The sequence below is a fragment of the Crocuta crocuta genome, unplaced genomic scaffold (genome assembly GCF_008692635.1).
Source record: "Crocuta crocuta isolate KB4526 unplaced genomic scaffold, BGI_CrCroc_1.0 scaffold156, whole genome shotgun sequence".
Taxonomy (NCBI): Eukaryota; Metazoa; Chordata; class Mammalia; order Carnivora; family Hyaenidae; genus Crocuta; species Crocuta crocuta.
In genome coordinates, this window is record NW_027531308.1 from 2,247,570 (window position 1) to 2,313,368 (window position 65,799).

At 41.7% G+C, this 65,799-nt stretch overlaps 1 protein-coding gene and 1 long non-coding RNA gene across 2 annotated transcripts; one reads left to right on the forward strand and one right to left on the reverse strand.

Annotated features, from left to right (window-relative positions):
* Window positions 1-12,833: 12,833 nt before the first annotated feature.
* On the forward strand, window positions 12,834-43,400 carry LOC144237933 (uncharacterized). Its single transcript, XR_013336966.1, has 4 exons — window positions 12,834-12,891; window positions 31,963-32,071; window positions 41,693-41,862; window positions 43,167-43,400. It is a non-coding gene; the product is annotated as an uncharacterized LOC144237933 (long non-coding RNA).
* On the reverse strand, window positions 29,355-33,939 carry ACTC1 (actin alpha cardiac muscle 1). Its single transcript, XM_077771644.1, has 6 exons — window positions 33,757-33,939; window positions 32,259-32,583; window positions 31,460-31,621; window positions 31,146-31,337; window positions 30,180-30,361; window positions 29,355-29,676 (listed from the first exon to the last, which is right to left on the reverse strand). Exons 1-6 carry the CDS (start codon window positions 33,883-33,885, stop codon window positions 29,533-29,535), a joined length of 1,134 nt encoding a protein of 377 aa, XP_077627770.1. The 5' UTR covers window positions 33,886-33,939; the 3' UTR covers window positions 29,355-29,532.
* Window positions 43,401-65,799: the final 22,399 nt, after the last annotated feature.

The following is a 65,799-nucleotide window of genomic DNA, read 5'->3' on the forward strand; positions in this document are numbered from 1 at the left end:
CTTGGTACCCCTTAAGGGGCATATGTTTCTAAAGAGAGAATGACATGAGAGCATGAGAGATTTGGGCCTAAATTCTGCTCTGTAGCTAGTTTCTAGCTGTACAACTTGGGTTCAATTATTTAGCCTTTCTGAGTATTGATTTCCTTCACTATAAAATTGTCAAAAGTATCACTGGGTTGCTGGGAGCATTACATGACATATAACCTGACACATAGTAAGTGCTTAATAAATGTCAGTCTGTACTCCCCCTTTGTGCTTCCTCAGCACTCTGTACAAATCCCATCAGTTTCCATGTCTGCCTCCCGCATTGGATTCCAAGTCAAGGAATGTATCTTTCAGCTCCCTACTATAGGACCCATGGGTATAGCTCAATAACTGCTTGTTCATTGAATAAAATCTCCCATTTTAGGAGCTTAGAGACATTAAAATGGCCTGCTCAACTCACACAGCTGAGATGGCTAAGCCAAGAACCACAACACAAATTGAATGTTTAAGCCAATACTTGTTTGGTACAACTGCACAAAACCATGAGATTGATGTATATATGTATCTATGAAATAGGATCTGTGCACATATACACAGGTATATCTTCACAAAGACTGATCAAGTATTAGGCACAATCTAACTTCCCTTAATGGGAGAAGAAAATTCAGTATTTACATCCATCACTACCAACTCAAACCAGCACGTATTTCACTCTTCTTATTCTACCATCTTCCTGAAATAACTATATCATAATTTTGTCGAGTACATAATCAGAGTTTATATTGTGTTATATAAGTACTATTCCCAACTTAGTTTTGTAAAATTCCGTAATGTTTCTTTTTTGTGTAAAATTTTACTCTCCCTGATCTGAGCATTTTTGTTTGGTTGGCTTGATTTTCTAAGGTCTTATCATTTCTTCAACCCCAAATTCTCTCTCCCAGTTACTCTTCAAAATATTTGAGTATACCATGTTCTGTCAACTACATTTTCTTAGATAAACCTTTCCCACAACATTCTGACTTCTCTAATCTGGACTGATTAGAGAAGTGAAAACTGGGACGTACCTTCACTATCACCCTGGGAGATCCCTTTCCCTCTCTCCTGCGTGCAATGGTTTGCCCCAGGTTTTCTTCTTTTGTGGAATCCTCCCTTGTTTTGATGAAGTACCTCCTCTAATAATTTTCTGAGAAACAGCCAATGGAAGGAAAATGTTAGAAGCCTCTCACATCTGAAATGGACTTCTACCTCCTGTTGTATAACCATTTCCTTCAGAATGTATAGTCCTCTGTTGTCTTATAGCTTCCAGTATTACACTTGAGAAGTACAAAGATGTTCACATTGTTGCAAAATGTGCTCAACTTTTTCTATAGAATATTTCAGCTATTCTCTTTGGCCCTTATATTCTCACATTTCACAATAGTTTGCTTTAATGTAGATCTTTTCTTCATCTACTGTGCTAGATACTCAGTAGATCCTTTCAGTCTGCAAACTCATGCGTCTCAGTTGTGGGAGAGGTTCTTGGATTACTTTGTTGATGATTTATTTCATGATTTCCTACTGACCCTCATCTCTATTTCCTGTTCTCTTCTATTAGAATTGATCACTTGGATACTGGTCCTTCTGGACCTGTTCTCTAATTTTTATCTTCCTCTCTAATTCTTTATTTCTTTGTTCTGCCCATTCCCTGCTCATGCTCTGCCTCTGAATCTTTCTCTCAAAAATAAATAAACATTAAACAAAAAAATTTTTTTAAAGTTTGTTTCTGTCTCCATATTTCACATTGCAGGACTTTTGGTTGTCAGCTCATGTATTTGCTTTTTTAAAATATTTATTTATTTTTGGGAGGGGTAGGGGCAGAGAGAGAGGGAGACAGAGAATCTGAAGTAGGCTCACACTATCAGCTCAGAGCCTGATGTGGGACTCGAACTCTCCAACTGTGAGATCATGACCTGAGCCAAAGCTGGATGCTTGACTGACTGAGCCACCCAGGCACCCCAGTTGTCAACTTATGCTTAAGAGTGAATGAAATACNAAAAATATTTATTTATTTTTGGGAGGGGTAGGGGCAGAGAGAGAGAGGGAGACAGAGAATCTGAAGTAGGCTCACACTATCAGCTCAGAGCCTGATGTGGGACTCGAACTCTCCAACTGTGAGATCATGACCTGAGCCAAAGCTGGATGCTTGACTGACTGAGCCACCCAGGCACCCCAGTTGTCAACTTATGCTTAAGAGTGAATGAAATACTATTAAACTGATTGGAAACTCTAAGTATGTGGGTAGGGCCTGTTGGCTACTGGCTTCAGGGTAGAGCAGTACTACTGGCATCTGGTGAATGGATCCAAGGAATGCTGCTACACATCCCACAAGCCTGAGACAACCCCCACAACAAAGAGTTATCCCGTCCAGTAGGTCAGTAGTTTTGGTTGAAAAATCCTGAGGTATGTCATTGGGCCATTTATTTAAAAGCCTCTGACTTGGGTATTTTCTTATCTTTCTCTTGGGCTGGTCAGATTCTGCCAACAAGAATCCACCAGTGTCCTGCCTGGGGAATTCAGATCTGGTTCCCAACATTCTGGGAGCCCGGGGGCAGCAGTGTACTGGTGGGTTTAACAGAGTGCAGAGGTCGCCTTAATCACTCCCTTGGCAATATTGTCTCCCCGTCATCAACTATGGCCCCATATGGACACTCAACTGACTGAGCCACCCAGGTGCTCCCAAAATGTCCATATTCTGTTGGCTTTTTCTAGTTTGCAGGTGAATGTTACTAAATGAGTTTGATGTCAGGAGTGGTTTTTCTGGGTTTTTGTTCTTTAAAGAAATCTGTGGCTACAAATATGAGAAGCTGATTTGGAGCCCACATAATCTGCAGGATACAGTGTGATAGGAGCTAGAAAAAAAATTTTTTTAAACCTCAACCCCAGAGAAAACAAGAATCTAAACATAATCTGCTAAAAATAAAACAGCAGTGTGGACTAATTGACTAACTGAAATTCTGTGTGAACAGAATTCAGATTTCTCCAGCTGACCAGCTACTCAAGCAGCTGGAAAAACGGTGTTAACTCAGTGTCATTGGCTGTGGTCTCTCCCTAGAAATCTAATTTTCACTGTTGTTCTCTGAAATTTGGTGACTCTGGAGGGGGCCTGGATTGTGCTCTGCATCTCCAACCCATGTACAGATGCTGCTCTCAAGGCCAACTGGGGAGGGTCGTTTATGTTTTTAAAAATCTGCTTTGAAAGCAGAGTGGGGATATAGCCACACTTCCCAGGTACAATGAGTGCCCATGATGGTTCTGTCACATGTCAGCCTCAAGTTTCCCATGAAGAAAGACATTCTATTCCATGGCTGAGGACAATTTCTAATATCAAGTAGAAAGCAGGATTAAAGGCACATTTGCATTGAAATTGTGCAAATAAATGCCGCGCAGAGTAACTGAAACCTGAGCCTAGAGTGACATGACTCTTGCATTTTAATATCTAAGGGAACTACTTGTAGGTGCCATGGCAACAGCATCACCTTCAACGGTTCTCCTGAAGAAAATCTTGCAAAAACATGATCACAATATGTGAAGGTTTTGCACTGATTTGATGAGCCAGTGGTCAAAGTATTTCATATCTTACTGTGTGTCATTGTGTACCTTTTGACTTTCAAGAAATTTCACAAAGAACATTTTAGCTTTGAAAAGTTAGAATATATAAGCAGCTAAAGAAAACCATCAGTAGTTTCTCCATTCAGATATAAGCACTGCCTTGCAGTGATTTTTCTATGCCTATATACCCAGCTATATTAGAGAGGAAGAGCAAAAATATTTTTTGAGACAAAGAATGAAAGGGTTTCCTTGTCATAAACTTTCATTGAAAGAATAATGAAGAACTATCAATCAAGACAGAAATTAAGCCCAGAGTGGAATGTGAGAGGGAAAAATTATGGAAAAATAGGTAGTCTTGTTTATAAAGGTAAGTATCTACTGTAAATGCCTAATGTGGACAAAGTGGGGATAAAAACAAATTAAAAAACAACAACCATAACAAGAGGGACAGAGAAAATAACTTTAGACTGTGTTAACTGTGTATTAATGGCTTAAGAGCAAACACGAGTGGAAATGGAATGTAAACCTTTCAGACTAGTAGAGAAAACATCAGTTCCCTAGAAGTCAGTGTCTTAGTCTGCTTGGGCTGCCATCACAGAACCCCGTAGACTGGATGGTTTAAACAACAGAAATGTATTTCTCCTAGTTCTTGGAAATCCAAGACCAAGCCGCCAGACTATTTCGTTCCTAGCAAGGTCTCTCTTGCTGGATTGCAAATGGTCACCTTCTTGCTAACTCCTCAGATGGAGAAGAAAGAGAGAAAGCAAGCTCCCTGGTGTTTCTTCTTATAAAGCACTAATCCCATCATGAGGGCCCCATCCACATGACCTCATCTAAATCTAATTCCTCCTAAAGGCCTCCACCCCCAAATACCATCACACTGGGGGTTAGGACTGCAACATACACATTTTGGGAGGACAAAAACATTTAGTCTATAATTGTCAGTAAAGGAAGACAAGGACACTAAACAAACAAACCAAAATCATAGTAGATTAAAAAGCGAAACACAAAATTCAATGATAGAAGTATCAAAATGTGATTTATTTATTTGATGGCATAGTATCTAGTAGTAAAAAATGAATGAACTTGGTCTACATCCGTATCTATAGATATCAATAAAAATAGATCTCATAAACTAAAAAAAGGAAGATGCTGGTTGGTAAGTAGAATATGGTTTCATTTGTATAAATGTATACAGGAAATCATAGCCTATGTTTCCTGCAGGGATATTTAGGAGATATATGGATATTTGAGAACTGTACAAAAAATACAGAATCATGAATTAGAAGAACAGATACCAATATCAGGAGAATGAAAACAAAACAAATCAGAAACCAAAACCAGAGAAGGGGCTAAGGAAGAGTACAAAATAACTTTTATTTTATCTGACAAAAATTTTAAACAACTGGACGGCAGGTCTAATGTTAAGTATTGAAGATAATACAATGAGCAGAAACAGGTTTCCTGTCCTCCTAGAACTAATGGTCTGAAGGGAAGGCAGATGTTGATCAAATAATTACAAAAACATAAATTATAACTATGGTAAGTTCAAGGAGGGCAGTGGGAGAGTGCAGGAGTGGGGAGGAAGGTAGCATTCTAACTGGAGAGGTCACTGGGTGCAAAACCCTGGCAGTGGGAGTAGATATATATGACAGTAGAGCTGAGGCTGGGGAAGGGGAAGGGTATGTGAGGTGGGGCAGAACACGGAGACAGGGCGAGACCATTTAGGTCTTGCAAGGGCTCGGGCTTTATCTTTAAAGCAGAAGAAAGCCATTGGCAAGTTTCATTTGGTAGGGGGATACTGCAGTATTAAAAGGTTGCGCTTGGGACGCCTGGGTGGCTCAGCCGATTAAGCATCAGACTCTTGATTTTGGCTCATGTCATGCTCTTGCGATTGTGAGATCAAGCCCTGAGTTGGGGTTCCGTGTTGGACATAAAGCCTGCTTAAGATTCTCTCCCCCCCTGTCTTTGCCCTTCCCCCACTTGTGTGTGCATTCTCTCTCTCAAAAAACAATATATTGTTTTTAAAAAAGATTACTCTTGATCCCAATTGGAGGGACAAGAGGAGATATGTGGGAGTTATTGTAGCATTGGGTGAGACCAGGAGTGTGAGGAAAAGGAGGAGGAGGAGGTGAAATTCATTTCACCAGAATACGGAGATTTTTAAAAAAATTTTTTTGTGTAATTTATATTTGTTCTGTGATTTTTCTTTTTTTTTTCCCACAGAGTAACTCATTTTATTTTTTTAATTTTTTGTTTACAAATAGTTTATTGTNAAAAAAAAATTTTTTGTGTAATTTATATTTGTTCTGTGATTTTTCTTTTTTTTCCCACAGAGTAACTCATTTTATTTTTTTAATGTTTATTTCTTTTTGAGAGAAAGAGAGAAGGAGAGAGATAGAGAGAGAGAAACCACAAATGGGGGAGGAGCAGAGAGGGAAACACAGAATCCAAGCAGGTTCCAGGCTCTGAGCTGTCAGCACAGAGCCCAATGTGGGACTCAAACTCAGAAACCTCAAGATCATGACCTGCGCCAAAGTCAGAAGCTTACCCAACTGAGCCACCCAGGTACCACTCAGGAGATTTGTAGAAGAACATTCAAAAGGACAGTTTGATAGATCGGCCATGAGAAATGAGACAGAAAGAGGTGCAAAGATGAGTTCCTGGAATCACTGTATGGACTCTTGCCACTTCAAAGGGATGAAAATAAGACCAGGTTTGGAGGTAAAGGTTTTGTTTGCTTTTGGACAAGTTGAATTTAAAGTGCCTTTGAGATCCAAGCAGATATTTAAGGAGGTAGTTGAATATAAATGTTTGAAATATAAAGGTGGGAATCAATCTTTGGGAACATGAGGAAAATCAATTATGGAGACACTGTGTCATGGGAAGGTGGCCTAAGTCATTGTCCTGACAAGTTCTGTTACAGCTGGCAGGTAGAAGATGAACCTGCAAAGAATATGGAAAAGCTACACGTTGGAGGCTAACCAAGAGTAGAGCCAGGAAAGAAGATATTTCACCAAGAGGTAGTTGTAAGCTGTGATGAGGATTGAAAAACAATGGCTCTTTGGACTAGGCACCATGGAGGTCATCAGAGATGTTCACAAGAGCTGTATTGGTGGAGTAAAGTGACAAATTGGAGTGGACTGAGAAGTGAGCAATAAGGAAAAAGAGGCAGTCCCTCTGAGGGGTCTGACTCTGAAAAAGAGAAAGAACAGTAACTGCAGGGGAATGCTGGGATGAGGCAGAGTGGCTTCTAATGGAAAGACTTGAATTTGCCTGTTTGCTGTAGAAAATTGAGGGAGTTTCAGTTTCTGGCTTATCTTTTCTTTTTGAAGTTGGCAGGGCAAGTGACGAAGACAAAGAAGAGGAGGGGAGAGCAGTAGAAGTAATTGTTTGAAAGCTTAGGGCAGAAGGTTTAAAGTGGCTACCAGTTACTAAATATGGGCTAGATAGGCACTATACTAGTCTTAACCTTTTATGTGTTATTTCCTTACATAGGGGCACAACTGATTTCTCCTACGTTGTAAGGTCTTCATTTAATTCAGCTTATTTTTTTTTTCCTGTAGGAGTTCAGTTCGTAGTTTAAATTTCACACTGCACACACACCTGGATGGCCAAGTCCTGTAGGTAACTTCCGAAACCACCAAGAACATTCTTGGGAATATGTTGGGCCTTATGGTCTAGGACAGCAAGAAAAGCCCTGAGTATGCAGAAGTGCATGGGACAGTCTTGACAATGCACCAGGGCCACTTCCGTCTGGTTGAAGTGGCCTTGGAGAAAGGGACAGGACCATGAGGGAAATTGGTGACACCCCCATCCTGGTCCATCCCTCCCTCCACACACACTCCATCCAAATCCTGACTCACTTGGTCCAGTCTAAAGAAGGAAAGCACTGAGGTGGAAGGAAGAGATTTCATGTTTTTTCCTGATTCACTAATGATGCTCTCAGTGAGATACTGGACTTCTCTGTATCCTGGCTTCATCTCTATGAAAAGATGACCCCAATGCCAGGTTCCTGTGGGGTCTGTGACAGACTGCATTACAAGAGAGGCTCTCTTGAGTACTTCAGTCCCCACCCCTAGAGTTCAATTTCTTCATGTGTAAAACAAAGGATTGGACTAGAAGTTCTCAGGGCCCACCCAGCTCTCTCTTTCTGTATTCTCTAAGGGGGAGGAAGTAAAAGGGGAATGGGGGAAGGGAACTTTGAACTAAACTGAAGACATGACTGCCTCTTCCAAAAGGCACAGTGCTCATGTGTAGCAACATGGATGGACCTTGAGGGTGTTATGCTTAGTGAAATAAGTCAGGCAGAGAAGGACAAATATCATATGTTTGCACATATAGGAGGATTAGGAGGAACTTAACTGAGGACCACGGGGGAGAAGAAGGGGGGAAATGGTGGGGGAAAGGGAGAGAGGCAAACCATGAGAGACTCTTGAATGCTGAGAAACAAACTGAGGTCTGATGGATGTGGGGGGNTTTTTTTTTCACTCAGCTTGATCTTTTTGGGATTCATCTCTGTTAAGTTGGAAACAGGCATACCTCAGAGATACTGCAGGTTTATTTCCAGGCCACCACAATAAAGGAAATATCACAATAAAGTGAGTCAAATGATTTTGTTTGGTTTCCCAGTGCATATAAAAGTTATGTTTACATGATACTGTAGTCTATTACGTGTACAAGAGTATTATGCCTAAAAATTAATGTATGTATCTTAATAAAAAATGCTTTGTTGTTAAAAAGAAAAGAAAAGAAAAGAAAAGGCACAGTGTTGGTACAAGCAGCATCTGTGTGGTATGCCTCAATTCTCCTTCCATACTTGTTTTTCCCAGGGGTTTCCTGAGGCCTCTCAAGAAGGTTCTCAACTGACCTGAAATATTCACAACTTGAACCATCAGGAAGGATTACCTCAATTCTGCCTGAAATCTTCCCGCATTTGGTAAGACAGAGCAAAGGAAGAAAAATAAATTACTGAAGAAAATGAATAGGATAGTACTATCTATGAAAGATAATTTGGAAACTAGATGCAGATACAAGGGGTCTGTTTTACTATTGTCACTACCTTTATGGATATTTGAAAAGTTTCCCAATAAAATCATTTCTTAAAAGAATATCTGAAAATTGGTAGTTGTAAACCAGTAATTTTCAAATGCTCTTTTTCACCATGATCCACAAAGAAACCCCACATTTATGTTGCGACCCAGTACATATGCATATAGACTAAAACCAAGTCCCACAAAACATTATTCACCCTCACTATACACAGTATACTCTGATGTTTTCTATTTTCTGCCCTGCTTGGTTGCTTTAAAAAAAAAAAATGTTCATTGTAACCTACTCAAATCATTTCAAGACTCATTTAATGGCTCATGACCTACAGTTTGAAAAACACAGTTCCAAACAGTATCAACTCATTCTGGTGGGCAATTGAATACTTGCCTATTGGCCTGGGCCAGAAGAGTAATGACTATTTGGAGAGGGAATGAAAGAGAATGAATAGTTATGGATATTTGCCCAGCCTTTGTGGAAAAGCCTGATCCTGGTCTGGCAATGGGGACATCATCAGGGCTTAGCAAAATGAGAGAGTTTCTGAGTACTGAGTTTTCTGAGTTCTGAGTTTCAAGTATAGCCAACTTGCCCAACTTTTCTTACACAGGTTTATTTGCTTCTAGAATCCATCCTGCCAACCAGCAGTCATGGGCTGGGCTGCTTCCCCACTCGTCTTCTATGTCTGCCTTCTCAGAGGCACAAGCCAGTCCTCAGGAATTCCTCTAATTTGCTAGGGTTATGAATTTATATCCTGTCCTCTCCTCCCTCTTTTCATCACCCCAAATGGTGACTGTCCCCCCCCAAGCGCAGTGTCATTGACAAAAGCAACTTCTTCAAAGAGAAGGAATGAGGGCATAGCTGAGATTCCCTCAGTACTTAAATCCCACTGCAGTACAGGTCAGACCTGGCAAGAGGGGACAGACAGACAGCCTGCGTCTGGTAAAAAGAAGGTCTAGGGCACGTTTGACTTCAACATTTAAAAACCAAGTGCCAGCTGTGCAGTTCTTCAACAAATAGCAATCAAATACCTCCTGTAGAGGAAGGAAAGAATTTCAGGACAGAGACATTAATTCAAAGCACATCAAAAAAGAAAATACAGAGTAGCCAGCACCTTGATCTACTATTTTAAAGAACAACCTTAGGGATACAATTTTACAATGCTTTATAAAGGGGTCCACCAATCCAGGGGTATTATATACCTGAAATGTTCACTAACTGGAAACAAATGTTTACATTGGATAAACTACAGCCTAGAAAGTCCATTTCCTCTGCTCATGCAAATGTTGCTATTTGTGCTGAGTGGAAGGGCATTTCCACTTCTACCACAAAAGCTGTATTTCTTTCAATATTAAGGTTAATGAGGGCTGGGGCCCTGTAATCTACATGAGTAGGTTAATTCTCATGTGTCCTAGATAGTTGAGAGAGAAAGAGATTTAGAACTTCGGCTGAAGGGAGATGCACACACTGCCTGCAGTGAATGCATGCAAAGAAGCAAGGAAGAACACTCTGTAGAAGGAGCTCTGTACCTCAGCAACTCCATCTACAAGGCAGAGATGGCCAAAGTGACCCCATCCTCCTCTGTGCGTGAATGAGAAGTTCCAGGTCAAAGGTATGTGACTCAGGGTTTGATTAAATCATAGTAAATATATTTTGTCAGAGTTGCCATGGCATTGCTGATAAGACACCAATCTTGAGTGTATTTTCAGAAATGGAGATGTGGTTTGAGTTGATCTCATATCCTGCTGTCAAGGTCATGGATGGATTTGGATGGAATTGCAAGATGCCCTTAGAAATGTCTTCACCGACAAAGTCAAAAGCTCAAAGTTGGAAGTTACAGAACATTACAAATGAACAAGACCACTCCTACCCTTTCATTCAAAATGATAATAAATTTTGCCCAAAGGCAAAAGAGTATGACTTCTACCTAGCTCTCCTCCCACTTGGCTATTTTTAACATTGTTGTGATGAAAAAGAGGAGGGTGGGAAAGCAAAAGAGATGAACAAGAGACTCCTATTTGTTAGACTTCACAATTAAGTCTTCACTGTTACCGTCAAATATTTAGATGTGTCAATTAAAAAAAAATTAAACTTGATAAATACAATGTTTTGGGATTCATTCATTTTGACACTGTCTAGCTCTGTGCTAGACACACTGTGCTAGAAAATTATGGTTTAAGAAAAGTCTAGAAGTAGAGACAGCAAAGAAATAAGTAAACTAAAACTTAAGTTATAATTAGTATGAAATTCAAGAAAAGACAAAACTAATCTGTAATGATAGAAAGGGTTGCCTGGGATTGAGGTGGAGAGGACAGAATTTGGAGGAACAGGAGGGTATCTGGGGGTGATGGAATGTGTGCCATATTTTGATTGGGGTGGTAGTCACTGGTTATACACATTGTCAAAATTCATTGAATTGCTTGCTTAAAGTGGGCATGTCTTATTGTATATAACTATGCTTCAATAAAGTTTAAACAAAAAATAGTATAATATATGATATGAAAGAAATGAACCAAGGGTGGAGGCAAAGGAGGAAGGAGTCTAACTTCAATGAGTGTGTCAAGAAGGCTTCTCTATGCAGTTGAGGTTCTTGGCCATGAGTAGCAAAGAGGCCCATGTGTAAGGAATCTCATGAGCAAAGGCCCGATTGTTTTCCTTATCATTTTAAAAATATTTAATGTTTTATCTATTTTTGAGAGAGAGAGAGAAAGAGAGAGAGACAGCATGAGCAGAGGAGGGTCAGAGAGAGAGGGAGACACAGAATCTGAAACAGGCTCCAGGCTCTGAGCTGTCAGCACAGAGCCCGATGTAGGGCTCGGACCCACAAACCGTGAAATCATGACCTGAGCCGAAGTCGGACGCTTAACCGACTGAGCCACCCAGGGGCCCCTGTTTTCCTTATTTTTCTTGCAATCAAGGACTCATGTTAAGACAAGGTCATAATTTTACTATTGACTGGAGAGAAAGAATGTGCAACTAGATCATCTCACCAATCCTAGATGTGGGTACACAGAAATAAGAGCTAAACAGTATGAGGTTTCTTTTTTTTTCTTAATGTTTATTTATTTTTGAGAGAGAGAGAGAGTATGTGTTAGTTAGCTCAAGCAGGGGAGGGGCAAAGGAGGGGGAGACACAGAATCCGAATCAGGCTCCAGGTTCTGAGGCGTCAGCAGAGAGCTCTATGTGGGACGTGAACCCATGATTGTGAGATCATCACCTGGGTGGAAGCTGGACTTAACTGACTGAGCCACCCAGGAACCCCTGAGGTTTCTTTTTAAGGTGATGAAAATGTTCTAAAATTGACTGTGGTGATGATTGCATTTGTCTGTGAATATACTAAAAACCAATTTAAGATGTGCACTCTAAATGACTGAATTGTATGGCATGTGAATTATAAGGAAGGGGGGTGATGGGCACGGAGGAGGGCACTTGGGATGAGCACTGGGCGTTATATGGAAACCAACTTGACAATAAACTATATTAAATAAATAAATAAATAAATAAATAAATAAATAAATAAATAAATAAGGGGCACCTGGGTGGCTCAGTCAGTTAAGCTGCTGACTCTTGATTTCAGCTCAGGTAATGATTTCACAGTTTGTGGGTTTGAGCCCCACATTGGGCTCTGTGCTGACAGTGTAGAGCCTACTTGGGATTCTCTCTCCCTTTCTCTCTGATTCTCCTCCACTTGTGTGCTCACTCTCAAAATAAATAAACTTTAGAAAATTAAAAAAAATAATTCTATGATGAGGCAGGTTTGGGTGCAAACTTGGGATTCAGACTAAAGTAGAGTAACCTGTATGAAACCCTTCATATATACTTCCTTAGCATTCTGCTCACATGTTGAACCAGCAAGATGCAACTTCAGATAGACCTTCTACTTCATTCATATTCCAAAGAAGATTAATCCTCCCCATCCCAAACACGAAAAAGTATCCAAAACTAGACATCCATCTCAGATTGTGTGGTACTTTGGACACCCTGAACAACTACTCACACCTGAAACAGCAAAAATCCTGGATTACATCTATTATTTCAAAAGTATTATTCAGCTGGCCTGAAGTTGCCTAAGAGCCCTAAAGCAAAGTGAAATTCTGGGGAGGTCAGTGTCCAGAGCTGGTGATAACAGCCAGAACAGGATGGGTATTGCAGAGGTAACAAACAAGCTCATGGTTAACATAGCAGTTTATTATTTATGCGCTATGTCTGCAGGAGGCACTGTTCATTCCAATCCTGGGGGGACTCAATCTGATGGAGGCTTCAATTCAACATGTGAGTACTGTAGGTAGATTTTCAATCCTTTGTATCATGCTTCTTTCTCTTAAGAGTTTGGATATATATTTTATATTTTATATCCTCCCTATTAAGATTTATATTTGGAGTAAACACTCATCAAGTTCTTCCTGCTGAAACCCTCATCCCTACCAACCTACGGTTTTCTTTTTAAAAACTGGAATCCTCATACTATATTTCAGTGACGGAGCTCCCTTTTATGTATTAACATCAAACCAGTTATTATAACACAATGGAATTGACACTCCAGAGTGGTGGGTATAAAGGAGACTATGGCTACCCTTTACTGTAAGATTCAAATGGATTTAAAATAAGTTGCTTCAACTTGAGAGGAGGCTCAATGTGGTATGAAAAGTGCTTCCTACACTGAGAATTCAGGAAGCGAATTTAGATTTTATGAAAAGGCCCTGTAATGTAGGGCCATGGTGATTATTAATTGAACTCTCTGAACCCCACATCCTGAAGTCATGAAGTTATTCACGTCCCTCTCTCCTTTGGCACATGAAGCTTTATGTTCTCAGTCTTTGGGGTATGTGCTCCCTAAATTCTCTAGTTGCTCTTGAACTATTGAGTTATTCAGTAAGGATCTCTGCTCACTAGACCATTCTGGGTCCAAATGACAGAATTCACCTTCTTTAAATATCAGTCAGTGGATCACTTCACTTCTCAGAAAAACCACGAGCAGAAAACACATATGCTGTCATATCAAATCCAAATTCTCACATGTCTTTCAATTCTTATGCACACACATACAAACACACATGTGTGCATATAATATGTAATCTAAGTTGGTCTGAGGCTTGTGGGTTATCTTAAGTTAAGCTAATACGTAATCTATATTGCATACACTATATATATAAATATATGTAAATGTAAAAATATTGATGATTATAGAGCATTAATTACGGTCCTACTATGTGTCAGTGTCTGAGCATGGTATCAACTTTATTCTATTTAATCTTCACAGCAACTTTGAAGGGCAGTTATAGCGTCATCTGTGTTTTATAGGCAAGAACATTGCTCTGCTGTGTCTTCACAACCCGTGCCCTAACCCTCATCCTACTGGGTCCCAATCAAATGGATTGTTGCCTCCCCACCGCACACTCTCTGTTCGAGTCAGGTCTCCCCACCCCTTTCATGTCCCTCAAGCCACCCTCTGCTCATCCAATCTCCCTCCTGTTCTCCCAAATCCTTACCACTTTTCAAGACTCAGGGCAAGTTCCATCTTTGGATAATGCCCTCTCTCCCATGTAGGGCTGGAGCTGCATTTGAATTACCTTGAAATTTTAATTTCCTTGAAAACACATAGCCCATCCAAGCCAGCAGGCTGGGTAGCCTCAATGGTCCCTCCCTCTTCCTGCCTGCCTCATCCAGCCCACTGCACACCCTGTCATTGCTGCTAATGAAACCCATCTCGACTCTATCAACACTTCTCCCCATCTTCACAGCCCCCTCCAGATCCAAGACCTAGGGTCTCCTGCCTGTACCAGTGTAAGAGCTCCTAGTGGTTTATGTGCCTTCTCTAGTCCAGTCTCCACATGGTACCTAGAATAAGGTTTTAAAATATGTTTTATATTTAGAAGCTTAAATCCTTTTAACATCATTCTGTTACCTTTAGAATAGGATTCAACCTTTTATCATGGTCCAGAGGCCCTGTATAATGGGTGTTATGACCACCTCTCCAGAGGCACTTAATCTACCAACTCCTTCATCACTCATCACTTTCCATCCACATGGCTCCACTCACTTCTTCCAACATGGTAAACTCTTCCACATATGGGTCTGTACAGGTGCTATTTCCATCGCCTACTTTCCCCATTCTTCAGGTCTCAGATTTAATGTTACCTTTACAAAGAGGCTTTCCCTGACAGTCTTACCTAACTGCAATCTTCCCCTCTACTAGAATCTCTATTCACTGCACTCTGCTATTCCCTCGTTGGGCTGAGATCAAGTTCCATCTATGTATATGTAGATTTGGATGTTTTTTCTTCCCCCAGCCCCACCCCCAACACATAAACACATTAAGCCACTGAAATGTAAGCCACATGAGTATTGTGGCCATGTCTGCTTTTTCCCCAGCAATCAGGAGAAAGATCCCAGTAAGCATATGTTGGCTTAATCAGTCAGTCAATCAAACAATCAATTCTTCCAACTAGATTTCAACTTTTTGACAGGATCATTTTCTTTTTCTCCTTAAAGCTCCTTTCTGAACACTGAGAATATGACAGGAACTCAGCTTCTTACTAGTGGGTTGAATCGTCGTTGAGAGCATGTCCTCTGCTTTCCAATTAGCCTCACTGATAATGAGATCGACCGGGCTGCTGACTAGGATGGGCAGCAGCCTCGAGAGTCCTGACTCTGGGCTCTGCCATTTATTAGCAGCACGATGTAAGGCAAACAGCCACTTGAGGTCTCAGTTTTCAAAAATAAAATGGGTATAGTAGCCAATGGGCTGGATGCCTAAAATGATGATTATGATACTAAGAATATTCTTTAACAATGATTGAGTGCATCCTATGTGCCCGCACTGCACTAAACCCTTCAAATATATTATCTAATCTAACAAAACCATGAAGTGCGGTCTACTATTGTCCCTTACTTTCAGGTTCTGAGAGTTCCTCTATGTTTATAGTAAACTCTCTTCCTAACTTGAAATAGTTTGAGGAAGGTTCTGTCCTTAAGGCTAGAAGAGCACTGACCAGAAACTGGGGCCCAGGAACATAGAACCCAAGGCCCCAAAGAAGATGAGAGAAGTCCAGTGAGACAGGCATGTGGCATGGAACTAGGAAGCTGAGTGGGAGTGGAGCAGGGACAATGTGTCCCCCGAAGTGACCCTCCCACATGGGTCCAGTCGGTAAGAAAGGAGTTAGCTGGGAGACTTGGCTTGTGGAACCAGCTTCTTTCATGTCAACGTTACTTTAAATAATTGCACATCTGTCCATTGATGCTAATCTCATAGATGTAAAGTGAAAAGAGGGGACACCCAGGCTCTTGAATGGGGGTGAGAAGAAGGGTAGGGAGGATGGTGGGAGTACAGAACAGAAAGGAAATCCTCTTCACGTGGCCAACAGCCCAGCTCTCTGTTGCTTGCTCTCACCTGTGTTGTGTATGGGAGCACACACACACATGCACACACGTGCACTAATGATGTAGCCTCCCCCTCACCACAACTTCCTTTAGTTTGTCTTCCAGGTCTCTAAGCAAGGGCCTTGGTTTTGTCTTTGCCTTTTTTTTCTTTCTCCCACTCTTTCTATTCCTTCATTTGTCCTATTCTGATTCTCAAGAAAAATTCAGGATCTATGGAGAACCCATTGCAATGTGATTTAAAGAGAACTTTACAACTCATTTCCTCCTCTATCCACCCCTCAGGACCCAGCCTTCATAATCCATGCTAGAAAGAAAGAAAGCAGATAGGGAAGGGAAGTCAGCTAGGTGGAAGTTTACTTGAAGCACAGGTGTCCTTGTACTGGGCACTGTGCTTGGTGTCTTAGTATATGATATCACTACAGCCCCATGACAACTCTGGGAGCACAATTTTAGTGAGCCCCTCTGTTCTGAGGTTCAGAGAGGCTAAGCTATTTACCTAAAGGCAGAACCAAGATTTGAACGTAAACTTTTTGACTGAAAGCCCATGCAACATCATTCCTTCAGATTAGCAGCAGCAGCAGCAGCATCATCATCGTCATCATCATCATCATCACAAACAGCATCATACAGAAAACTATTGTTAAATTATGAGTGTGTTCTCTAATGGAAAAATATGTTCTCGAACTTTCCTCCTGGCACATCGATTAGGTAACTGACACATTAGTTAATGTGGTCTGTTCTCTAGGGAAATGCAAGTGAAGAAAAGGGAAGTTCATCAACTTCTCTTGATGAGTGGTAGGGAGACTGTCCTGGGCAGCCAGCATTGGGTGGAAGACACTGGAAAAGAAGTTCAAAGCGTAGATCCTAAAGTTAAAGATGTCTTGGTAAATTTCACTATTTTTTAAAATTGCTTTTAAAATTCCTACATGCTGCCTGATTTCTCACGTCTTACCCTACATGATGCCTACCCTATCACTAGCCAGTGGTATTTCCAAAGTTCTTCAAGTGAATCTGTTGACCTAAGTCCTTGCTTACACTTGCCTGCAGAGTCCATTGCTCATCTACTACTAATCCCATATTTTAATTCAGCTTTACTGCAACCTTCCCTTGGGTCTTTTTTCTTTCTGCTTCCCCTCCCCAATCCTGATTCCCATGGAAGCTGGAGTAAAACATGCAGGGCAATACACAAACAACATTGCTGAGAGTTCTGCAGGCCACACCCGTTTAACTCTTACCTGACTCAGCTCTCCTTTGCCAAGCAGGGAAGAGGGCCCAGAGCCCCAATGATTAAAGAGAGTCATTCTTGAACTGAAGCTCTTTATCTGCCTGGGTCAGTCTTGCTTGCATCAATTGCACATCGACTGAACTACTTCTACCATCAGACTCTCTAGTGACCAAAAGTATACTTCTACAATCTCTCCAAGAGCTTTTATCCTCTAGCTTCCTAATGAGAGATTGGTTGCCATGGCAATAGCCAAGCACTGCCAGAAGGAGAAATTCCTTGTATAATGAGCCCAGAAGACCTTGTGAAAATAAAGGAAATCTCATCTAAAATGGAGCTGGGGGGAAAAAATTTTTTTTTTTAAATAAATAAATAAAATGGAGCTGGGAAGCCCTGAAGGGGGAGCTGTGGTGCATGCACCACTCTTTGAAGCCAGTGTAACCAGTGGGAAGAAGGAGGACCAGAATTATTCTGGCAAAGGAGGGCATTTTTCACATAGTTTTGTCTCCTGCATTTAAGAACAGGAAGATCCCATCCTGGCCCAGCAACATCGCACTAACCCCCACTTGTAGCCAATAAGAAACCACAACCTTGAATTCTTGTTCTTCTCCAATAAACTTCTGTTCTAAGCAACCCTCCTTTGAAATCCTCCTAAAACCCGATACAAGCTGACCTTCCCTTTGTCCCTTTGGACTTGCTGATGGATCGCCATGGCTTGCTTGTCCCAAATTGTGATTCCTCTGTTATTCCTGAATAAATTCAAGTCTTTTGCTTAAATAAAATTACTCTTTGCTCTGTTTAAACTTAACAACCTTTAGTATCAACAACCTTTGCTAGTGTTGGCCTAAAAGACTTAAAATTTCTTCACTACCGATCACTTACTAGGAAATATTTACAGCATTTATATCATGTTAATCACAAAGTGAATTTGATTTATTTCTTTTTAAAACACCTGGCAAATCTGGTTACAGAATGATCACTAGTTTCCTGGGTCCTGGGCCATACTGGTGTCTGGAAAAACTCTGGTCAGTCACACATACCACCATCCACAGCTTCTCAGTCTTACCCCCCAGTTTTGTTTGAGTAAAGTCATTGTTCTTCTGAAGCCCTTCTCAGGGCCTGTTACATCAAACAAAACTCCCAAACTGGAAGTTGGAGCCCTCGCTCACAAATTACCATATTTTCCCTCCTGCTTTAGCTCATTGGGTATGGTGCTTAGGCCATTTTGTTCCCTTCTGTTGGAGAATTATCCCTCCCTTACTTAATATTGGTCAGTCTCTATGATGAGGACGGTATGACTCAGTTTTTAAGCCTGGCCAGACTGAGACTTCGTGGGTGTTTTGTCAGTAGCAGATAGGAAGATACTCTTTTGCTTCAGAGGCTGATACGTTGGTAAACCATGAATATTGGACCATCATGTCTAACATGTGGGAAAATCTTGTATTAGTCTTCTCAGGCTACTCTAACATAATAACACAGACTGGGAAGCTTAAACAATAGAAATTAAGGTTCTCACAGTTTTGGAGGCTGGAAGTTCAAGATCTAGGTGCCAGCAGGTTGGTTTCTGGTAAGACCTCTCTACCTGGCTTACAGATGGACACCTGCTGCTGTGTCCTCACCTGCCCTTTCATCTGTACATGCACACTCCTTGTACCTCCTCTTCTTATTAGAACACACATCCTATTGGATTACAGTCCCACCTTTAAAATATCATTTATTCTTAATTACTTCCTTTAATACTCTATCTCCAAATATAGTCCCATTAGGGGTTAGGGTGTCAGCATATGAATGAAGGGGGGCAATCAGTCCATAACAGATATCATAGAAGAAATGGGGAGAAAAGTGACATTGTTTTAGTCAACTGATGCTACTTCTCTAAATATTCCATTTTCTTTAGTAATTTCCCTTTTCTCTATAACTCTATTCTTTTGATTATTTAAAAAAAAAATTGGGGGGGGGGGGGAGGAACCAAGATGGCAGAAAAGCATGGAAGCTTTTTTTTTGTATCTGGCATCCCTGAAAACAGCCAGATCAACACTAAACCATCCTACACATCTAGAAAACTGATTTGAGGATTAACACAACAGTTCGCACAACCTGAACCACGGAACTCAGCAGGTATGTGGCGCGGAGAGGTGAACTGGGGGAGAGAGAAGCTGCGGAGAGCCGGTAGCTGTTTTTGCTGGCCGAGAGGGGACAGAGAAGGGGTGGGAGGGGTGGGGGTGAAGTGGGAGCTGTGGTGGGGGAAGAATACTGGAAAAGCACCACCCCCAAAAATAGCTGGAGAGAAAGTGGAAAAGTGGAAACAGCCGCAGGTACTGGGCTAAAAAGGGAGAAAGGAGAGGATTTAAATTTCATTAAGACTCTATAAACGGGGAGCACAGAGTTTGGAACTCTGCAGCTCCTTACCTGGCAGTGCTCTGGTGGGAAGGGCGAATCCCAGGAACAGAGTAGATCCGGGAGGTCCTCGGGTCACGCGTGATTTTCCATAATTCCTGAAATAATGCTGCTACACAATCGCGTGAACTTTTTCTGCAGTGGGCTGACACCCAGCCACAGTCTCTGGGCATCGGCAGTCACGCAGTCTCCTGAACGTTCCTGGGGGCGGGGCGGCACCTGGCCATTGCTCAGCGAGACCCTCCCGCAGAGGGGCAGAACAGACCAAAGCCGCAGTTCCTCAGAAGTAAGGGCTCAGGAAAAACAGCCGCATCTGAGACAAAACTCAGGAGGGAGGTGCTGCCTGGCAAGCTGATGGCTTGGTCACCAACAGTGTAAGAGCGGGGAGTGGATGGAAGCCGGAGACAAAGGACGGGTGGGCGATTGCTGATTGGGGCGAACATAGTTCCATATACTAGAGTCCGGGTAGCTGGGTGGTGCCATTTTCACCCCTCCTGTGCATGCGGGTACACACTCACAAGCGCCAGGCGCCATAACAATCCACCCCAGTAAGCTAAGTGGAGAATGGAGTCATTGCACTAAGTCCTGCCCAACTGGGCCAACCTCGTTCTTCTTCTCCTTCTCCTTCTTCTTCAAATTTATTTTTGAGAAACAGAGACAGAGCAGGAGCATGGGAGGGGCGGGGGAGGGGTGTGTGTGGACACAGAATCTGAAGCAGGCTCCAGGCTCTGAGCTGTCCACACAGAGCTCGATGCAGGCTCGATCCCACAACTGGTGAGATCATGACCTGAGCCGAACTCGGACACTCAACCAACTGAGCCACCCAGGCGCCCCGTGGGCCAACCTCGTTCTTCAGGAACATCACAACTCTCTCTGCATGCTTAGTTTACAGACTGTAAAGTGTTTTATAGCTGACTTCTAGGGGAAAATAATGTAATTCCAATTGTATTTCAATCTGTTTGCTAGTCCATCTATTCAATTTTCTTTTTTTTTCTTTTTCCTTTTTCCTTTCTTTTCTTTTTCTGGAACACAGAAAGAGAAAAAACTTATTTTTATTAAAATTTTTTTCTTTAAATTTTTCTACTATATTTTTTATTTTTTGTAAATTTTTTAAATTCTATTTTAATTCCGTCATTTCATTTTATTCTATTGTATTCATTTTTTCAAAATTTCAAATGTTTTCCTCCCCCCCCCCAGTTTTTTTTTTATCTAATCTGTCAAGCTCCTTTCAACACCCAGAATAAAACACACCCAGGATCTAGCATCATTGATTTGATTTTGAGTGTGTATGTGTTGCTTTTAAGTTTTTAATTTTAATTTTTTTACCTCATTAATTCCTTTTCTTCCTTCAAAATGATGAAATGAAGGAATTCACCCCAAAAGAAAAAGCAGGAAGAAATAACAGCCAGGGACTTAACCAACACAGTTACAAGCAAGATGTCTGAACAGAATTTAGAATCACGATAATAAGAATATTAGCTGGGGTCAAAAATAGATTAGAATCCCTTTATGTGGATATAAAAGAAGTAAAAGCTAGTCAGGATGAAATAAAAAAATGCTATAGCTGAGCTGCAGTCTTGAATAGATGCCACAAGATAAGGATGCATGAGGCAGAGCAGCAAATCAGTGATTTAGAGGACAGAGTTATGGAGAATAATGAAGCAGAAAAAAAAAAGGGAGACTAAGTCAAAAGAGCACAATTTAAGAATTAGAGAAATCAGTGACTCATTAAAAAGGAACAACATCAGAATCATAGTGGTCCCAGAAAATGAAGAGAGAGGAAAAGGGGTAGAATGGTTATATGAACAAATCATAGGGGAAAACTTTCCTAACCTGGGGAAAGACGCAGACATCAGGAAGCACAGGAATCCAGGAAGCACGAAGAACTACCATTAGAGTCAACAAAACCAACTATCAACAAGGCATATCATAGTCAAATTCACAAAATACTTAGGCAAGGAAAGAATCATGAAAGCAGCAAGGGGAAAAAATGTCCTTAGTCTACAAGGGAAGCCAGATCAGGTTTGCAGCAGACCTATCCACAGAAACTTGGCAGGCCAGAAAGGAGTGGCAGGACATATTCAAAGTGCTGACTGGGAAAAATATGCTGCCAAGAATTCTTTATCTAGGAAGGCTGTCATTCAAAATAGAAGAAATTAAAAGTTTCCCAGACAAACAAAAATTAAAGGAGTTATGACCACTAAAACAGCCTTGCAATAAATTTAAAGGGGAACTCTTGGAGGAAAAAAGACAGAAAAAAAAAAAGGCCAAAAGCAACAAAGACTATATGGGACCAGAGAACACCACCAGAAACTCCAACTCTACAAGAAACATAATGGCAATAAACTCATACCCTTCATTACTCATTCTAAGCCTCAATGGATAACAGAATGGATAAGAAAACAAGTTCCATCTATATGCTGTTTACAAGAGACCCACTTTAGACCTAAAGACACCTTCAGATTGAAAGTAAGGGGATGAAAAACCATCTATCCTGCTAATAGTCAACAAAAGTAAGCTGGAGCAACCATACTTATATCAGGTGAACTAGACTTTAAAATAAGGACTGTAGCAAGAGATGAAGAAGGGCATTATATCATAATTAAGGGGTCTATCCACCAAGAAGACATGACAATTATAAACATTCATGCCCCAAGTGTGGAAGAGTCCAAATATATAAATCAATTAATCATGAACATTAAGAAACTCATTGATAATAATACCATAGTAGGGGACTTCAACGCCCCACTTACCAGCAATGGACAGGTCATCTAAACAGAAAACCAATGAGGAAACAATGGCTTTGAATGACACACTGGACCAGATAGACTTAACAGATATATTCAGAACATTTCATCCAAAAGCAGTAGAATACACATTCTTCTCCAGTGCACATGGAATGTTCTCCAGAATAGATTACATACTGGGACACAAATCAGCCCTCAACAAGTACAAAAAGATTGAGATCATACCGAGCATATTTTCAGACCACAACACTATGAAACTCGAAATCAACCACAAGGAAAAACTTGGAAAGATAACAAATACTTGGAAACTAAAGAACATCATGCTAAAGAATGAATGGGCTAAGCAAGAAGTTAAATAGGGAATTAAAAAGTACATGGAAGCCAATGAAAATGATAATACCACAGCCCCAAAACTCTGGGATGCAGCAACGGTGGTCATAAGAGGGAAGTATGTAGCAATCCAGGCCTTCCTAAAGAAGGAAGAAAGATCTCAGATACACAACCTAACCTTACACCTCAAAGAACTGGAAAAAGAACCAGAAATAAAACCCCAAAACAGCAGAAGACAGGAAATAATGAAGAGTAGAGCAGAGATCAATGCTATGGAAACCAAAAAAAAAGTAGAACAGATCAATGAAACCAGAAGCTGGTTCTTTGAAAGAAATAACACAATTTTAAACCACTAGTCAGTTTGATCAAAAAGAAAACGGAAAGGACCCAAATAAATAAAATTAAGAATGAAAGAGGAGAGATCACAACCAACACTGCAGAAATACAAACAATAATAAGCGAATATTATGAGCAATTATATGCCAATAAAATGGGCAATCTGGAAGAAATGGACAAATTCCTAGAAACATATAAACTACCCAGACTGAAACAGGAAGAAATAGAAAATTTGAACATACCCACAACCAGTAAAGACCTTGAATTAGTAATCAAAACTCTCCCAAAAAACAAGAGTCCAGGACAGATAGCTTTCCATGGGAATTCTACCAAACATTTAAGGAAGAGTTAACACCTTTTCTCTTGAAGGTGTTCCAAAAAATAGAAATGGAAGGAAAACTTCCAAATTCTTTCTATGAAACCAGCATTACCCTGATTCCAAAACCAAAGACCCCACTAAAAAGGAGAACTACAGACCAAGTTCCCTGATGAACATGGATGCAAAAATCCTCAACAAGATATTAGCCAACCAGATCCAACAAAACATTAAAAAAAATTATTCACCACCACCGAGTGGGATTTATACTTGAGATTCAGGGCTGGTTCAATATCTGCACAACAATCACTGTGATTCATCTCATCAATAAAAGAACGGATGAGAACCACGTGTTCCTCTCTATAGATGCAGAGAAAGCATTTACCAAAATGCATCCTTTCTTGATAAAAACCCTCAAGAAAGTAGGGATAGAAGGATCATACCTCAAGATCATAAAAGCCATATATGAAAGACCCAATACTAATATCATCCTCAATGGGGAAAAACTAAGAGCTTTCCCCCTAAAATCAGGAAAAAGACAGGGATGTCCACTCTCACCACTGTTATTCAACATAGTATTGGAAGTCTTAGCCTCAGCAATCAGACAACACAAAGAAATAAAAAGGCTTCCAAATCACCCAGGAGGTCAAACTTTCACTCTGCAGATGACATGATACTCTATATGGAAAACCCAAAAGATTCCACCAAAACCTGCTAGCACTGATCCATGAATTCAGCAAAGTTGTAGGATATAAAACCAATGCACAGAAATTGGTTGCATTCCTATACAACAACAATGAAGCAACAGAAAGAGAAATCAAGAAATCAATCCCATTTACGATTGTACCAAAAACCATAAAATACCTAGGAATAAATCTAACCAAAGAGGTGAAAAATCTATACAATGAAAACTATAGAAAGCTTATGAAAGAAATTGAAGAAGACACAAAAAAATGGAAAAATATTCCATGCTCTTGGATAGAAGAACCAATATCATTAAAACATCAATACTACCCAGAGCAACCTAGATATTCAATGCAATACACCAGCATTCTTCACAGAGCTTGAACAAAGAATCCTAAAATGTGTATGGAACCAGAAAAGTCCCCTAAGAGCCAAAGCAATCTTGAAAAAGAAAACCAGGAGGGGGCAAGATGGCGGAGAAGTAAGAAGCTCCGTACTTGCACTCACGCCCGTACATCACATGGAAAAGATCTGAAGCCATTGGAAATCTTACAAAACCTGAGANTTCTCTTCCTTTTTCTTCTTCTTTCTCTTTTCTCTCTTTTTGGTCCAGAACACTGACCTGACTAACTCTGGTCGCCGTCTTGCTTAAACAATCACAACGAGTCCATTCTGTAAATGTAACTTCTACACTTACCGACATTTTCAGCTCTTTNTGAGACAAACTGATCCAGGAACAGGAATGAAGAGTTTGAGAGCTCAGCGATACGGCCAAACGCAACAATATGTGTATTATAGGTATCCCAAAGAGGAAGAGAGAGGGAAAGGTGCTGAAGGAGTCCTGGAACAAATTATAGCAGAGTACTTCCCTAACCTGGGGAAGGAAGTAAATGTTGAAATACAAGAGGCTCAAAGGACTCCCCTCAGATGTAACTTGAATCGAACTTCTGCACGGCATATCATAGTAAAAATGGCAAAATACAAGGACAAAGAGAGAATTTTGAAAGCAGCTAGGGAGNATATTACAAAGGTGCAATAATCAAGACAGTATGGTACTGGCACAAAAACAGACACTCAGATCAATGGAACAGAATAGAGAACCCAGAAATGGACCCACAAACGTATGGCCAACTAATTTTTGACAAAGCAGGAAAGAAAGAACATCCAATGGAATAAAAACAGTGTCTTTGGCAAGTGGTGCTGGGAAAAAAGGATAGCAACGTGCAGAAAAATAAATGTGGACCACTTTCTTACACCATATCCAAAAATAACTCAAAATGGATGAAAGACCTGAATGTAAGACAGGTAGCCATCAAAATCTTCAAGGAGATAGCAGGCAAAAACCCCTCTGACTTTGGCCGCAACAACTTCTTATTCAACACATCTCTAGAGGCAAGGGAATCAAAAGCAAAAATGAACTACCAGGACTTCATCAAAATAAAAAAACGTCTGTGTAGTGAAGGAAACAATCAGCAAAATTAAAAGGCAACTGATGGAATGGAAGAAGATATTTGCAAATGACATATGAGATAAAGGGTTAGTATCCAAAATCTATAAAGAACTTATCAAACTAAACACCCATGGGGCACCTGGGTCGTTCAGTCAGTTAAGCGTCTGAATTCAGCTCAGGTCATGATCTCATAGTTTGTGAGTTCAAGCCCCGCATCAGGCTCTGTGCTGACAGCTCAGAGCCTGGAGCCTGCTTCGGATTCTGTGTGTCTCTCTCTGACCCCTCCCTGCTCACACTCTGTTTCTCTATCTCCAAAGTAAATAAACATTAAAAAATTCAAACTAAACACCCAAAAAACAAATAATCCAGTGAAGAAATGGGCAAAAGACATGAATAGACACTTCTCCAAAGAAGACATCCAGATGGCCGACTGACACATGAAAAAATGTTCAACATTACTCATCATCAGGAAAATACAATCAAAACCACAATGAGAGACCACCTCATGCCTGTCAGAATTCCTAACATTAACAACTTAGATAACAACAGATGTTGGCGAGGATGCGGAGAAAGAGGATCTCTTTTGCACTGAACAACAGATGTTGGCGAGGATGCGGAGAAAGAGGATCTCTTTTGCACTGAACAACAGATGTTGGCGAGGATGCGGAGAAAGAGGATCTCTTTTGCACTGCTGGTGGGCATGCAAACTGGTGCAGCCATTCTGGAAAACAGTATGGAGGGTGCTCAAAAAATTACAAATAGATCTACCCTATGACCCAGCAATTGTACTACTAGGTATTTATCCAAGGGATACAGGAATACTGTTTCAAAGAAGCACGTGTACCCTAATGTTTATAGCAGCACTATCAATAATAGCCAAAGTATGAAAAGAGCAAATGTCCATCAATAGATGAATGGATAAAGATGATGTGATACACACACACACACACACAATGGAGTATTACTCAGCAATCAACAAGAATGGAATCTTGCCATTTGGAACTATATGAATGGAACTAGAGGATATTATGCTAAGTGAAATTAGTCTGAGAAAGATCAATATCATATGACTTCACTCATATGAGGACCTTAAGACACAGAACAGATGAACATAAGGGAGGGAAGCAAAAATAATATAAACACAGGGAGGGGGACAAAACATAAGAGACTCNTATAAATTTAAAATAAATAAATAAATAAAAATTTTAATTTATTTATTTTTGAGAGAGAGAGAGCAGGGGAGGGGCAGAGAGAGAGGGAGAGAGAATTCCAAGCAGGCTCTGCACTGCCAGTTTGCAGGGCTCAAACTCAACAAACCGAGAGATCATGACCTGATCTGAAATGAAGAGTCAGATGCTTAACCAACTGAGCCACCCAGGTGTTCCATATTCTTTTGATTATTTAATCTCATTTACATATGACCATTGCTAAGAGATGACCATTGTTAAGAAAAATGCAAAAATGGTGTTTGGGATGTTAGAAATTAATAAAAATACTCTTTGCATTATAAACTGAGAAGTGATATCATAATCTCTATAGGTTATTTACATTGCATCTTAACCAAAGACACATTCACTATAGATCTCTCAAATATTTTACACATGTGAAGATGGCCTTAAAAAAAAAACTTTAATGCCTCAGTGTCTTCCTGAAGAACAATTATGAGAATATTTAGCTGTTTTAATATCTTACACGTATCACCAAGCAAAGATAAGAAAACCTCAGAATTCAACAAGATCTATGTGCTTATTACTTCTTATGCATATATCAGAAGTTGATTCCAAAAACTTATACTTTGAAGTAGAAAAAACAATATCTATTCCCTTTTCATTCATACGTGGAAAGAACCATAGATAGTAGCCAAGCCAGTTGTCTAAAGTTGAAGTATTCATTATATATCCTAGGATAAAATTCATAATACTTATGTACTCAATTTAGTAGATGATAAAAAAAAAAGGACTAGAGACTGGTTAAATCACATCTTCTCACATATGCCCCAAATCCATCTCCTTGGTCGATACCTAGCTTTTAAGCCAATCTATCCGTGCTACGGGATACCATTGGAGGTGGGGGGTATGAAATGACACCAGGTTTATTTATTTTTTAATGCTTAATGCAGTAATGCAGAAAAGGACTTCCATTCATCTATGCTCAACATGGAGCTCTAAACTCTGACTCCTTAGGCAAAGAAGATGAGATACTTTTGGTAATGACATTGGGAGCTTTGCTAAAGATGTCTGATAAGCTCCAAACACTCGAAATTTTGAATCCAGACTCCCAAAAGGGTATGCGATAGAATGCACAAAGACCAGGACTGAAGCTTTATGTCTGTGTGTTCATAACATTATGAGTATAGTTTAAAACTACAGGTTTATGACTAAAGATGGTTTTGAGGAACACTAGATGTCAAAAAATCTGGCTTCCTAGCTTGGGTATTCCACAAACTGTTAACACTGCACTAGCAGCTTAATCTTTCTGTCTTGATTCCCTCATCAATATTTAAGTTTAAATAACATCCATTCAAATGCTCCAACAGATCATGAACAAGTAACTTGAAAACGAAAAATTTTAGAGCTTTTGCAATTAAGTGGAAATTTACCTTTCCAAAGTCATTTCTTAAGTCATCAGCACCCACCAGCCTGCCCGGTGTCTTGTTTGCTAGCTTCTGCCCCATTTCCTTCTGCTGAGATTTCCTGCCCACTCTGCTCACCTCTGTAATTCTTTTTTTTTTTAAGTTTATTTATGTTTTTGAGACAGAGAGAGAGAGAGAGAGAGTGAGCGAGCATGCACTAGTGGGAGAGGGGGCACAGAGAGATGGAGAGAGAGGAAGAAGCCCAAACAGGCTCCATGCTGTTAGTGTGGAGTCCAATGTGGGGCTCAAACTCATGAACTGTGAGATCATGACCTGAGCCGAAGTTGGACACTTAACCAACTGAGGCACCCAGGCACTCCTCACCTCTGTACTTCTTCACCATTCTTCAAGACCCAGACCTGTGTCCATCTCCTTGAAGCCTCCCAGGCCACACACATTGGGACTGTACACATAGTGTATGTGAGCCCTCAAGGACAGAGCATGACCGACTCCTTTGGATGCTGCCCCCAGGATCCCCCCACAGCATAAGTTGCAGAGTCCAGAATGAAATAAAAGGAATACCGTGGCTTTCCCCTCCCCTTGATCCTTCAGACTTCATAGCATTCACGACATTCAACCCCAAATCCCAAGATTTCAAAGATAGGAAGACTGAAGACTTATGTCCCACAAGGTAATTACTGTTGAGGCAAAAGGATCTGGTGCCTGTTTTCTCACATTTATTTTGAACATGCAGAATGGGCTTGCTTTCTTTAGGGGGTATTTAGAATTGGACGTGACCGGGCTTAACCGTGAGCCAGCCTCAGTGTTTCACCATTAACATGCATAGCCCCTAGAAGGACAACTGAGGAGTCCAGCGTTGAGAATTTAAGCTGACTCACTTAAAACTTCCCCATTACCAATGTCTATGTGGTTTCTACAAAGTTATAAAAACAACGGGAGACTATAGGAAGACGACTTCCACTGTCATCCACAGTAACTAATCTTAAAGAACTGTGAAATCCGATTTTATTTCTCGCTTATGTGGAGCCGAAGTTAATCTACTTTTCACATGTGAAATCCATTCAAGATTCTGTCACAAAGTGTAGAACTGATATTAAGTAGTGTTAATTCCCAGCTAAATGTCACACTAATTCATCGGATTAACTTTGTGCTACTGGAATATTACAGTGCTCATGGGGTAAAAGCCACCAATATATGAATTCACAGACTGAAGTAAGCAGACCCTGGCCCCACCCCAGGCCTACCAGAAAAGGAAAGATGAGAGACTTTTGTATGTTGCAAGTCCGGGTCTGGTTTATTTATAAAGCAATAAATATTAGAAGCACAAATAAATTGCACATGTGTAAACAAACTGTACAATGATTGATGAGAGATAAGGGAGGGTAGTTCAGAAGACTCCAAGAAGCATAATACTGTCATCCTGAATGTAAGGTAGGGTAGACTAAGAGAGAAGGCACCTCAGAAGCATTTGCGGTGGACGATGGACGGGCCTGCCTCATCATACTCTTGCTTGCTAATCCACATCTGCTGGAAGGTGGACAGGGAGGCCAGGATGGAGCCCCCGATCCAGACAGAGTACTTACGCTCAGGGGGAGCAATAATCTGTAGAAAGAGAACAAAAACTTTCAGTGAACTCTGACATTCCAGGCAACAGAGCCAGCAACATGCTGGAGAGAGAGATTCACCGAAAAAAAAATGAGTTAGAATTCATCATAATGTGAGATATTTCATGCCAGAAATTAATATGGCTGAATCAAGTTTTATGCACTGTCCTTTATTTCATGGTTTCCCTTATCAAAGGCTCTTCAAAATAGAATTGCCCCACTTCCCTGAACTAGAGTATAGTGTGGCAACAAGCTGTATATATGATAGAGGACAGTCCAAAAGCTGGGGACTTGTAAAATATGTTCAAAGATTTAGGTTTTTTTTTTCCTTCCAAGATTTATTATTATCTACTGCTTCAAAATGTTTTTAGAGTCTCCTATGTCGAAACGAGTGCTAGAAAAGCTAAGAGGAAAAGTTTACAGGAGACAGGAAGCAAAATGTGAGTTCTACTTATAATACTAAGACCTGCCTTGGCTCTCCCACCTGCAGGAATTCTTTACCTTAATCTTCATGGTGCTGGGGGCCAGGGCAGTTATTTCCTTTTGCATGCGATCAGCAATACCAGGGTACATGGTGGTACCTCCAGATAAGACATTGTTGGCATACAGGTCCTTGCGGATATCAATGTCACACTTCATGATGCTATTGTAAGTTGTTTCATGGATGCCTGCAGATTCCATACCTAGAAATAGGTAGCGAGTGCACTCAGGCTGGGGGCCCAGGGTGGAGGGAAGAAAACAGGACTCCTTTGTGTTGATAAACACATTTGTCTCCCATTTGTCTCTGAAACATATGCTCCTCTATAAGATACACTGCAAGGCATTTGTGGAACAGGTGTGTCTAAAAGTGCTGACAGCCAGTCCCCAACAGACTGCCAAGACACAAACAACTGTGTTTAGCACCTGTTTGGAGTGAACACTTGCAGTAACCATCAGATGTACGGAGATTTATTTGGAAAGGGTGAGACATACATTAACATTAATGCAATTTTTATTTGTGAACCTAAATAAGATCCTGACAAGCTTCCTCTTAGAAGACATTCCTGAGGAAAGATGTTTGGTGAAATGCAAGGGTCTAGTTATTACTATGAGTAGGACTATTGTTGCATTTAATGAGTAACTTCAGAGGGAAGTCCAGCTACTTGGACAACTTACTGGAATAAGTCAGCACTTCTGAGTAATCATTCCTTTCCTGCAGATACAGATTATTCAATTACTATTCTGTCAGAGCCTTTATTTGGACATGAAGTCAGTGTGACATCCTTTATCATATCACTGCAACAGAACAGTATGGCCATCCTTGTAATGGGCCATCAGGCTCTGATGCTGAGCTGCGTGGGTCTCTAAGCTATGACTTCTTTTAACTCAAGGGCTTCTTAATCCTTCTTAATTAGAAAAGATTTTACTCTGGGGCACCCCATATTTCTAGAGAAAAGCTGTGCATGTGTACCAGACCCTACAACTCACCGATGAAGGAGGGCTGGAAGAGTGTCTCAGGGCAGCGGAAGCGCTCGTTGCCAATAGTGATGACTTGGCCATCGGGAAGCTCATAACTCTTCTCCAGGGAGGAGGAAGAGGCAGCTGTGGCCATTTCATTCTCAAAATCCAGGGCCACATAGCACAGCTTCTCTTTAATGTCACGGACAATTTCACGTTCAGCTGCAGATATAAAGGTTATCACGGTCAAGTTCTGAAGGATGGCGTAGGCAGATTCTGTGGTGGAGGAAAACAGCAGACACGATGCTGGAGCAGAGGAGACACATACACACACACACACTTACCAGTGGTGACAAAGGAGTAGCCACGCTCAGTGAGGATCTTCATGAGGTAGTCAGTGAGATCCCGACCAGCCAGATCCAGACGCATGATGGCATGGGGCAAAGCGTAGCCCTCATAGATGGGAACGTTGTGAGTTACACCGTCCCCAGAGTCCAGAACAATGCCTGTTGGGAGATATAGACAAGAACAAAGTAAATTCCCAAGGACATCACTGCTTCATTTGTGTCAAAGCCTACTTCCAATCTTGGCTAAAAGATACTAGCACTGGGCATGGATCCAGATAAAATTAGATTCCTTACACACAAAGAATAAAAATGAGCATAATGAGTGCTAAATCTGAAGCCAGCAACAGCTCACCCTTTTAAATATTGTAGTAGAAAAATTTCCCCAGGACACTTTCAAATGACCAGCCCTTTTATCAGCCATTAGCACATTATGTAAGTCTCGAGCCATGGTTTTCTTTCCTCCCATCCAACAAGCACGTGTTCTCTCTTTTTTGACTCAGACCCCATAGGAAACATTGGTTCTCCTTGAAGATGTCTGCCCAGGGATGGTGATGGTATGGAACACATTGCGAGGAGCCTTAATATGTGACATCACCTACTTTAGGAAAGGTAAGGCTCTGACTCCATGTGGTCTCATCTCTCAGAAATGCATGTGATCTGAAACTGTTGTTACCTCTCTCTCAGGGAGTGTGAGGGAAGGGATCATTCTTTTCTCAACTGGGAAGGCTGATTCATAGCAAGGTCAGTGCCTTAGGAATGCGCTTAATCAGTGACTATCTCCACAGCCCTAACATACCTGTGGTGCGGCCAGAAGCATACAGGGACAGTACCGCCTGGATGGCCACATACATGGCAGGGACATTGAAGGTCTCAAACATGATCTGGGTCATCTTCTCACGGTTGGCCTTAGGGTTCAGGGGGGCCTCAGTGAGCAGAGTGGGGTGCTCCTCAGGGGCTACACGGAGCTCGTTGTAGAAGGTATGATGCCAGATCTTCTCCATGTCATCCCAGTTGGTGATGATGCCGTGTTCAATGGGGTATTTGAGAGTCAGGATACCTCGCTTGCTCTGGGCCTCATCACCCACGTAGGAGTCCTTCTGACCCATACCCACCATGACTCCCTAGAAGACGAAAAAGATGGGAAAGTCAAGCTTCCACTATTTTGGGAATATAACTGATGTCTTATAAATTCACATTTAACTGGCCAAGTCAAGGAACATCTTATAAATACCAATAATAATAATAAATAGAATTTTACCCCAATGTAGAAATATCATTTAAAATCAGTCTACTTCCTTCTCTCAACCCCAACCCCCACTCCCCAGGTATAATTCTATTCTTTAAAATATAACTGGGGAAAGGGGAATGAAGCTACCTCACCCAAGAAGTACAGCCTCACCTCATTTTAAAAATACCATAATGCCTTCATTAAATTATTAAGTCCATCACCCATGTCAACTGGAATATAAATGACTGAACTGATGACACCTCGTATTTCTCCTAAGAAAAGATTTTGACATTCATCAAGTGGACATAAAAAGATGGACTGATATGCCATTATCACTCCACAAGCAAAATCCAGCCTGCCCAGAGCTGGCCTGCAGTACCCATCAGTCACCAGCATGGAGGCATACAGCTCTCCAGCCCTGGCAGCCTGTCTGGACAGGCATGTGGCAAAGCCAGGGAGCGTGGCATTTCTTTTAATAAACAAGGTGGTATGTCACTATCACCATGGCACTTGCTGCCTCTGTCACGCCTGGCTTCTAAAAATGCAGCAGCCAGGAAGCAGATAGATTACATCCTTGGGGAGCCCAGAAAGCTGGCTGTGAACAGAGGGAGGAATGTGGGTTGGGTCCTGGTTGGTTGAGAGAAGTTATATCGTGTAAGTTTTGAACAGGACTGAAAAGGGAGGCTAAGGGAAAAACTGAAGCGTAGAAGGGGCAGAGAAGACCCGGAGTACTAAAAATACAGGTGCGGAGTGGAGGAAAGAAGCCGCTGACTTTTCATACAAGGAGTGGGCCCCTTGGAGAGCTGTGTCCCCTGCAAGGTGGAAAGGGGCCCCGTTGTACTTAGGTGCTGTGTTGCTGGTGGTGTGAGTATTGTCTGTCTTGGCTTGGATTTGAGGCTAATCCATCTTTACCTTATTTGACCTAAGCAGTTCATGAAACAGGGGTGTCAGGTGAGGAAATGAACATTTCCTGGATTGCTGGACTGAGGAGGAGACAGGCAGGGGTGCAGAGTGCGGCTGCGGACTGCCCCGCGTAAAAGCAGGCCAGTCGGGGCGGGAGGTTTACCTGGTGGCGCGGGCGGCCCACGATGGAAGGGAAGACTGCACGGGGCGCGTCATCCCCAGCGAAACCCGCCTTCACCAGCCCAGAGCCGTTGTCGCACACAAGAGCAGTGGTCTCCTCGTCGTCACACATCCTGGCACAGCTTCAGCGGGGTCTGCAGATGGGAGAACCCGGCGGCCCGTGCTCACTGCCTGCGGCCGGTGGAAGGGGCAGAGCAGAGGAGGGGTCGGGGGCGACGGAGAGAACGCCCGCCGCCTCCCTTCCCGTCAGGGCAGAAGAGGAAGGGTGGGGAGAGGCTGAGGAGGTCGAGGGGGATGTGCATAGAGTAGGGGAGAGGAACTCATCCAGGCTCCTGGCCGGGAGTCACTCTCTGTCCTGGGGGCAAGGGAGGTACCGTCACCCCGCAGCAAGTCCTCCCCAGCCCTTCACAAGTTTGCCTTTCCACGAACTGAGAGCCCCCCTGGGCCCCAGCCACACCCCCATGCCCGGTCCCCAGCTGGAGGGAAGCGCGTACAAGAGCGGGGAACCCCTAACGCCCCGTGGGAGCAGGGGCCGCAGGGTTCGCGTTCTGCGCGCCACTCTCTTGTGATGACCCAGGGCAATAGAAGTTAGAACCAAATCGCGAAGTTTGGTTTTTTTTTTAAAGAAGGAAAGAAAGAAAATAAAAAAAAAAGGTGGCGGCNCGGCCACCTTGCCTTATTTGGTCGCCTTCGCACCACTGAGGAGCGCCCAGGCCATTCATGGAGCCAAGGGCAGGGGAGAGGATCAGCCAGGGGGCTCCCAGACCATGTAAGGAAGGGGAGGGGGCAACCAGGGGGATGGCCAAATAGGGAGCTAGGGAGGGGCGGGCGGCGAAGGGAGGGGAGCAGGGGAAGACTGAGTGACGCCAGCCCACCTCCTCCCCCTTCTTGGATGGAGGTGCACCCTGGGTGTGCTGTGGGTTTGTTCCTCCACAGCCCCGCCAGCCCGAGACAATAAGCCACACACAAGCCGGAAGGCTTGGCTCTCTGCCCTCTGCTGAGGGGTCCTGACAGCTGGACCAGGACAGCAAAGGAGTGACAGCAGCTTTTCTTCTTCCACGACTGGAGCCCTGACAGTCCTCGTGGGCCCTAAAGGCACCACACCAGCACATTTGGGTGGCCAGAAAAGGGGCATCTGGGACAGGTCACCCTTCTGGTCTGGTCCCCACCGGCCTGGGTGACTTGATTCAGGTTGCCGGGGCCACGCTCCTCTAGGTCAGAAAGCTGAGATTAATCAAGACCACCCTGACCCCCAGCTCATGCATGGCTTAGGGTCTGGCTAGGGAAGAGGCTCAGAAGAACCACAGTGAGATCCTGGCCAAGTCTTGCTGGAAAAGAGGCCAGGTTTCCCCCAGCACAGATAGCAGGTGGCTCTCCTCCTGCTGCCAAGGTTTTGCTCAAATTCAGACTCCTGTCTTCAGGCTAGAAAAGGATCCCCTGCTGCCAAAGCGAAAGAAGGAAGGAATGCCAAAAGTAGCGTGTGCACTTGTTGGTGGATAGATGAACATCTGTAAACTGGGGGCAAAGGCCTTTATTCCAAGTGGAGACAAGACTGAAAGAGCAAATATTCTTGTCAAGGAGATAACAGCAGCTTCAACCAAACGCACACACCACAGGAGAGCAGAGTTAGAAAAGCAGAGCCTCGCCTCCACCCCACCCCCACCCCTTGAACTACTGAATCAGAATTGGCAAGATGCCCAGTTGACTCCTAGGTACACTAGAGTGTGAGAAGCAGTGGTATAAATGATATCAGCTCTTTCATGGAAACAGATGTGGAAGGGCTACATCTTGGGACTTTAGAGAAGGGAACAGAGAGATGACATGAACTGGGAAGAGGAGAAAGGAACAGAGAGACCTAAAAAGGACACACGCAGATCACAGATTTGCTCTGGGGTGCCCTGTGTTCTGGGTTCTTGACTGGCACTTTGATTTTTAGTGCTTGTGTTTCCCCTCCCGCTCACACCAGTTAAAAATAGAAAACTGGGCACAGGCATTCATCTCTAGAGTGGTCTTGGATTGATATGCTGAGGAGGTCTACTGATTAGATACTTGTCCAGACTAGGGAATGTTGGGCTCTCCCCGCTGAGCTCCCCAACCATGTTTGGGTTGGTCTGGAGAAGAAACTGTGGGGGCAGCTGGGTGATGGAGCCAGGTGAGGGGTCTGGCTGCGATCATGCTTGCTCCCACACAAAATGCCTTTGACAATGAAAATGCCATTGACAGGATGCAAAGAGCGGAGCTGTCTCAGCTCAAGCAGTTGCAGAAAAACTAAGAAAAAGGAGAAATGGGACTGGTGTTATAGACAGACAGCCCTGGGTTCAAATCCTGACCTCTGTTACTTCTGGTGCATTTGGTCTTGGGCAAATCACTTCACTTTCCTGAGCCTCAATTTTCCCCTCTGAAAAAGGACACAATAACAATAACTCTTTTCTGGCAGGGTCTATTAATTAGGGACACGTGATAGAATCCACATAGAAGATACAAAGCAAATTTTCTCTGTTACAGTTCAGGAATAGGGATACTCTTGGAGGCAGCAGTAGCTTTTTCTTTTGAAGAATTGGGTCAATTTCATTCACTTATTGATTCAGCAAATATTTATGGGACAAGAACTGTGCTACTAACAGGGATGCAGTGATAAGTAAAACAGAGCAGTGTATACTCCAGGGCAGTTATAGAAAAGTCAGAGCCACTTATGGTGCATGCTGGGGTGACAAAGGAGGGAATCACGGGACAGTCATGAAAAGAGGGATCCGAAAGAGAGGTCAGAGAGAGTCCTTTTTTGTTTGTTTTTTAACCCCTATTTATTTTTGAGAGACAGAGAGAGAAAGAGCATGAGCAGGGGAGGGGGAGAAGAGAGGGAGATACAGAATCTGAAGCAGCCTCCAGGCTCTGAGCTATTTGTTAGCACAGAGCCCAACACGGGGCTTGAACTCACAAACTGCAAGGCCCTGACCTGAGCTGAAGTCTGATGCTCAGGCAGTCATGAGCCACGCAGGCACCCCAAAGCCTTCTTGAAGAAGTATAACTTCATTGTCTTTAAAGTAGACTAGGACTGAAATTTGTGAACATTTGTGTGAAAGCAAGTTTCGACCTGGGGTGGCAGATGGCAGATTTCCAGGCTTACTGCCATATATGCAAAGGGAACTCCTGGAAAAGTCCAGCTGATCACTGAGCACACCACAGTTACTGACCTGAAGCCTTTTCAAATACTTCCAGGGCACAGGAGGCCAATTCCAGCTGGCCCACCTTGGGATCAGTCTGCTCTGGTGGGGGTGGGTAGGTGGGTGGAGCACTGAGACCAGTTTCATAAGAGAATCTAACCCCTTAAAATGTTCTTAAAACAGTTTCATTTCTCTCTCATTCAAAACAAAATGTAGGAGCCCCTACGTGGCTCAGTGGGTTGACTATTCAACTTTCCCTCAGGTCATTATCTCACAGTTCATGAGTTGAAGCCCCACATCGGGCTGGCTGCTGCCAGCGCAGAGCCTGCTTTGGGTCCTCTGTTCCCCTCTCTCTGCCCCTGCCCTGCTTGTGCTCTCTCTCAAGAATAAATAAACATTAAATAAATAAAACAAAATGTATTTTCATATGCATTGTGTTATGGCAACAAAGAACACTTTTTTTTCCCCTTAAAGATGTATGATAGTTCAATATTTATTAATTGTAATACTGCTCAATTTCCACATTTTAAAACTCTGAACCCTATTTCATATACTTTAAAATATAAGTCAATGGGAAAGTAAGATTCAATGACTGATTTTCTTTTTCTTTTCTTTTTTTTAGCGCACACTTGAGATAGAGAGTGTGCACAAGTGAGTAAGGGGCAGAGAAAAAGAGGGAGGAGAGAGAGAGAGAGAGAGAGAAAGAGAAAGAGAGAGACAGAGAGAGAGAGACAGAGAGAGAGAAGAGGGGCTCACCCAGGGCTCATGTTTTTACCCAAAGCAGGGCTCATGCTGACCTGATGTGGGACTCAAACTTACAAACTGTGAGGTCATGTCCTGAGCCAAAGTCAGTTGCTTAATGAGTAAGCCACCCAGGTACCCCCTGCTTTTCATTTGATACAATTTTTGAGGGATCCATTTAATTTGAAAATTAAGATTGGCTTCTGTCACATTTACTTAAGTATGTACAAATAACCTGTCCTCTGTGGTGCAGCCTAGATATTCCTTTTTTTTTTTTTGTGGCAAAATATGCATAACCTATAATTTACCATCTTAACCACTTAAACTTGTACAGCTCAGCAGTGTTAAGTATATTCACATTGTTGTGCAACCAATCTCCCAATTTCATTTTTTGATACAAATTTGGATTAAAGTGACTTCAAAAGCCAGGAGTGGCTGTGTCCTGCAGCGTGAGAAAGACTGGTCTATATTCTCTGAGGCAGGGAACCATTGTACCTGTTTTGCCAGAGGTCACTGAGATGAGCAAAGGGAAAAGTGAAGATTCACATCCAGACACCTGACTGTGCCCTGTTCTGACCACTACCCGAAATGCCTTCCCAGACTCTACCTGGGCTGCTGTTTCTCAGAGTGGAACATTAGAACCACTTGCAGCCAAATTACAGGGACTGCCTAGTAGAAATTCAACTTCCCAGGTTACACCCTGGGAGACTGAGTCTGCATTTAAATAAGTCACCGCCTCTCTTTCCCAGGTGATTCTCGGAGGGAGAACCTTGGCCACACGGCCTGGCTGTTTCCCCCATGGAGCTCTCTGCTCAGTGCTGCCCAAGCTGCCAGCCCTGGCAGGAGTCCAGCTTGGCCGACCTTGAGCATCCCGGCGGGAGGGAAAGCCAGGGTATGTCCCCAGGGCTCTCAAGGGCCCTTGAGGCCCTTCTGGGCAGGGACAGGCCATGAGGCAGACATACAGGGCAAGCTGAAGGAACAGAAGGTGGGATAGTTCCCGCTGCCCTTGCCTCGAGGGAAGCCTGTTTGGTCCACCATCTGCCGGGATCTGGAAGGGAGCGGCCAGCCTCCTCCGGGCACTGGGGGATTAGCAGTCACTTATCTCAGCTGTTCCTCCATTGGAGGTGTCGCAGTATTTACAGAGAAGCCAGAAACAGACTGAGCCACACTTAATTCCTCCCCACGAGCCCTCCCCACTGCCCCTGCGGCCCCTCCTGCATTCCTGGGCAAGGAGGGAGGGAGAGGCTCTTTCTAGACCACACCAAAGGTCGGGGAGCCAGCTTTCTGAAAGATTTCTATTTTCTTTCCCTACACATTTGTTCACTCCCACTGCCCTCTGGCTGGAGCTGGGTTTCAGTTTTCATTAAAAGAAGAAAGTGATGTGACTGTGAGGATTGCGTGGGGCCCCCACACATCCTGGTGCTCGGAACTCAATACCGAGGTATGCCTAATCTCCGCCACATGCTTTCCCATATTTCACGCGCAACCACCAAAGAGATGACTCCAGGGGAAGGGCATTTCAACTCTCCACGGATTCTGCTCTTGGCCGATTCTGGCAGTGGCTGCCTTCTGACATGATAGGACCAACAGTGATGAACCATTTAATGAGATTTTGAAAAGGAGGACAAAGCAAGGAGGAAGGGAGACGAGGAAGCAGGGGGTGGGGGTGGAGGATTCTTCTGGATCTTGGAGTCACATGGATCTAACAATCTAAAAGCTGCATTTTCACTCCCTTCTATCCTGTTGTAAGTCCAGGAAATCACAAAGGATTTCTAATAGGCTTTTTTAATTCCTTAAAAGGACTGTGCCCTCCAAGAATGAAATGCTGATGCTCACAGGTTTCTGCCTGGAAGGTGTTTCTCTTAGCTCAGATTTGGCTTGCTCCCCACACCAGCAATAACTCTATTTATGGAGTTTCAGTTTTTCAAGTGTTACCTGGAACAAGCCTGCCTTTCCTGGAGAGCCCAGGTGTGCATTGCGCAACCTAAGCTTGACCGGGTTTCATGTCTGTACACGTGTCAGAGAGACCGTGTAGGTGAGATCTGTGAGCTCAGAGATGACAGCTGCTTTTTATTCACCTGCACTCCACGGAGCCCATCTCCTCCCCATGAAAGGCTGGGCATTCATTCGACACACAATAACAGCAGTAGGAATACTAATCACTAATGTTTCCTGAGCACAGGCTGGGGGCCGTGCACTAACTTGAGACCTTATGCAGGTACGTGGTCCACTAGAAGCTTTCTAGATGAAGCGAGATGGGCCACCAGCTGCAGAGTCCACAGAACTGCCCTTTGAGGTGATGTCGCCAGCTTCTACTGAGGGGATGTGTAAGAAGCAGACTGCCTCTGTCACAAACTGAGGTACCACTGCCTCGAATGCAAAAATATTATCACCAGTGTTCACCAAAGGACACTGTCTTTTCTCTGAGGCTCTTAGAAAAATTTTCTTGCTGGCTCTGGTACCAACAACAGCACTTCAGCGGTGGCTCAGATAACCATCTGACTCGGTTTTGGCTCAGGTCATAATCACGATTTGTGAGTTCAAACACAGCACTGGGCTCTGAGCTGACAGAGCAGAGCCTGCTTGGGATTCTCTCTCTCTCCCTCTCTCTCATCCCCTCCCCCATGCTCACTCTCTCTCCCCAAAATAAATAAATAAACTTACACACACACACACACACACACACACACACACACACACACACAAAACAGTAGCACTGCTGTCAAGTAACTAGTTTGTTTTGATCCTGTAGATCCTGAATCTAGTGACTCACCAGGTGTTTCTTTGGGTGGGGCTAAGAGAAATCTTAGAAAACCACCCATATGGTCCATTTGTTAATGTGATTACAAATCATTATAGTCCGTTTTACATACCCACTTGAACTTCTCATTTTTCTTTGTCTTTCATTATTAACTGTCAACTATCTTTGTAAGCTGCCATAAAAGTTTTGTGGGACAAAACAAAGGATGGATGAATAAACATATAAGATTGAACTCTGGAGACAGTGGAGAGAATATTTGAAATCAGAGTGATCACTAAACAGGCAGCCAGGAATCCCGGAAGACTGGCATACGTCTGACGGTTTCTTTCATCCCACTGCAAATATTATATTGCTTTGATATTCCTCTTTATATCATGATAAGTGTAACTAGAAATATAGAATAACATTTCCCCCATCACAAAACAATATGTACTTATTGTGGCAAACCGGAAAACACTGACCAGAAAAGTACAAAGAAAAAGACATGTCTGGCTGAGTTTTTTAAGCCCTATATTTTAGCATCCCTAAAATAAAACTAAATGTGATATAAAATTCATGAGGCCTTGGCTTCCATATCTACTTAACAGGCGCGGGACTGAGGAAAGACAGCCTCCTATTCTGGTAGTTTGCAAGAATGTCCACTTGTTCTTCAAAGAGACACATGCAATGCAAGGAATTTACATTTAAAGTATGTCTTGGCTTCACTATTATAATCTAAATTATCTCTAGTCAACAGCTGGAGCCAAAGAATGCCAAATTGGGAGGAGGGTCTGCTCTTAAAACTATACCATCTATATCTCACTTATATATTTTAGAGGGCAGGTGTTATTTTCCAACTCAGCTGTCGAGCTCTTTCAAAATTGCAATCTAAAAACAGAGTTCTATTACGAACATAAAACTTGACCATATAAATATGTTGCTGAAAGCTGTCTTTATGTGGGGAGCTGGAAAACTGTTGTTTGGGGGAACATGTTTACGGTAACTGTATGATCAGTATTTCCCAGTTCCTCTTGGTTAGGGCTACAGATAACCGATTCATCTGCCCCCAACTCCCACAGCCTCTAATTTAATGTCATAAATTAGAAAAATAATAAAGATAAAGGCTTTGCCTAAAACCAGTGATCTGTATTAACTAGGGGAGGGAAACAGAGATGGTTACTCCAAAATAAGAACAACCGAGGAGCCTTCTCAAGCTGTTGAGTGTGGATGCTGGTCCTCACATAAATAACTAGGGCTAGGTGCTTCTGGAATTTCAGAGAGAAGAGCCAGCCTTCAATAACTGAGAATGGAAATGAATCAGCCATGAAACCATGATGTGGCTTTGAAAAATTATCAGAAAAATCTCAAGCTTTACCAAAAGGAGGTAACAATGTAAAGTATTATTTCACCAAAGAAATACCCTCAAGAACTACTGCACAGACTTCAGGTGAGAACATTCCTTGGAAGAACAAGAAGGGTGTCCTCTTCTTTAGTTACAATCTATTTAGATATGCAATATTTATAACTGCCACAAAAGGTTCATGCTGGGCCCATCTCTCCACCACCCAAGAAGATGGATAAAGCCATCTTCTTCCTGGGTCCTCTGCCCAATGAGAAGAGCTCTTTTCCTGAGGGTGCAGAAGTCTATTTCTAGACAATCTATTACCCAGAGGAGAGGATGTTGAAGTGCAAAAGAGGAAGGGACCTATCACATTTTCTATTTTATATTTATGTATTACTTAATATTTTTCCAGAAGCATGTATTAATTTTTATAAATTTCAGAAAGGAGGAAAAAAATCTAATTTAACATCCTCTTGCTTAAAGTCTAGCATCTTTTTGTCTCGCTTACCCAGTGGAGGTTTATAAATAATAACCTCTACATTTTTGAAGAAAGACATCGCCTCTCTGAGAGATGTTTCAGATATTGTTCACCAGTGGTGCTGTTTTTAAAACTGTCCTCATATTTGGTCAGTTATCTAATTCTGCTCCAAGATGTCTATGTGCAATACAATCTCTTTTAGCCAGATTGGCTAGGTATTGGGTTTCTGACACAGTGGAAAACAACCATTGTTTAGAGAATTAAACTCATCTAAATACAGTCACACAAAACTGCAGAGAAGATAATTTCATTTTCTTTGATGCTTTAGAAGTTATTTACAGAATATTCTCATTTTGAACACAAATTCTTGTCATGTGCCAAGGTATGTGACACATGCATATCTATGAGACATAGAATATTGACAGACATAGAATAATGAGCTAAACTAAGATTACAACCTTCTGAAAAGTTACTTCCATGAGTTAACTGTTAGTATCAACATATTTGCTATCTATTTATCTATTTTCTCTTAAAAATCAAATATAGATCAGACCTCTGGTTCTGGCCAGGATGGAGCACCCTACACCTTCCAGGTGTTCCTTGTTACAACTGTGACATAATATATCAGACAGACATAGGAAAACTCAAAGGAGGAAAGATGAAGGTAGACTACCTAGGGACTCTGGGACTTGAGAAATGACATGGTGAGGAATCTAGTTTCTTTACTGCCTCCCATATAGCCCAGGCTGGGTACTATAGTAGCTTCCATCCTGGAGCCACCTAGGCAGGGATAAAGTAAGCTATGAGAAACATCTGTTCCTGCTACTCAAAGAACCAACAAAGGAGTGGCGTCAGCCATAGAAAGTCTTTTTGGCAATCTTGCCCTACTTTGGACAAACATTCATACAGAATTGTCTCCCCCTCTCTCTAGGTTCAGTGGGGCAGAATAGGGAGCTGATCTTCCTCCTCGCCCTCTCTCCCTGCAAAAGCCAATGGAGGGGCTCCAGTTCTCCTGCCCAGTCATATTGGTGGGACTGATCCTCCATTTCCTGCCCGTTGGAAGCAGGCAGAGTTCCTCACCTCCCACTAGGGTGGTGTCACCAGGGTGGCATGAAGGTTCTTATAGAACAGATTAAACTGTTCTGTATTTTGGTGGCCATGTGAATCCGTGTATGTGATAAAATTGCCTAGCACTAAATAGACAGACATATACATGAGTGCATGTAAAACTAAAACTGGTGATAGCTGAACATACTGATGGATTATATCAATGTCAATTAGCTAGTTGTGATATTGTGCTATAGTTATACAAGTTGTTGCCATTGGGGGGACACTGGATAAAAGTGTAGGAGATCTCTGGATTATTTTGTACAATCTATAATTATCTCAAAATATAAAAGTATTAAAAGTCAAGTATAAGTGGTACCAAAATTCAGTGTTTTGAGTTTTCCAATCAGTTTGATTCTGAATGAATTAGTTCTTATATTCAGGTGATCATAGCTTATGAAATTTAAATAGTTCCACTAAACATATCACGTTTCCTATATTTATAGCAGAAGTACTGGCTGACCCAATAGAGGTCTGGCATGTGAAGTTAGGCGCCATTGGGGCTGCAGTGGTTCCAGTGTTCACGGGCATGTCTGATGAATCAGGTGCTGATGACAGTAGGGAAGCCTCATGGTGATGAAAAGAGCCTCAAAGGAGAACTGATACCTACTTAAGGTGGAATCTGGCACAGGGAGTGGACTCAGCAACAGGATCTGAAGATTGGAGAGCACTGATGTTTCCAATTAACAGCATGGTAGCTATTTACAACATTCCAACTGAACTACTCCAGGAGCAAGTGAACACTTGGAAGCAGAGGGCATATTCTGCAAACAAACAGAGTTGTCCCCTAACACTCAGGAGCTGAGGGCCTCAGCTGGGAGCACACAGTAACAGAACAGAACTTAAAGGGTGGGAAGTTACTCTCCTGCTCTGGTCCAGATCCACAGCTGAACAGTGACTGAAGCTTAGCCTGAGATGCAGCACCAGATGGCATCTGTGAAGCCTGAATGTTGGCGGTCAGGAGCCAGTGATAAAGGCTGTGCAAATGATGGCCAGAGTGGACGGGGCTGGCATTGGCCAGAGTAGCACAGTCCGTACTTTACCCAGAGTGCCTGGGAGAAACACCCCCAGTGACTCTTGGAAATGCGAAAGAGGTGAGAACCTAAAAATGGCAAGAATATGTGAAAGAGGGGAAGGGAACAGTGATAGTTTTACAGATAAGAGTTATCAAGCAAACAAAGATCTAGGCCAGTTGTCCTCAACTTTGGCTACACATGGGCTGGGGTGGGGGAGAGACAGAGTTGGAGCATAGGGTCTGGCAAGAAGAGTGGCCCTGGTAAATAGTCCAGGCCTTCAGCTGAGACCCACAATAGGCTACACCTTAGAGGTCAAGACAGATGGACAGTAAACAGACTTTGAGTCAGCTCAATCCCAGGATAGTTTAAAGCGATTGGCCTTGTCTGTCAAAATCAAAAATACATACCCTCTGGAGGAGTCTAACATCTTGTAAGCTTTAAATTGTCTCTACAGGTTTTCATACATAATGCTTGGTACATAAAATATATAAAGCAGTACTTGGCAAGACCACATAATTGAAAACCCATAAGAAAAAAATGGACAATGGAAAGAGACCATCAGGAGATCCAGATACTGAAGTTAACTGACTTACATGATAGATATGTTTTAAAACACTTATTAATATAGTCAGGAAAATATATGGCAAAATAGAAAATTTCATCAAAGAACTGTAATCTATTAAAAAGGATCACATGAAATGCTAAAACTAAACATATAACAAATTAATAATGCAACAGATGACGTTAAGAACAAACTGACACAAAGAAAGGGTTAGTGAGTTTTAGGGTAGGCTGGTAAAATATATTCAGATCAAAGCAAAGAGAATAAAAGAATGCCTGGCTGGTTTAACACCTAAAATTCAGTTCATATAATTCAGCACATTAATGGAATATAGCAGAATAATCGTATGATCTGTTCGATATATAAGGAAAACACATTTGATGAAAGTTAACACCTATTCATAGTAAAAACTGTTAGCAAAGTAGAAATAGAAAGAAAATCCTTAATCTAATAAAGGGTATTTACAATAAATCTACAACAACATATTTTATTGCTTGTTCCCTGAGATTATGAATAAGACACAGATGTTTCTTATTATCACTTCTATTTTATATTTTACCAGTGGTACAAGAAATATACATAAAAGGCATAAGAATTAGAAAGGAAGAAACAAAGCTGTCATTAATAATAACTATAAAAAATACAAAAGGATTTATAGTAGAACTATTTAATTTAGTAAGTGAATAATAGCAAAGTGAATGAAAGGACAAAATACAAAAGTCAACTTTATCTCTACATGTCAACACTAAACAAGTGAAAAGATAATATGTGAAATCTACCATTTAAAACAGCATCAGAAAACATCTATACCCAGGATTAGATCCAACTAAATATATATAAAACTGCTACAGATAACATTACAAAATATTAGTGCAGTAAGTTAAAGAAGACCTAAATAAATGGAGAGATATGTCACACTTATGAGTCAGAAGATTCAACATTATAACACTGTCAATTCAACCCAAGTTGATTTTTAGATTTAATGCAATCCATCCAATTACTAGCAGTGTGTGTCTGTCTGTGTGTATGGGAACACTAATTCTAAAATTACATAGAAGTGTAAAGGGCCAAGAATGGCTAAGATAACTTCAAGGACTTGCCCTACTGGATAGCAAGAGTTATGACAAAGCCATGGATATAGAATGTTGTATTTGTGCAAGTTCAGACAAATAGTTCAAAAATTGACCCATACATAAATATATACTTGATTTTGACAAATGCCAACTTGAACAATATTGAGAAAGTGAGGATCTTTTTAATAAATGGTGTTGGGTCAATCGAACAACCATATGAAGAAAGCAATGAATCTTGACCCCATCTCACACCATATACAAAATTCAACTCTAAGCAAATTGCAGATCTAAACAGGTGAGTTTAAAGGTTTAAGTTCTTAGAATATAACAGGATAATATGTTGATTACTTTTGCATAGGCAAAGATTCTTTCCATATATATACATATATGTATATAATTTTATTTATTTCTTTTGAGAGAGAGAGAGAGAGAGAGAACACAAGCAACTAAGGGGCAGAGAGAAGGACACACAGAATCCCAAGCAGACTCTGTGCTGTCAGCTCAGAGCAGGATGTGGGGCTCAAACTCACAACTGTGAGATCAAGACTTGAGCTGAGACCCAGTCTGGCACTTAACTAACTGAGGCACCCAGGCACCCCTAGGCAAAGATTTCTTATACAGAAAACACTAACCATAAAGAAATAACAACAACTTTGCTTCAATAAAGACTCTGTTAGGGGAAAAAATACTGGGGAGAAATATTTGCAATACATACATCCTACAATGGGCTCAGATTCAGGCTATATAAAGCATTCCTATAAATTGATAAAAAAAAATAGACAAGCCAATATAAAAATGGGCAAAAGACTTAGATAGGCACTACACGAAAGAGGTAACCCAGTGGCCAATCAACATTTGAAAGTGCAGTCAATCTCAATCTCAATAGGGAAGTGCAAGTTAAACTGACAATGAACTGCCAACACAGAACAGTGGAATGACTAAAATTTAAAAATGGATAATACCAAATAAAGTCAAGGAAGTGTTTTATTAACGTAGCATTTGCCTTGTTGTTCTCTGCCCCTTGACTTCAGGATTTTACCTCTTTAGCCAGATAGCCGTACCAACTTCATCTCCAAGACTCTCTGTCTCTCCCCCTGCCCCAGTCATACACTTAGCCCTCTGTCCAAAATATCATCTCCAATCTTTCCTGCCAAATCATGTTTCTCCTTTTCTTCTAATCTCTGTTGGCACTCCCTGTTAAAAAATCTTTCCAACAACACCACGCCAACTTGACTTCCAAACAAGAATAAAGTCCTTCCTGTGCCTTCATCCCTAGCCAGTTCCAGCTCTCCCCAACTCCCATCTTCTAGGCAGATACAGGTTGCTTCTCCTATGTACACTAGAGATCAGACATACTTGGACTTCAGTCAGGTGCCTTTAATATCTTCTTTGTGCTCATCCTTTCTCTCCTTTTGAAATGTAGGTTTCCAAAGGGCAGGAACCATAGTGCATATCTCCCCCAGAGCCTACTAATGAGTGACAATTTTGATTGAGTAAAGCTAAAAAAAATGAAATGTCCTTAAGAACTTCATTTTTGTCCATCTTAAAAAGGAATGTTTATTCTGTATTTTGATTACTAAGAATGCTTGCATGCAAAGAAAAAAAAAACACCCTAAGAATTTGGCCTCGAAAAACAAAGGATTATATATTTTCTTTCTTTTTTTTTTAAATGTTTTATTTATTTCTAGGAGAGAGAGAGAGAGACAGCGTGAGCAGGGGAGGGTCAGAGAGAGAGGGAGTCACAGACTGAAATAGGCGCCAGGCTCTGAGCTGGCAGTCAGCACAGAGCCCGACACGGGGCCCGAACCCATGAACCTAAGCGAAATCATGACCTAAGCGAAAGTCAGACACTTAACTGACTAAGCCACCCAGGCGCCCCAGGATTATATATTTTCTGAGCCATGAACTGAGAAAGAATTCTTATCCTGTGACGAATTCTGTTGTTACACTGGAAAAAAAAAATTTAAGGTCCCTGAAAACTGAGGAAAGGACAGAAAGGGATACATAGTTTCTGCCATGGGCTTAGGGTGCTTACATAAACACTGTGTCAATACAATGGAAAACAATTTAACCTTGACCAAACAAAGGAGGGAAAAATCCTATCAGAGGCCTATGCTGGACTTGTCACTCTGCCCTGCCTTCACAGTAAGGGCCAGATTCCTATCCTGTACTGATTTACGGACTTTTTCTAGTGGAAAGTAGGATGCCAGTCTCACCTCCAAAGTCAATTTGAGAAAATACATGGAAATAGAGATAAAAGGCAACCAACTCACAACCAAAGTTCTTTTCATTAAAGTGTCAGCAAGTCTTCAAAACTGATGTCTCCTATTTCATATAAATGAAAAGAAAGTCAAATGACACAGGGCCAGGAAAATAAACACCATGTTTATAATTAGACGCTCTTCCAGAGATCTGGTCACATCCGTGTGTGAAAGGATAGAGTAAGCATTTCATGAGGCACCAGGAGGTTAAAAACAAACAAACAAACAAAAAACCCCGAAAAAAGCCCTCTCTTCAAGGAAAAAGTGCCATACGTAAGACAAGTGTCTGCATGATTTGGACACCCTGCCTCCCAACTGTGCTGCCCGAGGTCCTGGAGTGCCCTGGAGTGGTGGTAGTGGTGGTGGGGTCTCCCTGAATATTTGTTTTGCTCCCTTCGCCCCAGTTCTGTTGAGCTAGTTAGAGACTCATTTGGGATTATCAAGATATTTATTTTTCCCTTCAGCCCTGTAAGGGTAAGCTTATTGTGTTATAAATGCACAGTATTCTTGGTTACTTAAATTAGGTTTTATGCAATTTGATCATCTCAAGCAAAGATTTAGATTGGAACCCAAATCAGTTGATCCCTTCTGGGGGCCTGAGCTGGTGCCATGATGAAAGGGTGGGGCACTGGTGTCATTGCTACTTCTCCAGCTCCAGTTTTATTTTATTTTTTTTAAATATTTTTATTTATTTCTAGGAGAGAGAGAGAGAGACAGCGTGAGCAGGGCAGGGTCAGAGAGAGAGGGAGACACAGACTCTGAAACAGGCTCCAGGCTCTGAGCTGGCAGTCAGCACAGAGCCCGACGCGGGGCTCGAACCCACGAACCGCGAGATCATGACCTAAGCGAAAGTCTGACGCTTAACCAACCAAGCCACCCAGGCGCCCCTTCAGCTCCAGTTTTAGAACAGAGAGACAGAGGGACGCCTGGGTGGCTCAGTTGGTTAAGCGTCTGACTTTGGCTCAGGTCATGATCTCACGGTTTGTGGGTTTGAGCCCTGCATCGGGCTCTGTACTGACAACTCAGAGCCTGGGACCTGTTTTGAATTCTGTATCTCTCTCTCTCTCTGACCCTCCCCTGCTCATGCTGTCTCTCTCTCTCCCTTTTTCAGAAATAAATAAAACATTAAAAAAATTTTAAAAAAAGAACAGAGTCAGAGAAGAATGCTAACTGACACATTGGAAGCATACTTAGCGGGCTTACTAAGGAATTTGACATTGGAGAAAAAAATTGTAAATGGAAAAATATGTTACTATTTTTATCAAGTGCTTTTATGTAGGTGACTGTCCTATGTCTCCATAGCCGGAACTCTGCAATAGATAGGCCACATCTCCTAATTAATACTCATTTGAAGAAGGTATAAGACACAATCCCCAAGGATTTTGCCCAGACTATCTGTGTTGAATGGGGAAAGAGTTTCCTATAGGTGGAGTGATCAGAGAAGACTTCCTGGAAGAGGTAGTATTTGGTCTGAAGGTCTGGGTAGAGTGCAACAGGAGGACAGGAACAAGAATGGCATTGCAAATAAGACGCACAAAAAAAGAAAGCCAGAAAGTTGGGGAAGTTCAAGATGCTTTCAACTGAAACTAATGAGGGTGGCCTGGCTGAAGCAGAGAAATTTGGAGATGAGGCTTATTAAATACATTTAACAGTTTAAATAAAAAGAGAGAGATGCCTTCCAATGGTATACTTCTTCATCACAAACTTGTTTTTCAGGGTACCTGGGTGGCTCAGTTGGGTAAGCATCTGACTCAGGTCATGATCTCCCGGTTTGTGAATTCGAGCCCCATATTGGGCTCTCTGGGGTCAGTGTAGAGCCTGTTTCAGATCCTCTGTTCCGCTCTCTCTCTGCTCCTCCCCTGCTCATGGGCACGTGCTCTCTCTAAAATAGATAAACATTAAAAACAAAAAAAAGAAACTTGGTTTTCAACCAAAATTATAATGATAATATCAGAAACATAAAGGTAAATGTAAGCCACCAGAAGTATCATTATTAATATTAAATGCAATATCCATGTGATTGAGGAAAAGTCCCCACCCCAGATGAACCCACCATCTACTTTCTCTAGGCTTATATCCCAGCATATAAAAACTTACAGGGACATTTTACTCCATGAAGAAGCTGCTGCCCAGTCATCTTTATATGTTTTTCTGGTCAGTTCAGAATTTTATTCTCCACACTACTTCACATCTTCTCCATCCTCTTTGAACCTTCAAAGAACTTCCACTCTTGAGACAGGCCTGTGAAAAGTTCTAAAAATGAAGGCGTCGGATGAATTCCAGTCACTGCCATGAGTTTGGAACGAGGTATCTCTAGCAACATTTTCTAGCATACTTTTAAAGGACGTCCCTTGTCTTCTCCTTTCCTGAATTTCTCCTTTCATACGTCATACACACCAACTCCAGGACTTTGTCCTTGGTCTTGTCTACTCTCCCACAGCGGTGTGCTGATAAACAGGCTCTCTGAAAAATACAAAGTCTGGACTCATAGTGTGTGTTGACTCCTGTGGTAGAAATACTCTCACCACAGCCAACTTGAAGCCACCACCAATTTGAAATATTGAACAACCAACTCGAAAGGCTTGGAGCTGGTTCTCTCTCTCTTGGCTACCTGCATTGCACCGTGTTCCCTTCTCATTCTTCAGACAGCTCTTCCCATGGGCCTCTTTCTGGCCTTTGTAGAACTTTTGTGCTTGATAATAAGGTGACAGCAGCCAGAATCAGCCAAGTATCCTTAAGTCACTCACGTTAACCCATGTATTCTACTGTTTCACATGTTAGGACTCACCTTTCCTCTTTCATGAAGTTCCATATTCTAGCAGGACTGAGTAATGTTAGGGAAGCACAACAAACATCAAAAAGCCTCTTCTCTCTTTGACAAAACTCTGGTTCCTTAGCATTCTGGGCATAGTTCTTTCCCATGCTTGACAAAAGGCAACTCATCTCTTATGCACCCCCCTTTCAGCACTCGATAAACGTCAATGTGTATGCAAATACCTGGGTATCTTGTTAAAATGCAGATCCTAATTCAGGGGTGAGGTGGGTTCTGAGAGATTGAATTTTTAGCAAGTTCAGTGACGATGTGTGTGCTTCTGGTCCAATGACTACACTTTGAGTAACATCAGACTCCATACCCTGTAACGTCATCCCTAACTCTGGTTGGAGAATATGGTTGCTCAGCCCATCTGGAGTCTTGATCCTCTGCCTGTTGGGCAGGGCATTTTATATGCACTCAATAGTTCTCAGGACTCTGGTGGTGTCTCTCAGTTTTTCACCTCTGTGACCTACAGCCCTCATCTTTTGCCATATCTTGAGTCAGTTCTCAACTGCATCTCATCCTAGCAAAGTCAACATCCTCTGCTCCTCACATAGCCATCTTCAAAGCATCTCTCCTGCCCATCCCTTCTTTCCCACCAGCTCACCTTACTTTCCAGTTCATCCTCAATCCCCAGGCTAACACTCCCTGCCTCCAGGCCCCCAGTTTAGTTTCAGCAGTGTTCTTAGCACGTGTGCATTTTAATTGCCTCTCTTTATAAGGTGTCATTTTTCCATTTGTGTTCTCATGCACATAGTGCCTATTTATATTCTTGAGTCTTTAAGAATAGAAGTCATGACTTTTTCCCCCCTTTTTCCACTTCTCTGAGTCAGGTATGGAGCTCCACATAGGTCGCTCCAGGGCAATGACATTCATAACTGCCAACCGATGTCTTCTGGTGTCTCATCTTCTCTGTTCTTCTCTAAGCCCTTCCCTAAGTGACGCTCCTTTCTGTATGATGCAAACTTCTTCCTTTGCACTGTGATAGCATATAGACCTAATTCCATCTCAGTTTCTTCATATAAGGGAGCATAGAGTTAAAAGTCAAGACATTTGGGATGACAAGGTCCTTCCTCGGCTAAAATTCCACTTTGACCTTTTATTAGGTATGCATGTTCAGGTAAGTGATTTCACCTGTCTAAAACTGGAATACTGGTGCAAAATTCAAGCAATTGTGAGGGTTGATAAAAATAAGTCTTGGAAAGTGTTTCATATGGTGTAGAGCACAAAGTAAAAATGTATAAGCTTAAGAAAGTTATGTAAACCCTGTTGAGTCTCTGTTCCTCATGGGTAAAATAGGAAAATTAGTACCCATCATACAGGGTACTTGTGAAAATAGAAGGAAACAAGGTGTGTGGAGTGTATCAACACTCAACCCACAGCTGTCTTTCCTTGGTTTTCTTTTTCTCACATATGCACAGAATCCCTTAGGTCAAGCTTGCTCTTGATGCTTTTTCTTTCCTCCATTCTCCACTGCTCCCATTCTCTCAGGCTTCCTTCCTTATCTCCTTTTCCTTTGTAAGTATTGATTATAAGTATTGATTCAAATGGCAATGTGAGGGGAGAATGGAATAATATTGTTGGTCTGCCTTAAAGGAGTATGATGGAAAAGACCATGACCTTACAAATAAAGGAGGATAAAAATACAAAATCATGACCATTTTTACATTAGCTCTTTTTTTTTTTTAATGTTTTTTTATTTATTTCTAGGAGAGAGAGAGAGACAGCGTGAGCAGGGGAGGGTCAGAGAGAGAGGGAGTCACAGACTGAAACAGGCTCCAGGCTCTGAGCTGGCAGTCAGCACAGAGCCCGACGCGGGGCTCAAACCCACGAACCGCGAGATCATGACCTAAGCGAAAGTCGGACGCTTAACCGACTAAGCCACCCAGGCGCCCCACATTAGCTCTTAATCCAGTCATTAAAAACCAAGCTCTATGGGAAAATCAGAATGTCTGAGAATTGGTACTTTTATAAGCTCCCCAGGTGACTCCAGTGTGCATTCCGGGTAGACAAAGTGTGCTAGTAGTTGACCAAGGGTAAACACCACCTATTAAGCAGATTGGTAAAGGACGATAAAGAGTCTAACTTTATCTAAGGACATGTCTCTCTCATCTTGTTCTGTTCTCCAGCCAGGGCCTTCAGTCAGTTTCCCAGCTGCATCAAACCTTCACAATGGCCCTTCCTCCCTCTATTTTTTCATCTATCCTATTCTACCTCATTCCCCAGGCTAAGCCTGATGACTTTTCAAGAAAGCCCTTGCTAACTAGTGTCTTAAGCCCTGTCTTACCCTGTGCTTCTCCCCCACATCTGCTGTAAGTAAATAGTGTATTGTGTAATTGTGTAATTGTGTTTTACCTGTGTGCCTTGCTAGAACAGGAGTTCTCAAAGTGTGCTCCACAGGCCAAAAGCATCAGCATCCCCTGGGAATTTGTTAGGATTGCACACATTCCAGCCCCACTCCAAACCTATTGAATCTGAAACTCTGGGGGTTGGGCCTGGCATTCTGGAATTTAACTGGCCCTCAGGATGATTCTGATGTACACTGAAGTTTGAGAACCAATGAGCTAGGGTCTTAACTCCTTGAGGGGCAACAATCACATCTGTTTTTTTTTTTTTTTCTCTACTACTGTATCGTCAGCGTCTGCCTCAGTGTCTTGTGGGAGGTATCCCCTTGTAAAATATTTGATGGATGAATGAGTACATGGCCCAAGAGTCTGAGGTGGAGATCTCTATACCTGGAGGTAGGGAGTGTGTTCATTTAGGTTACAGATAAACTCCACTACATAAATCCGTATGTGTCGTAGGAATTTTTATTTATCCTTGGTTGATGCTGTTGGCAAAGGTCAGCTCACCTTAAGTGACCTTGTTAGGAAATATTAGATGATCTCAAAGGATTTAAACAGTGAAAGGGAAGGTTTAGAGGATTTGTTATAAGAGGGAAGACAGTGATGGGTGACAAGTGCAAGAGGAGGACCTGGCGGCAGAGGTCTCAGGGAACAACGAGGGGAAGCCCAGGGAGAAGCCCTTTGAAGAAGTTTGAGGGAAATGGGGAACTGGCAGCTGCCCCAGAGGGACAGGGAGACTCTGGAGAGAGCAAGGGTGTATATGGAGGAGTGAGAAGGTGGAGCACGGGGGGATGAACAACATGAACAAACCAATCCCAACAGTCTCTGCAGGCAGGTGGGCAGTGGCCCTACTGGAGACTTTGTGACTTGTGATGTTGCTTGCCAGACAGCCACGGTCTCAGATAAAGTGGTGTAGGGTCCATTTAGTTTTTAATTATGAAGAATTTAGAATAGTTCAGCATCAAACAGGACCTCATATCCTTGTTCTATTCATAGTGCCTGATTTCTGGCTCGATCCTTGTTAACATTATTACCCAGATCCAACACTGGTTTTTATCCTCATAAGTTGCTGGACAATTTTGTACTTTCTTCTGAGGCCTTCCATTCATTTATTTACCTACTGTGTATCTGACAGTATTCTAGAAACAATGGTTTAAATCCTCCTTTTGAGTCCTAGCATCAAGCCTGGGTCCCCTTTTTTTGCAGTCAGATCTCCCTACTGACAACTGTTGAGCAAGTGACACCTCATCATTTTGAGGGGAGGCATTCCACTGTGCCAGGAGCGACAGTTCAGGCTATCAACACACTCCATGGCTGAAAGCCTCCCAGAGGGATGTAACTCACTCAGGCACTGGATGGAGCAATGCTTTAGTCACATAGAGATGAGACAGAGCAAGATCAGCTTCAGGTGTGGGTACTGGTCCCCCTTGGCCAGGAGATCTTGTCCTGTAGCTGATGCAGGGTGATGGTCTTCATGTATCCTTGTCACACTGCAAGAGAAGGAGCTGATTCCCTCCCCACCAGGAGGAGATACAGTAGTGAGTTGACCAGGTGCCATATGACACACAGACTTAATCGGAGCAAAGGGGCACACATTTAGTCTAAAACAAGAAAAGATATTCCCACACAATGTGATAAGTCCAGCACAGGCTGTGGGTGTTCTTCATCTCTTGGTGAGGAGGACTTCCAGGGCCAAAGCCCATTCTTACACGACCATGGAGGAGGTGAGAGACTGCATGCCGTGAGTGACTTTGTCAATGATTATCTTCCAGAACTGTGAGATTGTTAAGCTTGAAGGAGATCTTTGGGGTCATTCCATGTACTTCCCCATTCCTACCACTTTGCCCATTGTCTACTATGTAAAATTTGGCTGCCAGGCATCAGGATGATGCTCCATTAGCCACCCCAGTTCCTATGCCATATCTCAGTGAATCAACCCAGTTACCAGCCACCCTTGGGTCTGGTGAGAACAGCTAGTACCCTGAAATTCTGATATGTGAGAGACTGAATATGCAGACAGACAACGGTAAGACCATATATGACAATAGGACTCTAACCCACAAATTCTGCAGCAACCAATCCAGGAAACTAAACCTCGACCTATGTCTCAACCAGTCCAGAATGATCGGGTGTTGGTCAGTGACTGCCAACTTCCCAATTTTTCATCCCTGCTTCCAATTCAGGACCAAGCAGAGTTTACTAAATATTACATAAGATTTCCAAACCAATTACATAAGATGCTCTACTTCTAGTTAGCCAGACTCTAGCTTTTCCATGCCAAAACCTTCCAATCAGAGCACACTTGAAGCCTTCTCTTTTTTACACTACAAAGCTTTTCCACTCCGCTACCTGCTTTGAAGCCTCTGCCAAATGCCGGTAAAGATGGCTGACTCCCTTGCTATAGCTAGGTGTGAATAAATAGTCTCTGTTTGTTTTCATTTGGGTGGTCTTCATTTATTTCCAAACACTAGTAGATGGCTAGCTGGATGGACTTGGAATCATTCTGTAGGTATCACAGACTTGGTGAAATAAAACTTACAACTAGGACATGTTAAAAGCAGCCTGAGGGGAATAGAAATGCATTTTTATATTTTCTCCCAGTTTCATTGAGTCATAATTGACATAAAATATTGTGTTCATTTAAGATTTACAACATAGTGATTTAATATACACATATATTCCAAAATGGTTGATATAATATAGTAAATATTGCATATGTACATGCTGTACATTACATCTACAAAACTTCTTTATCATTTAAATGGAAATCTATACTTTTTGACCACCTTCATACATTTCCACCAACCACCATGCCCTGCTTCTGGACTCCCAATCTGTCCTCTGTTTCTGAGTTCAACTTTATATAAGTTAGATCATACAGTACATGTCTTTCTCTGTCTGACTTATTTTACTTAGCATAATAGCCTCAGGGTCCATCATGTTTTGTTTTGCAAATAATAGAATTTCCTTTTTTTTTGTGGCTGAATAATATTTCATTGTATACTACAAATGTATACTTTCAAATGTATACTACATTTTCTTTATCCATTCATCTATTGGTGGACACTTAAGTTATTTCCATGTCATGACTACTGTGAATAATGCTTCCATGAACATGAAGTTATTTCCATGTCTTGACTACTATGAATAATGCTTCCATGAACATGAGGGTGCAGATATCTTTTCAAGACAGTGATTTCATTTCCTTTAGATATACACCCAGAAGTAGAACTGCTGGATCATATTGTAGTTCTATCTTTAATTTTTTTGAAGAATGTTCATACTGTTTTCCATAGTGGCTGCACCAATATACATTCCTATCAACAGTGCACGAGGGTTCCCTTTCCTCTACAAACTTTCCAACACTTGTTATCTTTTTTCTTTTGGATCATAGCCATTCTCACAGGTGTGAAGGGATATCTCACTGCGATTTTGATCTGTATTTCCTTGATAATTATTGATGTTGAGCACCGTTTCATGTACCTGTTGGACATTTGTACATTTTCTTATGAAACTGACTATACAGTTCCTCTGTGTATTTTTTAAATCAGATTTGTTTTTTGTCGTTGTTGTTTGTCTGTTTTGCTTTTGAGTTGCATAGAACTAAATTTAAAAAAATATTTAAATTGTGGGGTGCCTGGGTGGCTCAGTAGGTTAAGTGTCCGGCTTCAGCTCAGGTCATGATCTCATAGCTCATGGGTTCAAGCCCCACATCAGGCTTTGTGCTGACTGCCAGCTCAGAGCCTGGAGTCTGTTTCAGATTCTGTATCTCCCTCTCTCTCTGACCCTCCCCTGCTCACGCTCTCTCTCTCTCTCTCTCAGAAATAAATAAAACATTAAAAAATTTTTAAAATATATTTAAACTGTATGGAAATTCATGGCAATGTGAATAGCCATACAGCAGGGAGAATCTGGCTAGTAATAAAGGGAAAAAGGAAAGACACATGCTGTTTCTGCAAGATAGGCAATAGACCATCAAGCCAGGTTAAACATTAAGTAATATTTTCATAATATAGGTTATAAAACTGGCAAAAAGACAACTTCTAGTAAAAGATATAACTATGAAATATCTGCCAGAAATTAAATCCTTTTCAAAGTAGAGAATCAGATGCATTTCCTCTTGCTTTGCTAATATTTTAGGAATAAAACAAAACCACAAAACCCAAAGATTGTGTGGAAGGAGGAAGAATCAAAGTTAATATTTATATTATTATTAGAAAGTTTTGAAAATACGGGAGAGACTAAATGAACTGAATTGAATGGAACTGAATTGGAGAATGCACAGCTTTGCAAGCAACAGACTAGGAAAGACAGCTGGATCTAGGCAGAGTTTTTCTAGAACAGTCTTATAAAAGTCAGTTGGATCNAGATTTTGAATTGTTGTGTTTTCATTTTCATTTGTTTCCATATATTTTTTAATTTCCTCTCTAATTGCCTGATTGGCCCATTCATTCTTTAGAAGGGTGTTCTTTAACCTCCTTGTTTTTGGAGGTTTTCCAGACTGGAAGAATCAAAGTTAATATTTATATTATTATTAGAAAGTTTTGAAAATACGGGAGAGACTAAATGAACTGAATTGAATGGAACTGAATTGGAGAATGCACAGCTTTGCAAGCAACAGACTAGGAAAGACAGCTGGATCTAGGCAGAGTTTTTCTAGAACAGTCTTATAAAAGTCAGTTGGATCACTGTTGGAGATTTAACAGACCATTTTTTCCCCTTGTATTGAGTATTATAGCTAAAAATGTCCTTACATTTACATATAAAGCACTGAGGTCTAAAGTCATGGTCCTATTAGCATATGGTCCTATTTCTGAAATGCTAATTTTGGTAGATATTTTAGGCAGTTAGTGCTAAAGGTGAAATAAGAAAAGCCATCACCTACATTCTACAGCAGTTATATTTCCCACTTAGAGTTAGTGTTTTCAAACTGCCCACACTTCATTATAATCAACTTTTATTTTCTGTTGTCCTATTATCACTTTACTGAATCAACCTAGGAAGCTTGCTTAAAAGAAAGAAAAAAAAATGTTGCTCGAGATTTCAGCAACTCACTAATCAGTCCTCTAACTGGATAGAAAGAAATGAATCTTGAGCTAAGGGGCTAAGTCTTAGGTCATCCAAAAGCATCACTCAGCATGCATTGATTGCAGAATTTCAGCTATATCTGCACTTTAATGTAACAGCCACTGATAAGAAAAGAAAATATTATAAAAAGTATCTCAGATCATATCTGCACCAAGCAAATTATTAGCATTGGAGACTGTTTTTGTTCACTGAAAGATGGAAATTATTCTATTTTTTAAACAGGTAAATACAGTTTGCTTTATTTGCAGTAGTTAACTAAATATCTGGATATCAACTGTGTAAGACACACTATGGTTGCTACAATAAAACAGGCTGAAGGAAAGATGGAAAATTTATTCTCCAAATTCCCCAAGTTCAAATGTATTTCCTGTTTCTACCTATCAATGTTTCTCTTAAAGGCATCCAATCTATGTATTTTAGAATGCCATAAAAATGACATTTTTGTTCATTTAGCACAAGTTCTTTGAAATTTTGGCCAAACCAATTCAACTTCTTTTTTAATTAAAATAAATATTTCTCCAGGGGCATCTGGGTGGCTGGGTTGGTTAAGCGCCAACTTCAGCTTAGGTCATGATCTCACCATTTGTGAATCTGAGCACCGCGTTGGGCTCTGTGCTGACACCTCAGAGTCTAGAGGCGGCTTCAGATTGTTTCTCTCTCTATCTCTCTCTGCTCCTCTCTGCCTCGCACTCTGTCTCTCTCTGTCAAAAATAAATAAACATTAAAAATAAACATTTCTCCAATATGTTTTGGGGGGGCTTAAGTTATCTGAAAAACATGTTTGATGAAGTCTCCAGAAAGCACAACCTGACAAACAGAAAATGCGGATTTTGTGAATAGTTCTCAACTTGCTAGTATGTGTGGAAATTTGGTATCTGATGAAATGCACACTAGGATGTTACCTTTTGCACCAAATGTCTCAGTTCTCTGTGTACACAGTACTTCCCTGTCAGGGAGGCTATTGACCATGAAATGCACCACTGATTCAGCAACAGATATTTGGGAAAAAAGAAACCACTCTAGAAAATGTATACATGGTTATAAATGTTACAGTGGAGAGAAGGGCACACCTTAGAATCCAGGAATATAATATTCTCATAAACATGCATGTGTATGCATATAGAATACATTTTTTCTCATAAGCATATGTATAGATATTTTAATCTCTTTCTCTTTCACACACATGAGCACACACATCACCTATATGGGAAAACTTCCAACACCACAGTAAATATATTTCGATCTCACATCCATGCCATCAGGAGCACACTTCTCACATAAGCGATACAATCTCACAGTTTGGGTGCCATTTTCCATTCTTTAAATATGACAGTGCAAACGATCATTTCAGTGTGACAATATCATGCAGAATTTCCAGTTACAAGAGTCAGGAAATTCCCAAAGTATGTGAAGAACTTCTAAATATCACATGTGTGCACACTGACTAGGTATGAATAGTAGCAGTGATCCTGATGTTGATTTTCATTGTGTTTAGAGGCACTTATATCATACCACAAATGAAACTGTGTTATTTTTATGTTGATTTATATAACTTTAATTATTTAGGGCCAATCACTTTCTAAAACTCAATAAAGAGGTTAATATGTGACATTTTGAGGGAGAAAGTTAAACATGGCTCCTAACCACAGGAGAAAAATATAAGGCAAAGGATAAAAGATAAACATGAACAGAAGATGACATAGCCATCTGTCAGCCTCCCAAAGGACATGTTGGTTTTCATGGCGCTGTTGTCTTTGTTCTTTCCCAAAGCTTTCTTTACTGGGGCAGCGTGCTGCTCAGTCAGCAACAGCCGGGTATAGGATTGAGAAACTACTGGTAATAGTTAATTGTCTTTAGGTACACCTAATATGTAAACTGGTTTGTCCTAACAGATTTGGGACAACGGTTAAACCTTTGAAGCACAGGTTTAACCCTAGATAAGAATCTCAAAGCTACCGAAGATAGACTTTTTACATATATGCACATATATTTACATATATTTCACATGCAACACAAATGGTGGTCTAGACAAAATCATTAGGGAAAGTAAAGAATTCTGGTTCCAGCAGATAATATACCAGGATAAGCAAGCTTAAACTATCCTGTGAAAAGCAACTAGAAATGCCAGATAAGGTAAAGCAGTAATTTCTTATAAGTATATAGAAGTCTCTGTAAGAAACAGATGCTAAAGATGAAAAGAGAACCGAAGCCCTGAGAGGTAAGAATATACTCTGATACAAATAATCTTATTAAAATGGGCAGAAGACATGAACAGACATTTCTCCAAAGAAGACATACAGATGGCCACCAGACACACGAAAAGAGGCTCAACACCACTCATCATCAGGGAAACACAGATCAATACCACAATGAGATATCACCTCCCACCTATCAGAATGGCTAAAATCAAAACCACAGGAAGCAACAAGTATTGGTGAGGATGTGGAGGAAAAGGAACCCTGGTGCACTGTTAATGGGAATGCAAACTGGTGCAGTCACTCTGGAAAACAGTATGGAGGTTCCTCAAAAAATTAAAAATAGGAATACCCTATGATCCAGTAATTACACTACTGAATATTTACCCAAAGAATATAAGAATACTAATTCAAAGGGATACATACACCCTTATGTTTATGGCAGTATTATTCACAATAGCCAAGAAATGGAATCAACCTAAGTGTCCACTGATAGATGAATGGATAAAGATGTGGTATACATATACAGGGACTATTACTCAGCCATAAAAAAGAATGAAATCTTGCTATTAGCAATAATATGGGTGGATCTACAGAATATAATATCAAGCAAAATAGATGGATACTAGAGGGGAGGTGGGTGGGGGGAGGGGTGAAATAGGTGATACAGATTAAGAGTACACCGAATAATATATGGAAGTGTTGAATCACTATATTGCACACCTGAAATGAATAGAACACAGTATGTTAACTACATTGGAATACATACATACATACACGTACATATACATATACATATGTATATACATATATATACATAAAAATATGTATGTATAAAGAATATGCTCTGATAAAGGGGCTATTCTAGAAAATAGCCATCCATTGAAGTAACCTAAGAACTTGAGTAATTTTCTCCTTTTATGTTGACTTAAATTTCTATAAATTTTATCTTAGAATTACAAATCTGATGTGCACATATTTTAGGTGTGTAACTTGATGAGTTTAAAAAATGTACATACCCATGTAACCAATCAAGGTATAGAACATTTCCACCCCAGAACATTCCCTTAGGTCCCCCTCCAGTCAGTCTCTACATCCACAGGCAACTGTTCTGATCCCTCACCACAGATTCCTATCACCATGTTCTTGAATTTTATATAAATGGAATCATAATGTATACATTCTTTAATGTATATTTTCTTTCAAACATGGCCCAGAAAGATCCAGACATCTACACATAACTATGCCTAAAGGGACTGATAAAACTGACAAAAGTTAATAATGACTAAGGGTGTTTTTGAGAATGCCAATCTACACCCTACTATATCATAAAGGGAATACAGAGGATTCCAGTATCAATCTCATGTTCTGCCTCATTAAAGAAGCCGTTGGTAATCCTTAACCAGTGTGGATGGAGAATAGCCTCCCTATCAGTCTCATCTTTATGGTAGAAATAATTTCTGTCACACAGGCACGGATCTGTGTGCAGATGCTGACCTTCTCTTCAAAGATCATAGTTTCAAGATGTGGTCTTCACAGGATGTACTTATTTACAGACTGCCTTCAAGCATAGAGCTATTATTATTTTGCTAACCTGAGAAGTCCTTCAGCTTCATGTTTCTAACACGGTTTGGTGGGCCTTCTCCTTTGGAGCTGATGACCAGGTAGGCTTCATTCTGTTTTCCTGGGATAGATATGGAAAGGCTTGGATATCTAGTTTCCTTATAAAGTATCTTTCTGCTTGATGAAGCTTTTGTGCAACACCTCTATGCTTCCTCCAATCAATGACAGCACAGAACTTCTATTCAAATTATTTTCTTTCAGAATTGTATGGGTTACATATATCACAAGCAGCCTCGAGCAATGGGAGGCTGCGAGAGGGACTCTAGACTGCTTTCCTCTCACCCTGTCTAAAGATGGTGGTGATGACAGTGGCCTAGAAATGTTATGGCATTTCTTTGGCTGTCTAGATATGGGAATGAATGAATGAACGATTTCTTAAAAGATGCCTGTAGAGAAGCTAAGATACCCAACTGTAAATTCCCCACCTTTGAGATTTTGTTCTGCATACTGCTGCATTCAGGTGAGCGAGTGTTTGGAGCTTACTAGGTAATGATTGATGTCTTCCCTGAGTAGCATATAAAGCTGTGGGACAGCTGGCATCCTTCAGACATTCCAAACAAATGAGCACACGATTGGTACGCTGCCCCTGCTGAGTTGTTAAACGGGGCTATGCTAGCTTCCCAGGCTTGAAAAGAAATGCAGGCAATAACATCCTCGCAAAGCTTGGCCCACGTACCAAGCAGGTAACCTTAGCAGATGAGCTTTCTCTCAGCTCCTCTCCCCATGTGGACACCTGTTAATATGTGTACCTCTTGTCTCCCAGTGGTCAAATTTTAGATGTTTTAGTTAGTCCAGAATGGCAAAGGCCTTCCTTGTTCAAAGCTCCAGGTAGGATTTAATCATAGTCGCCCAGGGCTAGAATGGCCTTAAAGGTATGGCTAAATCAAGGCTGCTGGGATTCAGGCTTATGCTCTGTGACATCTCAATCTAAAATGGCACTGGACCCCTTCTCTATCACAGCGGATGAAGGAGGGAGAAGACATTTTAGTTGGGCCAAGGTGGGAGTGAAAAGGAAAAGAGAGATGAGCAATGGCTCCTGACCCAGGCAGGAATAGAGGCATCTAGGCTCAGGGGGAGGAGAAAACAGGCCAGTCAGGAGAAGGGACTGGGACAGATCCGGGGAAGGCAGTAAGAAGTTCAAGGCCTCTGACACTGAGAGGTTACAGTGAACACTGATAAGAAGGAGCAGAACTGGGCCATGAGCCAGAAGCAGAAGAGAGGTCTCTTAGCAGCCTTTACCCCAGCGGCACCACCTTAACAGAAGGTGGCTACTATGCAGATGCCAGAGGCCTCCCTCTTGGCCAGGGCTGTGGCAGCTGAGTAAGGAGTCAGCACTGGGCAGTTATTCATTCCTTTCTGAAGCCAGATCTCTAGTCCTTTCTGGAAAAAAAAATGAGGAGGAGCTGTGTTTTCTTCCTTCAGAATTGATAGGAATGAACCCATGATGTGTTGTACTAATAAAAGGAATCACAATCTAAGAACAGCCAGTGTGGGGCTGAGGAACAAATGTTACTTTAATACATTTTATCCATCTACTTTGCTGCTGACAGTATTGGCAAAGGGTAGGTATGCTTGGTCCACCAGCAACATGTAAACATTTGTCAACGCACCACTACCCTCTAGAAACACATTTCAGAAAGTTCAGTGGGACTTTCACTCATTTAAGAGGCCAGAGAGAGCCAGCTTATACCGTACATATATTTCAGGAATAGATAAAAATGGATTTATCAGCAGGCCCCTCTCCACACCCCCAGTGGCTCCATCTTGCTTTCAGTGGCACAGAACTGCACACACTAGCCAGTCCCTACCCTTTCCCAAAATCTGGGTCCACCCTTCTGGGTAGCACCTCTATACAGGAGCCGGTCACAGGCATACACTCTGTACTCAAGTACCCTGGTTCAAATCCTGCTCCACCATTTACTGGCTGTATAAACTTTGGATGTGCTTCTTAATTTAAGCTTCAACTTCTTCATTTACAAAACAGAAACTATAGTATCATTGGGTCATTGTAAGACTCAAACTTCATCATCATCATCATGGTCTAAGGCTTTTCCCCACTGAGATTATGGCTGTTCTGTGTCTTTCTCCCTCAACTTGCAGGGACAGAGCTGAGCAAGAGCAGCCCCATCTCATGTGCTGTCTCTGATACTGGTCTGCTAAACCAAAGTATGACCAAAGCACAGCATTCCAACAATACCAGGGCTAGAAAGGAACTTTTCTTTTTTTTTTTTTTGGAAAGAGAGAGCATAAGTCGGGGAGGGGGGTGGCGGGGNAGCAGGGTCCATGCTTGACACGGAGCCCAACACAGGGTACCATCCCACAACAATGGGATCATGAGCTGAGTCCAAATCAAGAGTTTGATGCTCAACCAACTGATTTACACAGGCACCCCATAGGAAAAAAACACATTCTTGACCAGATCTTTTTTCCCCTAAGTTTATTTATTTATTTTGAGAGAGAGAGAGAGAGAGAGAGAGAGGAGGAGGGACGGGGGAGGAGGAGGACACATACAAGCAGGGGAGGAGCAGAGAGAGAGGGAGAGAGAGAATCCCAAGCGGGCTCTGTGCTGTCAGCGCTGAGCCTGACACAGGGCTCCATCCCACAAACGAACTGTGAGATTATGACCTGAGTGGACACCAAGAGTCCGATAGTTAACCAATAGCCATGGGTCAAAGTGTCCCCTGACCAGACTTTTTGGAACATTTTAAACTATGCAATAAAGCAGGTTTGGATGCTACATATTTATTACACTATTAGTCTGTCTAATGGAAGGATGTGAAACACAGGGTGTCTTAAAAATTTTTAGCTAAATAAATGATTTCTGGAACTTTTCTGACTAACAAATCAAGTCATATGCTCCTTCTTCACATCAGGTGGCTTCTAAAATGCTGGAAACAGGAAAGGCCCTCTAAGAATTCAACTAACGTGGGAGGGAAGAGAACATCCATAGGCAAGTAATGGCAACATCATGTGGTAAAGCCACCATTTGGACAGATGATAATAATGGTAGCGACAGCTAGTGTTTATTGAGTTCCCCCTGTGTGTCTGGTGTTTTACTAGTCTATTCCCATAACTCAACATATTTGTTATAACAACTCTTCAGGAAAGGTGTTATTACCCCAATTATGTAGATGAGAAAGCTAATGCAGTGTGGTTCAGGGTCACCCAGTTAGCAAGTGGCACAGCTGCTTTAGCAACTTTTAATTTAGGTCTGCCTGACTCCAAAACTATTGGGTGGCTAGAAGGCTGGGAGAGGAGTGGTGAGAGGGTAGCTAAAGAGTGATTTCACAAGGAAGAGAAGTGAAGCATCACAAGGAGATGAATTTGACCTTGTGGAATGAGTTTGCCAGGTCAACAGGAAAGAAAGAGCATTTTAAGGGCACCTGGGTGGCTTAGTCAGTTAAGGATCTGACTCTTCATTTAGGCTCAGGTCATGGTCTCAAGATTTATGAGATTGAGCCCCTCCCCTGCCCCCCCCC

Excerpts from the sequence above, each read along its gene's own strand:
- ACTC1 (XM_077771644.1), bottom strand. The coding sequence starts at position 33,885 with ATGTGTGACGACGAGGAGACCACTGCTCTTGTGTGCGACAACGGCTCT. Across the intron at positions 32,584-33,756 it reads TGGGCCGCCCGCGCCACCAG|GGAGTCATGGTGGGTATGGG; the intron begins GTAAACCTCCCG and ends TTCGTCTTCTAG. Across the intron at positions 31,622-32,258 it reads TGCTTCTGGCCGCACCACAG|GCATTGTTCTGGACTCTGGG; the intron begins GTATGTTAGGGC and ends ATCTCCCAACAG.